The sequence below is a fragment of the Panicum virgatum genome, chromosome 1N (assembly GCF_016808335.1).
Source record: "Panicum virgatum strain AP13 chromosome 1N, P.virgatum_v5, whole genome shotgun sequence".
NCBI lineage: Eukaryota > Viridiplantae > Streptophyta > Magnoliopsida > Poales > Poaceae > Panicum > Panicum virgatum.
Genome location: NC_053145.1, coordinates 4480259 through 4550043, shown reverse-complemented (window position 1 = coordinate 4550043; position 69785 = coordinate 4480259). Strand labels below are relative to the sequence as shown.

At 50.0% G+C, this 69785-nt stretch overlaps 5 protein-coding genes and 1 long non-coding RNA gene across 10 annotated transcripts in view; 2 read left to right on the top strand and 4 right to left on the bottom strand.

Moving 5' to 3' along the window:
* Window positions 1–1671, bottom strand: part of LOC120654719 (formin-like protein 10) — a 5081-nt gene extending 3410 nt beyond the window's left edge. Inside the window, exons 1-4 of one of the 2 annotated variants that reach the window (XM_039932335.1) lie at window positions 1364–1671; window positions 1009–1094; window positions 598–786; window positions 1–256 (exon numbers count right to left, since the gene is read on the bottom strand). The exon at window positions 1–256 is cut by the window's left edge and continues 435 nt beyond it. In XM_039932335.1, the coding sequence (XP_039788269.1) occupies window positions 1–256; window positions 598–750 (409 nt within the window). In that variant the 5' untranslated portion in view covers window positions 751–786; window positions 1009–1094; window positions 1364–1671. The remainder of the gene's footprint in view (window positions 257–597; window positions 787–1008; window positions 1095–1363) is intronic. The other variant, XM_039932334.1, reaches the window with a different exon arrangement.
* A 31547-nt stretch (window positions 1672–33218) lies between these two features.
* LOC120654714 (CBL-interacting protein kinase 26-like) lies at window positions 33219–36306 on the top strand. The gene is made up of 2 exons (XM_039932328.1): window positions 33219–33446; window positions 34071–36306. The coding sequence occupies exon 2, from the start codon at window positions 34389–34391 to the stop codon at window positions 35772–35774; it is 1386 nt and encodes a 461-aa protein (XP_039788262.1). The 5' UTR covers window positions 33219–33446; window positions 34071–34388; the 3' UTR covers window positions 35775–36306.
* A 777-nt stretch (window positions 36307–37083) lies between these two features.
* On the top strand, window positions 37084–39894 carry LOC120654718. Its single transcript, XR_005667157.1, has 2 exons — window positions 37084–37242; window positions 38449–39894. It is a non-coding gene; the product is annotated as an uncharacterized LOC120654718 (long non-coding RNA).
* Window positions 37838–38865, bottom strand: LOC120654717. The gene has a single exon (XM_039932332.1). The coding sequence runs from the start codon at window positions 38403–38405 to the stop codon at window positions 38124–38126; it is 282 nt and encodes a 93-aa protein (XP_039788266.1). The 5' UTR covers window positions 38406–38865; the 3' UTR covers window positions 37838–38123.
* A 1782-nt stretch (window positions 39895–41676) lies between the features above and the next one.
* Window positions 41677–44763, bottom strand: LOC120654713 (sugar transport protein MST5-like). Of its 2 annotated transcripts, none has more exons than XM_039932327.1 (3): window positions 43583–43690; window positions 42538–43537; window positions 41677–42421 (listed from the first exon to the last, which is right to left on the bottom strand). In XM_039932327.1, exons 2-3 carry the CDS (start codon window positions 43432–43434, stop codon window positions 41948–41950), a joined length of 1371 nt encoding a protein of 456 aa, XP_039788261.1. In that variant the 5' UTR covers window positions 43435–43537; window positions 43583–43690; the 3' UTR covers window positions 41677–41947. The 2 variants fall into 2 exon arrangements, with proteins under 2 accessions (XP_039788261.1, XP_039788260.1); XM_039932326.1 differs by having other exon boundaries at window positions 41681–42421; window positions 42538–43493; window positions 43583–44763.
* Window positions 44764–44930: 167 nt separating this feature from the next.
* On the bottom strand, window positions 44931–69153 carry LOC120654712 (replication protein A 70 kDa DNA-binding subunit D-like). 3 transcript variants are annotated; one of them, XM_039932323.1, is made up of 13 exons: window positions 68516–69152; window positions 68129–68200; window positions 48376–48519; window positions 48008–48278; window positions 47823–47925; window positions 47530–47739; window positions 47265–47385; window positions 47031–47185; window positions 46464–46953; window positions 46273–46350; window positions 46016–46092; window positions 45831–45941; window positions 44931–45477 (listed from the first exon to the last, which is right to left on the bottom strand). In XM_039932323.1, the coding sequence occupies exons 3-13, from the start codon at window positions 48517–48519 to the stop codon at window positions 45456–45458; spliced, it is 1782 nt and encodes a 593-aa protein (XP_039788257.1). In that variant the 5' UTR covers window positions 68129–68200; window positions 68516–69152; the 3' UTR covers window positions 44931–45455. The 3 variants fall into 3 exon arrangements, with proteins under 3 accessions (XP_039788257.1, XP_039788258.1, XP_039788259.1); XM_039932324.1 differs by lacking the exon at window positions 45831–45941 and having other exon boundaries at window positions 68516–69153; XM_039932325.1 differs by lacking the exon at window positions 48376–48519 and having other exon boundaries at window positions 68516–68676.
* Between the last annotated feature and the right edge of the window lie 632 nt (window positions 69154–69785).

The window sequence follows — 69785 nt, the reverse complement described above, 5'->3', positions numbered from 1 at the left end:
TCTCAAGATAGGTGCCAAGTGCAACGCTGAATTCTTGTGGAATGCCCAAACCGAAGTAGTTTGCACGGATACAATCACATGTAGTGGATAATTTTTCATGGGAAAGAAGTGCTAGAAGCTCCAGAAACAACACAGTCTTCAAAACATTCTCTGATGAACGACTCAACAGTTCATCTGAAGCAAATGACAGTACATTGCCCAATATTTCCTCTGCACCAACCATGTCCCTTAAGCAAATTGACCATATTTTGTCAACCTGCATTCATCCATGAACCAGCCTACATAGTAAGTATACCTTTGCTCATGCCTCCATTTTTTGCGAAGAGCCAGGTGTAATAGCAAAAGCTAACCAAACAAAAGTTCACAGAATATATTCTCTGAAGCACTTAGTGAGCTCCTGGACCCCTATTTTTTTCTCTTTTCTTTTAAAGTAGCTGGCCAGCTACTTAAGTTAAAAGAAACGAATTTTTCAGAAGAACACAAAAGGAACTCATAGTGCAAATTTCATGCCAGGTCTTGAGTGCCAGGAAAGCATGCATGTCATGAACCGATCAATACTTTCTAATGCTGCGAAGAAAAAGTATCTGGATGGCTTACCAGATCCCCATTCAGAAGTGGCGATGGAAGAGAAGTATGCTGCCTCCACTGCAGCAAGAAGCGCTCCCAGTCCTCCTCCGTCCCTACTCCTCCTGACAGCTTGATCAATGCTGCAGCCGCCACGAATAGCAACACAAACCTTAAGCTCCTCATCACTTATTGCATCCTATGAGCTCATCCTTCCTCTTCCTTTCCTCCACCAAGAAAAGGAAAAAGATGAAGCCTTTTCTGGTCTGTGTGGAGTGTAACAGAAGAAGATTCTTCGGCTGCCAAACTATCTAGATTTGTTCTAAGAGAAGGCCTGGGGCCTGTGAGGTGTGCTAGTATGAACTGTCTAGAAGAGTCAAATCCTACTGCATTGTTTAGCAACAAAGAATAGTGAGCTGAAATCAAGGTCACGGATGCTTTTACTTGAGAATAGCTTGGCCGGATGGCACAAGGAGTCGCCCAGTGGTAGAAGGAAATGTGTTGACTTGGGCACGCGCACCTGCATCTGCCTGCACCAAAGAAAAACATTTTTTTATGCCGTGGTCAGCATCTTTACTATTGGACGGCACAGATTCAGATTCAAATGCATTCTGGCCGTAATGACTCTAGCTGTTGCTTTATTGCTTCGTTTCTTGATCTTGCCAAACACCGTAAAAAATTGTCTTGCTGGTGACAGATGAGGCTACTCCGGTTGAGCCAAGCCATGGCCACCCACACGGGTATACGTAGAAAACTGTAGCTTGCAAGTGGGAAAGCCAAGGAAAGGAGTGTTCCGTACCTGTCTCCCGCCAAGACGCGCGCAGGGAGGGAGAGCGTCGGAAGGCGAGTCGAGTGGCGTGGGCGGGCGGCCACTCACACGCCTCGCGCCTGACGTCTCCACACGGTCGGCGCCTCCGCAGGGCAAGGGCAACCTGCTACGGTGCTACCTGCCCCGCTCGGGGCTTCGGCTCGAGGCTTCGCGCCCCCATCCCGCGTGTGTGATGCTGATGCCTCCTGAACCTACCATCCTCGCCGCCAGCCATGGCCGCCCGCCGCCGACCTCACCGCGACGCATCGCTGCATCAGAACGCAGAAGAAGGGGGGAAAAAAAGAAGAGAAGAAAAATGCAAAGCACTGTGGGCCGTTGGCCCATTGAGCCTTCTAAACAATTTCCTCGTTGGGCCCGAAGCGTTGGGCCGTCTGTGGGGCCCGCTCGCTGAGCTGAGCTGAGTTGCCATCAGGCATCTGAGCATCTGGGCATCTATCGTGGCGTCTTTTTTATTTTTATATTTTTTAAAATAATTTTTTATAGAAATATATTTTCGATTTCATAATTTACAGTTTTGTACTCCTACCGCCTGGCTGCGGGGCGGCAGGGTATCTGCCGCCAACTGGCGGGGCGGTAGGGACCTGAATGTAAATAAAATTTATTTTTAATCGCATTTTAGCATCTGGGTGAGCCTGCCGCCCCCCTGCCGGGCGGCAGGGTACCTACCGCCAACTGGCGGGGCGGTAGGCCAGACAAAAAATTATTTTCTTTTTAGTTTCCAGAACAGTGAACTTCTAAATTCAATTAAAAATTATTAAAAAATCAAAAAAATGCAAACTAAATTTTGTTAGGTTTATTAAATCAATATCTACAGAGGAAAAAAATACTCATGCATGTGAAATGTCAATTTTGCCCCTCTAAAATTTTAGGTTGTGTTTAATCTAGTTTATTTTGTATCTGTTGTTCTGTTTGTCTAAAAATCTTGAAAATTTTGTGGTAGCCTAATTTTTGCATGTGTATTTCACTGGAAAATTTTCAGGTGCATAGCCTAGGTGCATGTTTGTGGATCTATTATTCTACTGCTAAATGATGGAAATCCAACAATAATAGATCCACAAATATGCACTTAGGCTATGCATCTGAAAATTTTCCAGTGGAATAGACATGAAAAGATTAGGCTATCACAAAATTTTCAGGATTTTTAGACAAACAGAACAACAGATACAAAATAAACTAGATTAAACACAACCTAAAATTTTAGCAGGGGCAAAATTGACATTTCACATGCATGAGTATTTTTTCTCAGTAGATCTTGATTTAATAAACCTAACAAAATTTAGTTTGTATTTTTTTTATTTTTCTATAATTTTTAATTGAATTTAGAAGTTCACTGTTCTGGAAACTAAAAAGAAAATAATTTTTTGCCTGGCCTACCGCCCCGCCAGTTGGCGGTAGGTACCCTGCCGCCCGGCAGGGGGGCGGCAGGCTCCCCCAGGGGCTAAAATGCGATTAAAAATAAATTTTATTTACATTCAGGTCCCTACCGCCCCGCCAGTTGGCGGCAGATACCCTGCCGCCCCGCAGCCGGGCGGTAGGGGTAAAAAACTGTAAATTATGAAACCGAAAATATATTTCTGTAAAAAATGATTTTAAAAAATATAAAAATAAAAAAGCCGCATCTATCGTGCGTGCTACCAGCGCTTGAGGACTAGCGTAGGACTTCTCGCCGCTAGGCGAGAGCTATGACCTAGGCGACTAGGGCTGGGCGACTTTGACGGTGATCATCTCCGTCGAAGGCTTTCCACCGACACCATGCCCTCCTCTTGATCTGATTGATCTCCCTCTGCTCGAGCTGACCAAGGGGTTGATTTTACTCAGCTTCCCGGCCTTGGCAAGTGAGAGATCTGATCTACAAGGGGTCGGCAGTGAGTGGATCATGGCAGCGGATTCATCGCAAGTGAGGGCTGGAAGGAGGGATGTTGAAGTGGAAGAACTGCTCCAGAAACTCGAGCTCAGCGAGTCGGAGCGAGAGGGCATGGTCCTGCAGAAGGAGGAGAGCGCTGGTTTGCCGGAGATCAAGTGGATGGCGGGCTCCGGTACAAGGCGCCGCCCAGAACAATGAGTTGCATAAGCTGGAACTGTCGTGGTCTGGGCAATGCTGCGACAGTCAAGGAACTTCGCGATCTCGCGAGGAAGTTTGCCCCGACGGTGTTTTGTGTTCTTGAAACCCAAATCCACAAAGCACGTGTCGAGTCGTTAAAAGGTACTCTAGGTTTTGATAATTCCTTTGCTGTCAGTAGTTCCGGCCGCAGTGGCGGGCTGGGGATTTTTTGGAATAATAAAACTAGAGTGGAGATTTTACCGTACTCACAGTACCATATCGATGCAATTGTTACTGAGTACGGGAAGGAACCATGGAGGTTGACATGTGTTTATGGGGAGGCTCAGACCACAGAGCGACATAAAACATGGGATATGTTGAAATTTATCAAGGCCTCATCGCATCTTCCTTGGGTATGTATTGGAGATTTCAATGAAGTTCTGCATAGGGACGAACATTGTGGCGTTCAAGAGCGCAGCCACGCGCAAATTGTAGGATTTCGTGAGATGGTGGATGTGTGTGGGCTGTATGACCTCGGATTTGAGGGGCGTAAGTGAACCTTTGAGAAGAAAGTTGCTGGGGGATCCTACTGCCGCGTTCGGCTGGACCGCGCATTGGCCACAGCTGATTGGTGTATTCGTTTTCCGCTGGTGCAGCTAACTCATCTTACTGCAGCAGCATCGGACCACGATCCAATACTGCTCTGTTGGGAGCAGGAACCAGAAAGAGGAAGGAGAAGACGAAGTAAGATTTTCAGGTATGAGGTAATGTGGGAGTCCCATGATGAGTTTGCTTCGATGCTGGTGAAAGGCCCTTGTTGGTTTTGGTAATTGAGTGACAACTTAGGTGGACTAATAAGTGTTTATGTCGAGATACACAGGAAATTAGTCCATACAAAGACAATAGTATGAGCAACATGTTCCATGGAGAAGAAATGGCTAAGGGTTGATGCTATGCTCATATTGTGTGATGAAGAAACTCATTGTATATGAGTCATGACATGGAGTCATGTGACTAAGGTGGTGAAGATCAAGACAAGGCTTGGCTTGATGGACCGGTTGCAATGGAGAAGGGCAAGTCAAGACTTTGAAGCGATGGACCGCGAGGCGGTGAAGCTTGGGCAAGACTTGGCGCCGATAAACCGAGGCAACGGTAAAGAGTGGGCAAGGTCAAGATCGATGAACCAAAGAGGTCATGTGATGATATGGAGTGGATCATATTATTCATGATTGTGTTTGTGCATTGTGTAGGATCAAGAACACCGACTAGAGGGGGGTGAATAGGCGGTTTAAAATCTAAAGCCAACAACACTAGAGAAATTTAATTAGTAACAAAGGATAGCCCTATGTCAAGCTATTACTATCTCTAGATGGGTTTGCAACCTAGGGTGACAAGAAGCAAAACAAGCTCTAGTAAAGTAAATCGCTGTAGCGCATCTAGGCCGATAGATGCTAATGGTGAGTTTCGGTGATTAATGACAACCGTATGCGACTAACATGTGTTTTAAAGGAAAGCTCAATAACTGGATTAGTCTCATATGAAATATGAAAGGAGACCCCTCAATTCGAAACAATCATGCGTACCAAGGACTCAATTTGAAAGATTAAGGACCTTTCTAGTCTCAAGTGTCACAAGGAGTTGAAGGACACTTGTTTTAGTTAGGTTTTATAGTTTCTAGTTCTTGATCGTACTATTAAGAGGGGTTCATGAGTTAGTAGCTTGATCAAACTTGAGTTTGCCTTAGAAATCTTGCACACTCACTCAAAAACAGCAAAAGATGGTCAATAGAAGTCAATACAACTCTTGGAATAAGAAACAATCAAAGTCACATTCGAATCCAAGTCAAAACAGCTGAATACAATGAAAAACAGCAGCACCGGTTGAACCGGTGACCTATCATCGGAGCATCCGATGCATGGCGGAAGGACCGATGCCCTGTCGGTCTATCTTCTCTGGATGAAGGCAGAAATCAAGTATGGCACCGGTTGAACCGATGGTCAAAAAATAAGCACCGGTGCAATGGAAGTTCTTTGTTCCAGAGAGCATGTTTTGGTGGAATTCAACCTCTCTTCAGCACCGGTTGAACCGACGCTTCAGAATCAAAGCACCGGTGCATTGGATGTACTTTGTTCCAGAACACTTGTTTGAGTTGATCAGTGAACCTCTTCAGCACCGGTTGATCCGATGCCCCTACGGAGCATGCACCGGTGTAATGACGCAAGCGTGGATACTGTGTCAGAACTCCAACGGCTACTTCTTTGACACAGAGAGACCGGTTGAACCGATGCCAATACTTTCTATACCATCGGTTCTTCCGGTGGTCACGGTTTTTCTGCAGAAAACTTCCAACGGCTATGTGACCTCCTCCACTCTATATAAGGGTACCCCCTGGCTCATTTCAGTTGCCTTTGACACCTTGAAAACCTGAGGCCACCCTTGAGAAGAAGAGAAAGAGCTTTGAGCAAAAGAGAGAAGATCTAGTGCTTTGTTTGTGCTTCAAACTTGTAGATTTCATCCTTTGCAAGTGTAGCAAGTGTGCTTGAGCTAGGGCCAACTGAGTGTAGGTCAAGTGAAAACTTAGGAGCTTGTTACTCTTGGTGTTTGGCAGCACCTAGACGATCTTGGTGATCGAAGTGTTTCTCGCGGAGCTTGCCAAGGATTGTGGGAGCCCGGAGAAGAAGATTGTACGTGGCTTGAGCTCCACCACGCCGGGATGGTGAACGGAGACTCTTAGTGAGCGCCCAAGTCTCGGTGACATGGGAGGTGACAAGACTCTTAGTGAGTGTCACAACGTGGATTAGGGGTGTGTGCCAACACATCGACACCACGGGAAAAAATCCGGTTGTCTCTTGCACTCTCTTTCATTTCAAGCACTTACTTTCATGCATTCTTTCATGTGCTTGACCTCAGAGATCATAGCTTAGCTCTATCTTGCTTAGTTTCATATCTTTGTTAGCTTGTGTAGTTTGCTTTGTTTAGCTGGTTGGTGAATTGAGCCTTACTAGCATTGCATAGGTTAAGGTTGTTTTATCTATCTTAGAAATTTGAAAAAGGCCCAATTCACCCCCCTCTTGGTCCATCGATCCTTACAATTGCTCAAAGTAAAAACAAGAATTAAAGTGAGCAAGAGAAGTAACCAAGCTTGACACAAGAATTTATCCAGTGGTGTCGATGACTTGCCGGTCACCCCTAATCCACGTTGAGGTGGATTCCAAGAATCAACCGCTTCTCTATCAAGAACCTCTTGATCTTGAGCCGGCTTGAATCAAAGAACCGCTCCACACCTCGATTCCACTAGAGTTGCTCTTCACCACTCCGGTGAAGTGAGCACAAGACCTCTCACAACCGAAATCGGGGATCCTCAACAATCTCCTTGGAGGAGCTCCACGAAATCCTCTTCTCCAAGCCATCTAGGGAGCGGCAACTCCCAAGAGTAACAAGTCGATGACGCTTGGTTGAAGTTTCCCTAGTGCCACAAAGCTCAACCTCTTGATGCAATGCACTAGGAAGCCCTCACACCCTCAAGAATGCAATCTCTAAGTAAGTGTGTGTGAGAGAGGGATGCCTTAGCTCTATGATGTCAAGTATGCAGTCCAAATGGCCAAGAGAGACACCCAAAGGCCGGGCAATGGGTATATATAGACATCCCTCCAAAAACTAGCCGTTACACTCTTTTCTGCGAAATCACGGACCATCCGCATTTCAAAAACTGGACTGTCCACCGTTAAAAACCAGTGAGTCAGAGTGCATTTAATGCGTGTCAGAAGTAGCCGTTAAGCCCTGGCGGACCGTCCGCGACCCAGGTGCGGACCGTCCGCGACCCAGGTGCGGACCGTCCGCAGTGAGTGTTCCACACCACCAGAGACGAAACATCGTCTCTGGTACAACTTTGAAATTAGCCTGCGGACCGTCCGCGCCTCAGGAGCGGACCGTCCGCAGTTCAACCTTGAAAACCCACCAGAGACAACAATGTCTCTGGTACAAATTGTCAAATAGCCGGCGGACGGTCCGCCGCACAGATCAAAAGCCCAACCAGAGAAAACACCCTCTCTGGTACAATTTGAGTTAGAGCTGCGGACCGTCTGCCCACCTGGGCCGGACTGTCCGCCAGACACCTCTAAAAACCACCAGAGCCAAACATGCTCTCTGGAACGATTGCGGACCGTCCGCTCCCCAGGGGGCGGACTGTCCGCGCTTGTGCAGTCAGCTCTCAAACTTGTTCTTTTTCAAATCTTTTCAAAATGTCGTTATCCCTCATGCATGCAACTAGATATTTTGAGCAAAATGGCACTAAAGACCCGTCAAGCATGAGTACACAACCCCTCTTGATAGTACGGCTATCTATCCAACAAATCCAGTCACTTTTCATCCACTAAACGCCTTGTGACCGGTAAAATACAAAAGCCCTATTTTATACCTTTGCCTTGAGCCCGAGCTTTGCTCATCATCTCCAAAACTTCATACGTTCACAACCAAATCTCTTTCATCCGTGGATCAACCTATACTCATTATCTCAAACGAAATCGTTAATCCACAAACCGTTGTCATTAATTACCAAAACTCGAATTAGGGGCCTAGATGCTTTCAATCTCCCCCTTTTTAGTAATTGATGACAACACTAAATTTTGGAGTGATAAAAGTGTTCAAGTCAACTTTATACACTAGGCATAAGGTGGACTTGGAATTGAACTTTGGAAGAACTTACTCATTTTCTTGAAAATTTCAGAATATCGTATGAATAAATTTACCAAGTTCGATGAATAGAGAGAACTCCCCCTTGATATGTGCATATAAATTTGCATGAATACCAAGTACACATATATATATATATTTGAAACTTTTGACGGAGTTTTCCCTACAAGTGGAAATCGAGGCATACAAGATACAAGATATATATGATATGAATTTTAGCTAGGTTAGCACAACCTCACAGCCACAAGATGAACATAAATAGATAAGAGTAACACAAACCAACATAATTCATCACACATTACAAACCAAATGTTCAAATCCAAACACAAGTCTCAAATCGAGTTCATGCAAGACACAAATCATGAACAAGTAATGCAATAGTTCAATACAGATAAGCACGAGTAGCAAGCGGAAGCCGAAAGCGAATGGTCTCCATAAGAAGTCCATGAGCTCCCCCTAGATCCAAGCACTCCAAAGCTCCTTCTCCCCCTTTGGCATCAATTTGCCAAGAAAGTCAATCCATCGGCGGTGGAGGAGGTGGTGGTGGGTAGAACGGCTGGTGCGGGTAGAACTCTGGAGGCGGCACTGGAGCCGGAAATATTGAGTCGAAGTGGTCAGAAAACCCGGTGAAAGTTGTGCTGAACATATCAAAGCGCTGCTCTAGCTGCTCCTGCCTCTGCTCAAGCTGCTCAAACTGCTCAGAAGAGGGCAAATCCTCAAAGCGTGAGTCAAGAGCCGCTATGTCTGAGTGTAAGCTCTCCTGAACCCCCTGCATCCGAACCATCATGGGCTGGAACATCTGCTGCTGCATGTTCTGGAAGTTGAGGTTCATCTGATTTTGCATCTGACTAGCCAACCCCACAATCTGAGAGGACATGCTCTCCTGCATGGATGCAAAATAAGGGTCAAAGTAGCCAGCTGGAGGAGCCCACTGCTGCTGAGCTGGAGGATGCGGTGGTGGCATGGCATGCTGAGCTGCAGCTGCTCCCATGTGAGCATCATCATCACTATCATCAGCACCATCTTGCCCCTGTGCTTCAGCATCCATATCATCTCCAGGGAAAGGAGTCAGAGGCCTCAAAAGAAAAGCATTGTCATTCTTGAATGGCCTGAAAGGTGTGTGCTTGCATTCACATAACCCTCTGAAGCTAGACTTAACCTTGATGATGGAAATAATGTATGGAGCAAAATATAAGTTCATCTCCATGTTAAGCCTCAAATCTGCAAACTGGTCCATGATAAGAGCAATGACATTTATTCTATTTCCGTTCATGACATTAGATATCACATTCCAATAGTGCCCTCTAATCTTGTCCTTGTTGCCACTCTTAGGCATGAATGTGACTCTAGCAATCTTATTGATCACTGCAGGACGGATGGAGATGTGTTGGGTCTCTGGTGGGTTTTAAGAGTGAAGGGCGAACGGTCCGCCCCTGACCTGTGGACGGTCCTCTGGTCAGTTGAGAAAATGTCCAAAGACGATTTCGCTTTTGGTGGGTTGCACGAAGTGAAGGGCGGACGGTCCGCCAAAGGGGAGCGGACTGTCTGCCCATCATCTTTTAGTTTGCCCAGAGACGCTGTCTCTCTGAGTGTTCGGAGTATCTGAACTGCGGACGGTCCGCCCCTAGGTCGCAGACAGTCTGCGAAGGGCTCTAACGGTCGACTCTGACACGTAATCATTGCGTTTCTAGCCGTTGGTTTTGAATGGCGGATGGTCCGGTCTCTATGAGGCGGACAGTCCGCGAGTGCTCTGTTTCGACGGGGATTTGAGGTAACGGCTAGTTTGGGGGCTCCCTCTATAAATAGAAGGTGTGGCCGGCCATTTGAGCTGACTGAGCACCTTGGGGACTTGGTGTCCATGTGTGAGAGTGCTTGAGAGCCCTCCAACTCACTTGTGGTTAGTGCTAATCATATTCGCTAAGTGAGAGAGCGATTCTAGTGTGTTGCATTGAGAGATTGCAAGAGTGTGGCACTAGGTGATCGTGTTGCAAGCCGGTGTGCTTGTTACTCTTGGAGGTTGCCACCTCCTAGACGGCTTGGTGGCAAGAGGCTCCGTTGAAGCCCGCAAGAAGATTGTGCGGTGCTCCGGAGAAGAGATTGTGAGGGGTATTGTGCTCACCCCGCGGGAGCCGCGAAGAGCAACTCTAGTTGAGCGAGTGAAGAGAAACAAGTGGTCCAGCCGGATTATGTGCTAGAGCTCGGTGTGAGCACTCCACGTGGGAGAGTGTGACTTGAGAGTCACCACTAGCAAGAGGATCGCGCGGCAACCTTAGAGCTTGTCTCAACGGGGATTAGCTTGGTGGCAACCAAGTGAACCTCGGGATAAAAATCACCGTGTCAACGTGTTCATCTCTTTTCGGTGGTTTGCATTCTCCAAATCATAAGTGATTAGTTAGCTTGTGTAGCTTGCTAATCATCTTCTTGCTTGTGTAGCTAGAAGTAGAGATCCTAGTGTAACTAGTTAGCTTGTGTAGCTTAATTAGTTGCTCTTGCTTAGATTGAGTAGCTAAGCAAGTTAAGCTCTTGGATTTGGATTGTGTATCCTTGTCCTTGAGCATCTAGTGAGCTTAGGTTTGGCTTTGTGCTTTTGCTCATTAGAATTATGTAGAAGCTCCCCCGATTTGTGAAGTACTAGTGCTTAGACTTGTGTGACTTGGCATTAGAATTGTTAGGAGAACTCTTGCTAGCTTGGCACTCCATTTGCTTTGTGTAGGATCTTTTTGGAAGTGCTTTAGAGTCATAGTTAGAGGGGTGAAGTCTTGGCTAAGCAAATAGTTTCAATTCCGCATAAGTTTTGGTTAGCCGGCGCAATTAGTTTTAGAAAGGACTATTCACCCCCCCTAGTCCGCCATCTCAACCCTACAGCTGGCTCAAACCTGGCAGGGCGCAAGGATGGCACACACACTGCAGGAGCTGCATGACAAACTGGTGTCGGTGGCTGGCGGTCTTAGTGCGTGGGACAATAGCATCTTTGGCCATGTCTGACGGGAGCTGAGATCGTTGAACGCCGAACTTGGACGGCTGAGATCAGACCCCACGCGTACTGGTGGCCCATCACAAGCTGAGCTCAAAGTGGTGGAAAGAATTATGGAGCTGAACCATCCGGAAGAGATCATGTGGAAGCAACGCTCCAGGATCATGTGGCTGGTAGCCGACGATAAGAACACAAAGTTTTTCCATCTTAGGGCGAGCCAGGGGAGGAAGAAGAACCGTATCTCCAAGTTGAAGAGGCCGGATGGCCAGGTCACTGAAAATGCGGAAGAAATGGGTGATATGGTGTCAGATTTCTATAAGACGCTATACCGATCAGAAGGAGTTACATATATTGAGAGGGTCCTTGACACGGTCCCGACAAAGGTTACAGCAGCAATGAATGAGGGCCTGATGGCACCTTTTGATCAGGAGGAGGTAAAGACAACTTTCTTCCAAATATTCCCGACAAAGGCCCTAGGCCCAGATGGAATGCCAACACATTTTTTTCAGCGGCATTGGGAGTTATGTGGTGAGGAGGTAACCACAGTTGTTTTGCGTGTTTTAAGAGGTGAAGATGATCCGTCAATCATTAACAAGACTAATTCCAAAAGTGGAGAATCCGGAGGAGTTGGGCCAGTTCAGACCTATAAGCCTGTGCAATGTCATTTATAAAATTGCTTCCAAGGTGATGGCGAATAGATTAAAGATTGTTCTTCCCGAAATCATTTCGGAAGAATAATCAGCCTTTGTTCCAGGCCATCTAATCACAGATAATATCATTACAGATTATGAATGCGTGCATTTTATGAAGAAGAAGAGAGCGCGTGGCAACAGATTTTGTGCTCTTAAGCTGGATATGAGGAAAGCTTACGACCGAGTCGAATGGGAGTATTTAAAGGCTATCATGATCCGACTTGGGTTTCATCGGCTATGGGTTGACATGATTATGAGATGGGTAACTACAGTGTCATTCTCAGTTTTATTTAATGGGGATCGACTCGAAAATTTTGTCCCATCAAGGGGGATCCGTCAGGGCGATCCAATCTTACCCTACTTGTTCTTGTTAGCAGCGAAGGGCTTTTCGTGCCTCCTTAATTCAAGAGTTCAGTCATCGAACCTCAGTGGAATTATAGTGGCAACATCGGCTCCGATGGTCAGTCACTTATTGTTCGCAGATGACAGCCTGCTGTTTTTCAAGGCAAACAGGGAGAGTGCGGATGAAGTGAAGGATGTGTTACACATCTACTGCCGAGCTTCTGGGCAGCGAATAAACATGGATAAGTCGTCTATACACTTTGCCAAGGGTGTAAGTGGAAGCACGCGAGACGAGATCATGAACACTCTTGAGGTGCATAACGAGGCTCTAAGTGAGAAATATTTGGGCATGCCTATGGATGTTGGTACCGCAACCAATGGAGCGTTCAAATATCTGAAAGATTGGGTGTGGAAGAGAGTTCAAGGATGGATGGAACAGACTTTATCGGCAGGTGGCAAAGAAGTACTAATCAAGGCGGTGGCGCAAGCTGTGCCGATGTACTCGATGTCTTGCTTCAGGCTACCGCGGGGCTTATGCCAACATTTAGACAGCCTACTCTGTAGTTTTTGGTGGGGCAGTAAGGAGGGGAAAAGGAGAACATGCTGGGTAGCATGGGAGGAGATGACAAAACCAAAATTTTTGGGAGGCTTGGGCTTTAGAGATTTCGAGCTCTTCAATCTTGCGCTTCTCGCCCGGCAGGCGTGGCGCATTTTATAGGATCCTTCCTCCCTTAGTGCAAGAATCCTCAAGGCTGTTTACTTTCCTGATGCAGATTTCTTGGGTGTAGCTTTAGGCCCATCACCGTCCAGGGTCTGGCGAGCAATCGTTGATGGCAAGGAGGTGCTTGAGCAGGGGCTGATCCGCAGGATAGGAACAGGGGAGGACACCGATGTGTGGCACATGAATTGGCTACCTAGAGATGGACTGATGCGGCCTGTGGGTTAGTGAGCTGATTGACCCATTGTCCATTGTGTGGGATATACAGGCGCTGAAAATGCACTTCATACCTATGGATTGGGAACTGATACTAAATATTCCCCTAACCACGCGAAGGCAGCCAGATTTTTGGGCATGGCACTATGGAAAAACAGGGGTGTTTTCGGTCAGATCAGCGTACCGGATGCTGGTTAGTAACCGGGAAAAAAGGACGGATTGGATCGAGCACAATGCGGGCATGTCCGATGTAAGAGCAGATCAGAAAGATTGGACATACCTGTGGGGAGTAAAAGTTCCGTCGAAGGTCCAGGTGTTCCTATGGAGACTTGCTGTGACACCCTAGGTGTCTGCACATTAGTGTTGCATACTTTTTATACATCATGTGCTTGTTTTGCTTGAAAAAGGATATTTTTGTAATTATAAAAGGTTATATGTGTAATATTGATTTTATGCAAGGGTCTTTCTTTAGTTTAAATTGAATTGAATGTGTATTTATAGCTTTTGTGGAGGGTGTTTTTGCAAAATTCAGTGCATTTATTGCATAGCAGCAAATTTTGCTTTTAAGTCTAAGTTTAAAGTGAAATTCCATTGAAAAAGACAAAATTCCTGGGATTCAAAATCATTTCCATGTTTTCAAAATTAGCTCTTGAATCTTTGATCAAATAAATTTTTGCACAACATAAAAGTTGTAGATCTTGAAAAATTGAACAACTTTCATGTTGGGTACTTTTTCATTTGAGCCCTATTTTAAAAGTTATTGCTTGTTTACATTCAGGTCCCTGAAATTTTGGAAATTGCATTTAGGTACCTGTCTTCTTCCCCAGCTTCCCTCTCTGCTCTCTCTCACCGCCGGCGTGTCGCCGCGCCGCCCACCGCTCTGGGCCGCCTCCCCGCGCCACCTCTTGCTCGCGCTGGCTTCCACGCGTCGTGCCGAAGCTCCCCACCGCTCTACCCCTCGCGCCGTGCCCTCTCCTCGCCTTGCCACGCGCTCAATGGACTGCCGCCGGCCGCCACCGCGACGCCACCGTGGCTGGCCCACTGTAGCACCCCAGAGCCCTATCCCACGTGTGCATGAGCACTACAAACACCCCAGAAAGCTTTTCCTCTCATCCTTTCGCTCGTTCCCTCTCCCCAGACCTCAGAGCGCCGCCGCCATTCACTTGAACGCCGGCAAGCTTGACGCCGCCGCGGAGCCGCCACTGCAGCTCTCCTCCGCCCGCACTAACCACACCAGCAGCTGTGCCTCGACCCCGCGCAGCTCACCGACCCATCCCCCTCGCCCAATTTTCACTGGAACACCCCGCCGCCGTCGCCCTGCTCACCGTGGAGCCGCTTCCCCTTCCTTCCTCTGCCCAAATCAAGCACCCCACTAGCTCTCTCATGTCGAGTTGAATCTCCCCGGCCACTCCACGCCACTCCTACCCCACCGGAGCGCCGCCTCCGCCATCTCCGACCACCACCGGCCACCGGAGGCCGCGGACCCGCCGCCATAGGCCATCCCGAGCCGTCCCGAAGCCACCTAGAGGTGCGTCTGGTTCCCCTCTTGTTTTCCCACCCCGATCCCCTCGCCGCCGGCGACCTGCGCCGCCGGTAATGACCGGCGCCCTTTGCTCTGTTCTTCCCCATCGGCCAAGGACCCCGTGTTAGAAGGAACAAAAGTTCCAGGGGGTTGTTTGAATAGACCGTGACACATATGAATAGTGCTCTAATGACTTCTTTGTAATTTCTAGCAGTGAACTTTGAAATTCAGTAGAAATTCATAGGAAATTCAGAAAAATGCAAATCTTGATGTTTTGGAATCCTTGTGCAAAGCTCTATCCAGTAGAATCAAAATATGATAGATGTTTGTGGAAAGTTTTTGCTGGAAAATTAGATTTGTGTCACTCTGTAAATAAATACTAGTTGTATTATCTTTTTCTTAACTATTGCTTGAAGCCATGTCTTTCAGTGAAATTTTTAATGGTGATTTACTCATGTGACACTAGTATTTCTATAAAAATTTCATGATCAGTTCTCATGTGTAGCTATTTATTTGATTTAATCCTTTTTTAGTAGACTTTAATTATGATAAATAGTTTATGCTAATGATAAATCATGAAAATTTTTCTGAGTGACCTTTTTTGATAGTTTAGCTTGTACATGAAGTTTGAACCCCAGTTCATGACTAGAACAGGAGTTAAAAATGAATCTTGCTAATCTGATGTCTGTTTTGTTTATTTTCTCAGAATTAATTCTCTGTAGATAAAATCATGAAAAATTCACAGTATCTTATTCATCCCTGTGTAGGCCTGCTATTAAATTTTGAGCTTCTTATTTGCTCTAGTTTGACCTGTATAATTCAAGCTTGTTCTAGGTGTTGTCTGAATGAATGGTTTGTTGTGAATAAATGGCTATGTTTTTTGGCATGATTTTTACAGGGTAGCTTAATTTGTTCATGTTCTGTTTAGGGTAATTTTTGCTAAATTTATTACTGTTTGTGCTCTGAGTTGTTAATTTATTAGCAAACCTTGATTTAATTGCTATAGGAATCAACCACCACTCACTTTATGAAGTTAGTTTAACCTTCTTGTGCTGTTGATCTTGGTGCCTTGTGTAGTTAAATTTGTTGAGTTACTACTCTATAAACGATTGCCCATGTGTGTTTATGATACTGTTCTTGCATTACATATAGATACGACTGCCTTATCGGACGAGACGTACGAGCTGATCCCGGATTCCGAAGGAGGTGATCTCGAAGCTCAAGTGAACACTGCCGTACTAACTGAAGCCCCGGACCAAAGTTCGGAAGAGCCCAGGGCTGAAATAGTTAGTGACTACCAAGAAGGCAAGCCCCGGACATAACCTATATTTCAAATCAATATCATTTACTGTTATTACTTACTTGTGCATTTACAGTTCTTAGGATTTGAATGGAAACCCTAGATGCATGATCCTAGGAACCTTTGTACTGAACACTAGACCTGAGTTCGACTACTTGCTAAGCTTATAGGACCGGTAAAAGTCGAGTGATTGCCTGTCACTCGCGAGCCTTATAGGAATTGCTTGTTTACTTTCTGTTATCAATATCTTGACCTTTGGTGAGACCCCGTCTGTGTTGATGAACTTGTTAAGGTCGCGGTGTGTGGTAGTGCTGGTTAAGTTTTTGAACATACTAGCCACATGCCGTAAATATGGTACGCGGTAAGCCTAGTAACCAATTGGACCGGGGAGTGGATATACTGACACTCTCTCTTAGAAATAGGTTTTTAATTATGTTTATGTTGATCAACACCACGGGTGCAGGGAGGAAGTTGGTGCCCTGTAGTCGGGGAGAGTGTTCCTATCCACAAGCCGGAAAGAAAGGCTAACGGTTGTTTGGAAACGACCCGACGGTGTTCCAAACGTGTGTGTTAGGTCTGCCTGGCCAGGTTAACAAATTCGATTCGAATCGTCTGCTTCTCACAGTTTGGGACTGCTTGATCTCTTTGCCACATAGAGTAACAAGAGCAACATTATTATGATTAATCTTGATGTTTGCTTAATGTTCTACCATGGTTGATTAGTAGTTGCTTACATAGAATGGTTAATCAACTAGAATATGGAAAGCTAAAATGTGAAATAAGGACATACTCTTTATTGCTTTTCAGCAAAGGAAACCAGAGCCTCACAAACCCTGCATAGTCTAGCTAAAGTGAGTTAAGTATACCCGTTGACGGTTAAGTCTTGCTGAGTATTAGAATACTCAGCCTTGCTGTTGAAACCCTTTTTCAGGTATGAGTATTGAGGACCAGGTTGCTAGTTTATCTTGGCCCTGCTCCTTGCCTCCTGGCTGGTCCATAGAGTGGGATAAGTCTTCGGCCGGCAATGACTTTGATGAGTGATACCATGCTTGGGCTAGCTTGGTACCATTTTTGCGACGTGTTGTAGCCGTCGTGTTTTATCTTCCGCTGTTAAACTCTGAAGTTTTACACTTATGACTTGTATAACTGCTTTACTAAATTTGGTTTTGTAATAATTGCTTTAAACTGGTTTGTAATCTCTACTTTGCCTGTGTTGTAAAATTGTGGTTGTAATATCTCTGGACTCGCCTTCGTGCGGGGTATGCTTGTTCGATCCGAGAACCAGTGGTTGTATCGGGACGTTACCCGACAGACCAAGAATTGTTCCGTTTGAAGTGCGTTTGAGCCGGTGTTGCCTTTATGGTGATGGCTTGCGCACTTGAGCCGGGATAATTCAGGTGGTTCTGCCACACTTGCCAAGTAGTCTATCCCAACTGGTGATGTAAGACACCATAGGAACATGGCACCAAACAACAGCTGCTCGATTTGTGGCTGCCAGGATTCCTGGAGACATGCGTTGTTGGAGTGCAACATGGCCAAGTGTGTCTGGGCACTGCAATGAGAGGAAATTCTGGAGGTTATAAGCCAAGCCCAACATGATGATTGTTGACGCTCCTTAGCGCCCCGATTTGTATACCGCAAGCGCACGGTTTCGCGTAGCTTTTCCCTCAGAGTATTCCCCCAAGGTTTATCAATCCGTGGATCGACAAAGAACTACCTAAGATTTTCCATCTAATCTAATGGATCTATCCTAACATGAAGCATTGATTGCATATAAAGGGTAAACCTTTAATAGATATGAGTGATATGTAAAGGTTGATCTCATCCATGAACATAGGCTTAATCATAGCAAAACCAAAGATATGACTAGGCCTATCGTCATCTAGTTGTAGTTCAAGCTAACAAGCGGATAAATCATGCATCTCAATCAAAAGCATCTTTAAACTCAAAATCTCCAATCCGATCCCTCGATACCCAACCTACTAAGTGGCAACGGCCTGTCACGACGCCACCCCTTTCAACGGGATACCCTGAAGCAAGTCAAACCCCCTTTGGTAGTTCCGCCATGAACCTCTAGCCACCATGACTACAAGATCATGCTAAGCGATCTATCTCGATAATAGATCTAAGATGAAGCAAACCCAAAGAGAAGAATGAAATCGAAAGAGGAGAACATGATCGCTAATAGATTCGGAAGACATGATTATCATTACTCACATAATAGATTCGTTTGGATCATCACCGCCATGTGCACACCATCGATGAATCCAACTAGCTCTTGAACTCCGCCATGGCACAACCATGCAGGGAGGCCACAGCGGCTAGGGTCGGCCTAAGCCATCTCCTAGACAACTTCGAAGACTTGCGGCGGCCGTCGTCTCCCTTTGGTCTTGACCCTAGGTTTTCGTCGAGTTCTGGGTGGATGGATGCCTCGAGTTGAATAAGGTGCGAGCTATTTATAAGCCGAGGAAGCCGCCGGTCGAAGGGGAGGTCGAACCGCCTTAGAAAAGGGCTGGGCCGGCCGGCCTGGCTCATTCCTTCGCCGTCTCGTGTCCTCCTTTCGCGTGCAGACTCCTCGCATCTTCTAGAGTTTATGTCCTTCATGATTGCACCCCTTTTGACGTCGTTATCTTGGAGATATCTTCGAGGAAAGGATAGGATAGGGAATCCTTCCTTAAATCTTCATTTGCTTTGCTTAATCCCGAAGTATCTTGATCTCATCTTCGTGGGCTTGGTCCTTTGGGCTCTCTTGGAGGATGGATGTGCATGAATGTGCTTCGAATCAACATGGGCTTTGGTCCTTCCTTTGGGCTTTGGCCTTCGTCTTTCTCCGTGTTAGCGCTCGATCACGGGCCTCGTCATTTCATGCTCCAAAATAGGCCAAAAACCTGCAAAAACGAAGTTCCTCCAAAATATATGTGCAAGTGTGAAAATGACCAATAATTAGGCCGGGGTTAGGTCGGTTAGTGATTTTGATATTAAATTCATGCCATTATCAAGGATAAACAAGGGATAAAAGGGGGTACTTAAGGAGCGCCAACAATGATGCACGTGGGTGGCTTCATGAAGCAATACCAGTTCTTTCTCAAGAGGACCTTGTGCGACTGGTAGTGACGATGTGGTCCATATGGCATGCAAGACGGAAAGTAATTCATGAAGACATTTTCCAGAGTCCACTGTCGACTCACAGCTTCATAGAGCGGTTCATTGCGGACTTGGAGCTAGCTACACCGCAGGTGGAATAGAAGGGACAGGCACAAACTCAGGGAAGCGCGGCGCCGGCTCCACGCTGGATTCCGCCCCACAAGGAACCATGAAGGTAAACATAGATGCTGCGCTATCGAAGAACTCAAGTACTATGACAATGGCTGCAGTCGCGAGGGATGAAGCTGGACGTTTTCAGGGAGCGTCGGTGGTTGTGATGCAGGGGATCTCTGACCCAGAAACTGCAGAAGTGATGGAATGCAGAGAAGGGCTCGCTCTTGCATCTGACCTCATGCTGAGGAAAGTTAGAATTGCAACTGACTATGAGAATGCAGTGAGGAACATGCGAGGACTTGGGATGGGCTGTCACGGCCATATCATCAGGGAACTCAAGGAGGGAATGGCAAGCTTCGAGAAGGCAAAGATCGTCCATGAAAGTAGGGCTTAAAATTTTGATGCCCACAGACTGGCCAAAAGCTTGATGTATGTCGGGTACCATGATTAGGGGCATCCTAATCAGGGGACTAAAATCGCCCTAAAAACAAACGCATGCTGGGCATCCGGGCCCACGAAGGCCTGCAGCCCCCTTCTAATCTAGAATAAAGGAAAGGACTCAAAGAAGCCCAGCACGCGGCCCACGTACGCAGTACGGCCTGTCCGCACCCCCTCGGACCCGCGGGGTGATCTCCGCCTCGCTCGAGGGCTCCCCGCCGAAGCCCTCGACCGCGCCCCGTGCCTCCACCTCCCTCGAGGGTAGCGAGCCTGCCCTCGAGAAAGCGGACCCGTTTACGCCCTAAGGAGCTGAGCAGCCGGACCCCTAGGGTCCGACTCCATCTCACCGGACCAACGGTCCCGGACCCGCTTCCCGCTTGGGGACGGGTCTGGTGTCGCCACGTGTCCCAGAGATGGAAATGCTCAGCACTTGTGGCTGAGGACCCGGACCCTCGCAGATGGGTCCGGGACCTCCACGTACCTATCTGGACCCCCGTGAGCTCTCAGCTCAGCTAGCTGCTCGGGAGGGGTCCGGAGCCGCCACGTGTCACGCGGACGCGGGCGCGGGCACAAGCCTTCCGCTGGAAGTTCCCTCACCTACCCGTATTAAGTGCGAGTGGTTGAGGCGTGCTCTTCTGCTGCTGGGCAATGCCACCCCTCGGCAGAAAGGACAAACGGCTCTTCCGCTCACCCGACCGCCGTACGAAGGCATTAAATGCCAACCACTCCTCCACAGCGCTCGGGTCAGACGACGTCAGGCCGCCACTCCCCATAGCGGTAGTGACTGGAGTCCCGTCCGCCAACTCCGGTCACTGCTCCCCGGCGCTGTGGCGGCACTGTGGGAACATGCAACACAGTGCAAGACGTGCTCGGCACTGCTCCAGCTATTATGCTGCCAACTCCTCGTACCTCCTTTGTACTTTCCCTTCCGCGGAACCTCCGAACGGCATGGGCGCGACTCTCGGCCTTGACCAGGGCATGACCCTATCCTGTAGGACCTTCGGAACGCCGCCACGCCGCCCGCTGGAGCCGCTAGGACGCCGGCGTGATCTCCGCAAGACCAAGAACGATGCCCAGGATGACAGCCACGCCCGGCGCCATACCCCATAGTGTACTTCCCACAGTGCTCGACCACTGCACCCCCATGATTCGGGAAAAAGGCGACGACTTTCATGACCCCCTATGCATGTACACCGTCCCTCCTTGTGTTTATAAAAGGATGAGGCGGTCGTTCCCTTAGGGGGGTCGGCCCATTCGGTAGGACACAACGCTTCGCACTACCATCAGAGCACACACGCTCCACTGAACCCCGATATTGGTACTCGCCTCAATCAACTCCTCATCTAGCAGAGACTTGGGAGCTTCCCTCCCTCTCTTGCCTCGCATGTACCCCCTACTACAGGCACCCCGGTGCAAAATAGTACAGTGTTGCCCCTCAATGTCCTCTCTGCACTTAGTCATACATAACAAGACATATTGCTCTCTCAAGTATTTAGCATTTAAGTTCATGTTGTGACCGGCTACTTTTTCATTATGGAAGATAGACTAGCAATTAAAGAACAAGCCACAATAATAAATAAATGCAATGCTCTCAAACTTAAGCGAACTTCAAACATTTACCTTGTTTCATCGTGAAGAGTTTTCAAAAGAATGCATATCGAACATAAGTGAGGTTCTCTTGCAAAAGATCATGGAAATACTCATCTCATCAAGTCGCTCAAGCCTACGTTAGATTGTCTTCAACCTATTCTACTCATATATAAAAGTGGAAGGCTTATGTGGAGCTTGGTAGGTAAAAACAATCCTAGCAAAACATTATATCTGAAATATTGTCAAACTAAGAGATAGATCTATTGGATTTACTCAGTCTAGTCAAAAAGGCCATTGGAAAATAATGTTGGAGAGGGGGAAAGATGAAACACACACATTTAGATAGGTGGACATGTGCAAGTGGCAAATGGATGATCCCGAGACACAAATGAAGTTCTCGTTATCGGATTGCACATGGTTGGAAGATTTGAGTATGGAATAGTTCTTCAAAGTAACGTGGAAAATTAATGAAGCCAAAAAGAGCTAAGGAGCATTTTATTCTTCTTTTTTTTTCTTTTTCTATCATTTTTCTATTTTCATCTTTCTTTCTCTTTTTTTCTTTCTTTTTGCTCCTTAGAACTTTTGATAACATAGAATACTTACCCAGCCATCCCCCCATGCTTGAACGAATGCTCGTCCTCGAGTATGAATAGTGGGAGAACCAACTAGCTAGGGTAAGTATCTCAAATTCACCTTCTTCTTCGTAGAACCACTTGAATCTCGGGGAGCCTTGTCTCCCAAAACTTTTCTTTATATGATGCCCTTGATTCTTTTGATTCCATCGAAATGATAATCCATACTCAAATTGGGTTGTGGTCAAGGAGGTAATCACAAAAAGATATTTTTGGTTTAGGGTGGATATCCAGCGAGGTTTGTAAAATTCCCGAAGTAGAAACTGACAATGCATGGATAAATAGGCTAAAAAAAGAAGGTTACACAAAAAAAAACGGAATGACCAGCTTCTTAGTCTCGTACCAAAGAAATCAATCTTAATCCAACTCATCAAAATATATGTTTGCAATCTAAAGGTTTCATCATGAAAGAATATGTGTGTCTAGGCTTTGGTAGGTAGAACTTTGCAAGAGATTCATAAATGTAGATAGCATAGGAATTAAGTTTTCAAATTAAGCAATCACAAGGTGTAAGGTCATCAGTAGACTTAAATCAAAGAGCAACATAAAATATGTGGGTTTAGAATTTAGTCATTTAACCTCCACAAATAAAAGAGCCGGTATTTAATCATTTTAATTCCATTTAATTGAGAGCAAATGGTCAAGTCATATACAACATAGCGTAGGTAAAACAAAGCAGCAATTTTCATCATTTTTCCATAAGCATAAGGCATTGCCAAAATGTATCAATGTGGTGAGCTCAAAGTGATGGTGATCCTACACTTATTGAAAACAAAAACAAAACTAGGTTGTACTCCTAGTAGCCATGTTATTATTGGGAGAGATATACAAAGGTTGCATCTTTGGTTGAAGGCATATATGTACAAGCATTTAGAAAAAGAGAGAGTTGAGGAAGAATTACCATCCTTCTTGATGCTCGTAATGAAGTGTAGTACGGCCTCCCCCATACTTAAGCATTGTGCTAATCATGGAAGAAGAATCATGAGCATCTTGTGGCAACCGTGATTATCTTACCCCATGAGGTCTTTCTTCCTTGTCCACGAAATCCTCCCCCATGCTTAGCATGATGCTAGGCGTGGAAGGAGAAGATGGACCATCTTGAAATTCTTGAAGTCCTTCCCTCATGTGTATGAATATTATCTTCAATGCGTCTTCACCTTTGTTGCCTCAATTTCTTTCAACTTCTTCTTGTACTAAGTCATGGTCCCAATCCTTGCTTCTCATCGTCGTCGCCTCCTTCAATTCCTCGTTGTCTCATTGCTGCCTCATCTTCATGAATTTTTTTCTTTCAATTTCCAGAACAGAATATATACTGAAACATTGCTCCATTGCGAAGTACACAAATTTTTCTTTCCAACAAGTCCTTATTCGCCCAAAATTGATTCCGAACAAGAGAGTTATGTCCATTTTATCCCAGTGCTGTAATCTGTCTTGACGAATTTCAGAACACGCAACGTTCAATTTTCTTGCCATATCTCCTTGTACGGGTCTTCAAATTCGTTGATCTTGGATGTGTTGGAACAGGAATTTCATGGAGCTTCTGAATATCAACTTTTTCTTCCTTGTACGTCTCTGTCCATGTGCAAAATTTGATGAAAACAGCGGGGCTTGCTCTCGAACTTTGGAGATGCTGACGAATTTGATTTCTTCTTTGATCACGAATTCATGGGAACATTTTGTCATGCCTGCAAAACAATTCAAGTGCACAATCTACCCCCAAGGTGACAGTCGGGAGTAGAGACAATTGCCAACAAACTTACCATTCCTAAGATCTCAATTTGTGGCATAGCTAGCTTAGCGAAAAAAATAAAAACCTAGTGAGTGTACGTGTGTGCTAGTGTAAATGCAAATGAGAGGAAGGTATATAAACAAAGACAATGTTTACACCTAGTTCTTAAACACCATGTTTACAACTAGATTGCCGAACTTCTCCATAGCCACAAAGACTTATTTAACCAAGGTCAAAACACCATGTATATCCCAAGATCAATAGGCCTTCATAGCACAAGAAAAAATAAATAAAGCGTATTGCAAAGCTTATAAACCAACCAAATGCTACCTCATAGGTTGGTAACTAAATGATGATGGTCTTCAATCATATCTAAACACCATGTTTACACAAGATTGCAAAAAGAAAAATGCTCACGTGAAGCATTATCATGGATATGAAAGCTTTCATCAATAAAGTTGAGACCAAGCTAGCAAAATGAGTGCATGAACAATGTAATGGATGCAAAGTACAAATGCAAAGTTAGCAAAAACAAATGTTATCACAGTTGAAAGGACCTTTTGATGTTGTTCCGCAACTAGTTTATTCAAAAACAATTGCTAAGAGTGACAAAAAGCCTTCGCGACACTTCATAAGAAGTGAGGCTTTTGTCAATGAAAAGGTTATTTATCGATAAAGGATCAAGCAACCGGGTTAACAAGGTTTTAGAAGTAGGTTTATGGGTTTCCTATATTTTTGGCTTAAAACAAAAATTTTGAAGGGAGAGAATGTTGGGTATAGAAATTCTATCTAAGGTGGTTTCAAAAAAACTAGAGAGAAGCAAAAGTTAGATTTTTTTTGAATGAAAAACATACCCTATGGTTTTGGGATTGCTCTATGAGTGGTTTTCCTAAGAGTTTTAGGATCTCAAAAGCGAGGCTAGTCAATGTTTTTAGAAAAGATTTTTTTTCTTAAATGCAACATGCAATGCAATGTAAAGGTGAGATGAACAACATGGTATGCAATGCAACACGGGGTGGGTGAACAAAATGATATGACATGATGAGGTGGTCTAAAACAAAACCAAAAAGTTAGCCTAAGTTAACTAGCCACAAGTTTAGAATCAAAGGGTGGTACAATGCTTCATAAATCTCTCTAAAAGGGACACAAAAAAAAGACTCTAAACACTAATAGGCACACAAAAAGGTCTACAAGTTTCCCAAGATCAAATAACAAAGTGCTCCCTCAATAACATTTAGAATGAACAACATGAAGTTGTGATTTTTGTTAGAGCAATGGTACAATGTTACTTGATATTCCGATTAGAGAGTGCAATGTAGACGGTCATATTAATATATATAAAATAAAAGATCGGGTTGCCTCCCGCAAAGCGCTTCATTTAAAGTCATAGAGCTCGACTTTCTTACATACCTTCTCATTGATGCGAAGCCATGGTCCTTCATGCAAGAGGTGAAGGTGTTCCATTCAGCTCTTATTCCACTTCCTATGTTGGACATGATCAATCACGCTTAATGGAAATCTTGCCCAATCGCCTCTCACATCATGGTCACCTCCTTCTTTGTTGTCCTTCGTTGCTACCTTTCTTTTCACGGATTTTCCTCTCTGTCCAGATTGGGAATTGCGCCAAACAATTGATCCAATGAAAGGTGCACGAAATCTTCTTTCCAACAAGTCTTCATTTGCCCAAAACGCATTCCAATTGAGAGAGTTATGCCCCTTTTTCCCGTCACTGCAATCTGCCCCGTGCTGATTTCAGCACGTGCATCTCCGATGTTTGAGACATAGCTCCTCTAGTGGGTCTTCAATTGTATCGATCATGGATGCGTTGAACCGAGGACTTGATGGAGATCTTGAATATTCAACTTTCTTGCATTGTAAATCTCTGGACTTGCGCACAAAATTGATGAGGCTTAGCGACGTCCGTTCTTGAAACTTGAAGATGTTGATGATGGTGTTCAAAATTTTGGGCACAGTTTCCCTCCTCATCATTTGAGTTTCATGTCCTGCATGGTTAGTGAAATTCGGGGCTTCTCCCGACATGTGCTCTTTTAGGGTCATGAGCTTGACCAAGCGCAAAGCAAGATCGAGATTTGCAATTATTTGTAAACATATGCAACATAATCACATCCTCAATTAAATTTCATCAACAAGGCATGGTGTAATTAAATGCAGCATGTGTTTCTTGCATAGCGCGGAGCTCATTATTAGGCATAGGTTCTTTAAGCATGAAATCAACCTTCTCAAGAAACTCTAGCCTATCATCATGAAAAGAACAAGGCATAGAATTTAAACTTTCATTCCGACTATTGGTTCGAGCATGAGATTTTTAACGATTATCAACAAAACCAATAGAAGCTTGAGAATTCACTGTATACCTTAGCCTCGGAGCTTTTTCATACTCATTGGAGTCGTGGTGCTTTGTGCGAGATGTCATCTTGATGCACTCCTCGTGGTCCGTCGTGATTTGTTTCTCACGTCTCCATGTGTTGAATGTTGCGCTCTTGTAATCCGTCGTGGTTTGTTTGCAACATCCTCGTTTGTCGAAGGTCGACCGCTTGTGCCTTCATTTGCCAATGTCATTGGGGTTCTTCCTCTGCTCCAAGATTCTGAATTTTATCATGTACGCTTAATGAAAACATCGCCCAAACTCGCCTTCATTGTTATCATCGTCATCTTCTCTATCTTATTCTCATCACGTTGCTCCTGCCTCTTATTCATGGAATCTCTCCTGCATACTCAACAGAACATATACCAAAATATAGATCTATTGAAATGTTTATGAAATTACCTTTCCAACGAGGAGTCATTCGCTTTAAACGGAGTCCAAACGAGGGAGTTATGCCCGTTTTACTTTTGGCGCTGCGTGCTGTCTAGAAATTTCCAGAGTGCACAACCTTCAATGTTTTGGCCATACCCGCTTGTAGGAATCTCCGATTGACTTGGTTCTTGATTCGTTGGGACGGGAACTTCGTGGAGCTTTTGAATATCCAAAAATATGCTGCTAATTGCTTCTGAGGTTGAGCAGAATATTGATGATAACAATGACTTCTTACAAATCGATCCGAAGATGTCGATGATCTTGATCTTGTGGTCTTCGGAGCGTCTTGTTGTGCATCCTTGGCTTCAAGGTCATCACCATTGATTCACCAGCGAGTAGCATGGCTCCAATGGTCTATCTCCATGGTTCTTGCTTTGCCTAAGGTGTCGGGATCGAAGGAGGCTCCCGTGCTTTGTGTCGATGATCAGAGCGGTTCTCTTTCTTTGATTGAACTCGACTAGAAGCTTCTTGAGCATCCCATGGAGAAGATGGGTGGCATCATGGTTCCTCTAATCTTGTTGTCTCTAGCGTTGGTCAACTTCAAATCATCAACTTTTGTGCACAAGGTTCTCCAAATATCTTGCGACATCGTCATCACTTTCTCCATTGTTTGTTGCTGCCTCTTCTTCGTTGAATCCTTTGATCATTCTGCACAAAATATGTACCAAAATTCTACTCCATGGAAAGCCTTATGAAATTACCTTTTCAATGAATGGTCATTGATCCCAAACGGACTCCGGATGAAGAAGTTATGGTCGTTTTACTCCGGCACTACGCTCTATCCCGAGACATTTCAGAACGCGCAGCGTTGATAGAATTTACCATAACTCTTCACACCGATCTCCAAAATTCATGATTCTTGATGCGTTGGAAAGTAGACTTGATGGAGCTTAAAAATAATATATTATTTGCTCATGGTACTTCTCTGATCTTGGATGAAAAAATCATTACAACAGTAACACTTTGGAGATGATGATGATCCGATCACACGATTTTCTTCGCGGGCATGCTTCATACCTATTGCTTGAACAAACAATTTTTTTTTCCAAAAACATTAGTCTTTAAAATCAATTGACACGGCGGCGTACCTTATTTATCATCTTCTGCTTTGGAGAGTGGGGACTCGATAGCGGATGCTGGGCCACTAACAAAAGTTAGCACCTACCACTAAAGAGCGGGTCTTCACGTAGCCATCAACTTGCTTGAGTGAGATTGGACTTGTCAAAGTACAGACGTTGAGAACTTCTCAATCACTTTGTGTCTAGGAACATGGCACACTTGCCAAGCAGTCTATCCCAACTGGTGATGTAAGACATCATAGGAACATGGCACCAAACAACAGCTGCTCGATTTGTGGCTGCCAGGATTCCTGGAGACATGCGTTGTTGGAGTGCAACATGGCCAAGTGTGTCTGGGCACTGCAATGAGAGGAAATTCTGGAGGTTATAAGCCGAGCCCAACATGATGATTGTTGACGCTCCTTAGCGCCCCGATTTGTATACCGCAAGCGCACGGTTTCGCGTAACTTTTCCCTCAGAGTATTCCCCCAAGGTTTATCAATCCGTGGATCGACAAAGAACTACCTAAGATTTTCCATCTAATCTAATGGATCTATCCTAATATGAAGCATTGATTGCATATAAAGGGTAAACCTTTAATAGATATGAGTGATATGTAAAGGTTGATCTCATCCATGAACATAGGCTTAATCATAGCAAAACCAAAGATATGACTAGGCCTATCGTCATCTAGTTGTAGTTCAAGCTAACGAGCGGATAAATCATGCATCTCAATCAAAAGCATCTTTAAACTCAAAATCTCCAATCCGATCCCTCGATACCCAACCTACTAAGTGGCAACGGCCTGTCACGACGCCACCCCTTTCAACGGGATACCCTGAAGCAAGTCGAACCCCCTTTGGTAGTTCCGCCATGAACCTCTAGCCACCATGACTACAAGATCATGCTAAGCGATCTATCTCGATAATAGATCTAAGATGAAGCAAATCCAAAGAGAAGAATGAAATCGAAAGAGGAGAACATGATCGCTAATAGATTCGGAAGACATGATTATCATTACTCACATAATAGATTCGTTTGGATCATCACCGCCATGTGCACACCATCGATGAATCCAACTAGCTCTTGAACTCCGCCATGGCACAACCATGCAGGGAGGCCACAGCGGCTAGGGTCGGCCTAAGCCATCTCCTAGACAACTTCGAAGACTTGCGGCGGCCGTCGTCTCCCTTTGGTCTTGACCCTAGGTTTTCGTCGAGTTCTGGGTGGATGGATGCCTCGAGTTGAATAAGGTGCGAGCTATTTATAAGCCGAGGAAGCCGCCGGTCGAAGGGGAGGTCGAACCGCCTTAGAAAAGGGCTGGGCCGGCCGGCCTGGCTCATTCCTTCGCCGTCTCGTGTCCTCCTTTCGCGTGCAGACTCCTCGCATCTTCTAGAGTTTATGTCCTTCATGATTGCACCCCTTTTGACGTCGTTATCTTGGAGATATCTTCGAGGAAAGGATAGGATAGGGAATCCTTCCTTAAATCTTCATTTGCATTGCTTAATCCCGAAGTATCTTGATCTCATCTTCGTGGGCTTGGTCCTTTGGGCTCTCTTGGAGGATGGATGTGCATGAATGTGCTTCGAATCAACATGGGCTTTGGTCCTTCCTTTGGGCTTTGGCCTTCGTCTTTCTCCGTGTTAGCTCTCGATCACGGGCCTCGTCATTTCATGCTCCAAAATAGGCCAAAAACCTGCAAAAACAAAGTTCCTCCAAAATATATGTGCAAGTGTGAAAATGACCAATAATTAGGCCGGGGTTAGGTCGGTTAGTGATTTTGATATTAAATTCATGCCATTATCAAGGATAAACAAGGGATAAAAGGGGTACTTAAGGAGCGCCAACAATGATGCACGTGGGTGGCTTCATGAAGCAATACCAGTTCTTTCTCAAGAGGACCTTGTGCGACTGGTAGTGACGATGTGGTCCATATGGCATGCAAGACGGAAAGTAATTCATGAAGACATTTTCCAGAGTCCACTGTCGACTCACAGCTTCATAGAGCGGTTCATTGCGGACTTGGAGCTAGCTACACCGCAGGTGGAATAGAAGGGACAGGCACAAACTCAGGGAAGCGCGGCGCCGGCTCCACGCTGGATTCCGCCCCACAAGGAACCATGAAGGTAAACATAGATGCTGCGCTATCGAAGAACTCAAGTACTATGACAATGGCTGCAGTCGCGAGGGATGAAGCTGGACGTTTTCAGGGAGCGTCGGTGGTTGTGATGCAGGGGATCTCTAACCCAGAAACTGCATAAGTGATGGAATGCAGAGAAGGGCTCGCTCTTGCATCTGACCTCATGCTGAGGAAAGTTAGAATTGCAACTGACTGTGAGAATGCAGTGAGGAACATGCGAGGACTTGGGATGGGCTGTCACGGCCATATCATCAGGGAACTCTGTAAGGATCACCGGGGTGTCCGACCCTAGAGGGGGAGGGGGTGAATAGGGTCGCTAATCGCTTTTTAACCTAGGGCTCAAACTACTTGCATAAGATAAACCTAACACGTCCTATACATGCTAGTTATGACTAAGGTTTATCTATGCTACTCTCTACTTACTCTTAAAAGACTTGCAACCTAGCCAATCCTAATCATACTAACTAGGAAAGTAAAGGTACGCAAGATAGAGTAAATGCGGAAACGTAATGCGGTAAGTAAAGAGGTAAGTGCAAGAGGGATGCAAACTCCCGAGTAGACACGGTCATGTAACGTGGTTCGGCACAAACGCCTACGTCCACGGGACACTGAGGCTCTTCCGATCACCGTCTTGCACTACGCCACCAATGGCGATGCCGGCAAGCAAAGGCAAGTGCCCACAAGACACCGAGTCTCGTGCACCGCCACCGTCTCTCTCGGTCACCCGGCCGAAATCCACTACGGAGCTTCTCCACCAAGGAAGGGGCCTCCTCTTCCCCTGCACAAAGTGTCGTTGCCACTCCACACCAAGACGGAGGGTCACACGACGGATCACAAGTTGCTTGCCGCAGCAAGGCTTCTCTTAAGGGAGCTCTCGCAAGAACTAATCCCTATTACAAGCACTAAGCACACTCACAAGTGTGCTTAAGCCTATATGATGTACAATGAAGCTCTATGGTGGTTGGAGATGTTCTTGGGTGTGTGTGGGATGTCCAGCAACTCCAGCACTCTTCAAATGGCCGGGGTGAGGCGTATATATAGGCCACCAAGCCTTGTAGCCGTTGCTCCAACGGTCAGCTGAAAATCTGCGTATCACCGGAAGAACCGATGCCTCTTAGCGGGGTAGCGTCGGTTCATCCGGTCACTCATAACCCGAAGTAGCCGTTGGACTCCTGACGGCTGACGCAGTGACCACCGGTTGAACCGATGCTTTGCACCGATGCTTCACCGGTTGAACCGGTGCTGAAGGAATCTTCTCCTGGACGCTGACGTCATTACACCGGTGGTAGGCACCGATGCACCGTCGGTTGAACCGGTGCTGAAGAAACTTCTTCTGGGCACTTGACATCGTCTCTGGTACAAAGGACTGGCAATGCACCGATGCCCTTTCTTGGACCGTCGGTTCAACCGATGCCTAAAGGCTGACTTGGCTTCGATTCCATCCTGCACCAAACATCATGGCATCGGTTCTTCCGAATACCACCGGATGCTCCGATGCCCATGGCGTCGGATCTTCCGGTGCTCCTGATCCGAAGAGCTTTCAGGGCGCTGCCCGGAGACCCGCGAGGGGCGGCCCTTCGGGTCTTGCTACGCCTATCTTCTCTCTCTTTGTCATCACTTGAACCTAAAAGCCTGAGAATGATAATCTTAACAATCATATTAGTCCAAGTGTTGTGTTGTCATTCGATCACCAAAATCACTCGAAATGGCATAAATGGTGCCATGTTCGTTACAAACTCAAGGAGGGAATGGCAAGCTTCGAGAAGGCAAAGATCGTCCATGAAAGTAGGGCTTCAAATTTTGATGCCCACAGACTGGCCAAAAGCTCGATGTATGTCGGGTACCATGATTAGGGGCATCCTAATCAGGGGACTAAAATCGCCCTAAAAACAAACGCATGCTGGGCATCCGGGCCCACGAAGGCCTGCAGCCCCCTTCTAATCTAGAATAAAGGAAAGGACTCAAAGAAGCCCAGCACACGGCCCACGTACGCAGTACGGCCCGTCCGCACCCCCCTCGGACCCGCGGGGTGATCTCCGCCTCGCTCGAGGGCTCCCCGCCGAAGCCCTCGACCGCACCCCGCGCCTCCACCTCCCTCGAGGGTAGCGAGCCTGCCCTCGAGAAAGCGGACCGTTTACGCCCTAAGGAGCTGAGCAGCCGGACCCCTGGGGTCCGACTCCATCTCACCGGACCAACGGTCCCGGACCCGCTTCCCGCTTGGGGACGGGTCTGGTGTCGCCATGTGTCCCAGAGATGGAAATGCTCAGCACTTGTGGCTGAGGATCCGGACCCTCGCAGATGGGTCCGGGACCTCCACGTACCTATCTGGACCCCCGTAAGCTCTCAGCTCAGCTAGCTGCTCAGGAGGGGTCCGGAGCCGCCACGTGTCACGCGGGCGCGGGCGCGGGCACAAGCCTTCCGCTGGAAGTTCCCTCACCTACCCGTATTAAGTGCGAGTGGTTGAGGCGTGCTCTTCTGCTGCTGGGCAATGCCACCCCTCGGCAGAAAGGACAAACGGCTCTTCCGCTCACCCGACCGCCGTACGAAGGCATTAAATGCCAACCACTCCTCCACAGCGCCCGGGTCAGACGACGTCAGGCCGCCACTCCCCACAGTGGTAGTGACCGGAGTCCCGTCCGCCAACTCCGGTCACTGCTCCCCGGCGCTATGGCGGCACTGTGGGAACATGCGATGCAGTGCAAGACGTGCTCGGCACTGCTCCAGCTATTATGCTGCCAACTCCTCGTACCTCCTTTGTACTTTCCCTTCCGCGGAACCTCCGAACGGCATGGGAGCGACTCTCGACCTTGACCAGGGCATGACCCTGTCCTGTAGGACCTTCGGAACGCCGCCACGCCGCCCGCTGGAGCCGCTAGGACGCCGGCGTGATCTTCGCAAGACCAAGAACGATGCCCAGGATGACAGCCACGCCCGGCGCCATACCCCATAGTGTACTTCCCACAGTGCTCGACCACTGCACCCCCGTGATTCGGGAAAAAGGCGACGACTTTCATGACCCCCTATGCATGTACACCGTCCCTCCTTGTGTTTATAAAAGGATGAGGCGGTCGTTCCCTTAGGGGGGTCGGCCCATTCGGTAGGACACAACGCTTCGCACTACCATCAGAGCACACACGCTCCACTGAACCCCGATATTGGTACTCGCCTCAATCAACTCCTCATCTAACAGAGACTTGGGAGCTTCCCTCCCTCTCTTGCCTCGCATGTACCCCCTACTACAGGCACCCCGGTGTAAGATAGTACAGTGTCCTCGCACACCCCTTTGCTGGACGTACGCCCCCACGGCCGGAACCAGGATAAACCTGTGTGTTACTGTATTGCCTCTTGCATCAACATCTGGGACGAGGAACACGCGACATCATCACTGGTTGGGTTCGGACCGCCGGGTCAGGGCACCGACAATTACTCTGTTCGCTGTTTGGTTTCTCCAGCCAGCCAACAGTATTTTCCTCTCACACAGCTCCAGCACCAGCCTTCAGCCACCAGCCAGCCAACAATATTTTTCTCTCACACCACTCCAGCACCAGTCACCAGCACCAGCACAGCGAACAGAGTGAATATATAAGCCATTAGGAAGATATGTGTGGTTGTTATCTCCCCGAGATGGAGTTTGTACCAACTACATTAATATATGAATAAAGCTGGTACCCTAAAAAAAAATCTGAGCATCTGGGCATGTGAGCAGTGCCAGGTGGTGAAGACGAGGGAGAAGAGAAGCCGAACAAAAAGAAAAGACGGCTCTTTCCAAGGGTCAAACGCCGAGGCGGGGTGAGTTGCTGGGGCGATTCGACCCGCGCGCAAGATCGAGCGTCCTGGGCTGGTGCTTGCAGTACCCGGGATCCGTCGCTTCGCGTCCATCGGGTCTCGAGCAGGTGACGACTGCCTTGCTGCTTGTTGCTCTTGGTTGCGTACATGAGGAGATCTGCTTCTTGGAGTGTTGCTGGTTGTTTAAGGGCGTGATTGTACTGTTTGGTGGTTAGTTTAGGACCTCCAGGGTTGCTGCTTGGTGTTGCGGTGAAATTTCAGCCGTCCAGGGGGTAGAAGAAGAGTTTTGTGTCGGCTCTGCTCGATGATTCTTGCTAATGTGATTGTGCTCGGATTTGGGATTTTGATGACTTAATTCTGGTAGATTGTGCTAAAATCTTTGTTGGAGACTTGGAGCAACCTGAAACCTTAGAATTGCTGCGAGGTACTAGTACGCCTCATTTTAGACTATGCATGCTATGCTTTAGCTATTATAGGGTAAGGAGTATGTCTTCTACTCTCCCCAATTATGCTTGGATCTATTCGAGAAAAAAAATTATGCTTGGGTGGACATACAAAATCACAATGGAGCAGAGAAATCATTTATTGGAGAACTAATGTAGTATACTCTTTTAGAGTTCTGAGTCCACCTTCACATTTATAGTAACTGATGATCCCCATTTGAATCACTAGTTGTTGGTTCCATTTGTATCACATGTTTGCCCTAATTAGAATTTTTTTCCTACATGCAGTTTTCAGCTGATCACAGCAGGAAGCATTTGACTTGGAAGAGCACCGTTGTGTAACTGAGCACCACAAAGTATTGCCGGTCTGTTTTGAGTTATCCTATTAAGTTCCTGTTAGAGTACTGGCTGGTACAATATTTTCCCCTATGTTTTGGGCCACGGAAGGTTAAGATCTTCTATCTTGTAATAAGGCAGTAAGACACAACCTTCTTGGTCATAGTCTATGCCCATTTACCATTACCTATAAATAGGGCGTTCTAAAAGCAGGACAGCGGGCTTTGTACCCTCTGGTTGTTTCTCTCTCACTATATATAGACTGATATAATGGACGAGAGGAGGAATATTTTGATGGGCCGTTATGAAATTGGGAGGCAGTTAGGACAAGGGAACTTTGCTAAGGTATATTATGCTCGAAATCTAACTAGCGGGCAGGTTGTTGCAATAAAGATAATTGATAAGGACAAGATCACGAGGGTTGGTTTAATAGTGCAGATAAAGAGGGAGATTTCAATAATGAGATTGGTAAGGCATCCAAGTGTTCTGCAACTTTTTGAGGTAATGGCTAGCAAGAGCAAGATATACTTTGTTTTGGAGTATGCTAAAGGTGGCGAGCTGTTTAACAAAATATCCAAGGGAAAGTTTAGTGAGGATGTTGCAAGGAGGTATTTCCACCAATTGATCAGTGCAGTGGAATATTGCCACAGTCAAGGTGTTTACCATCGTGATCTGAAGCCAGAAAACCTACTCCTAGATGATAATGAGAACCTGAAAGTCTCGGATTTTGGCCTAAGTGCTCTAGCTGAATCCAAGAGACATGATGGCCTCCTCCATACCACTTGTGGAACTCCAGCTTATGTTGCTCCTGAAGTGCTTAGCAGGAGAGGCTATGATGGCTCCAAGGCTGACATATGGTCTTGTGGAGTAATTCTTTTTGTGCTTGTGGCTGGTTACCTTCCGTTCCATGACCCAAATCTTATAGAGATGTATAGGAAGATTTCCAAAGCAGAGTACAGATGCCCTCGTCCCTTCTCTACTGAACTGAAGGGCCTGGTTTTTAGAATGCTTGAACCAGATCCAAGTACTAGAATTTCTATTTCAAGGATAAAGAGAAGCACTTGGTACAGGAAACCCTTTGAGTTAAATGCTACAAAGATGAAGCCCGAATCAGCAAGGGACAAGGTGTGTAATGGTGAAGCCACAACCTCTAACTCAATAGAATGCAGTAATTCGGAGGAAAATCAAGGGCCATCAAGCCTCCCTAACCTGAATGCATTTGACATCATTTCCCTTTCAACTGGATTTGACCTGTCCAATTTATTTGATGAAAGATATGGCCGGAGGGAAGAGAGATTCACCACAAGGCAGCCAGCAGGGACGGTTTTTGGTAAGCTAAAGGAACTGGCTGAGAGGTTAAAGCTCAAAATTAAGAAGAATGAAAATGGAGTTTTGAAACTGGCAGCACCAAAGGAAGGAATAAAGGGACATCTTGAGCTCGATGCAGAGATTTATGAGCTTGCTCCTTCTTTCCTTTTGGTTGAATTGAAGAAGACCAATGGGGACACCATAGAGTATCAAAAGCTCGTGAAAGATGAAATAAGGCCTGCACTCAAGGATATGGTCTGGGCATGGCAAAGCGATCGGCACAGGCAGCATGAGCAAATTACGCAAGAAGAGCAGCAGCAGCAGGCACCTTTACCACCACAGCGGTAGCCACCTTTGCCATCGCAGTAGCCACACCCACATGACTGATTGTAGAGCTCCTTGATAGCACAAAATCCAGAGAACAAGCTGCAACGACCGTTGCACAGTCACAAGGTGAAATGTGCTCTCGGACCATTGTTGCTACCACATGAACCGAGAACTAGTTGAAACTAAGCATCATCAGGTTACCGCCACATCAGCTGCAGGACTACCTCCAACAGCCAGAATCACGATTCATAGACATACATGTGATTGGATGTCCAGGTTAACCTGTTCTAGGATCTACTACGTTGCCAACCATTTGGCATTTTTCCCTTTTATATAGCTCCCTTTGAATCTCTGTATTTCTTGTAAATCGGTATATGCCATTTTTCATTACAAATGTAGGATCACTATACTTGGCTTCAATTTGGAAAATTTGTTTATTCTACAAAATTTTGTACTCAGTGTAAGTATAAAAGTTGATTAATCACAAAGAGATCATGGCATGTAACACTGTCACATTTACCATAAGAAATTGCATGTTGGACTGTGGAAATAATGGTTTTGGGTCATCGTTTGGCTATTTGGTCGATGGTTGCTTATTTTGGATGTCAATCATAATCATATAGTGTATAATATAGACTCTGGATTTTCTTGTGCCATTCCTATATCTCATTTGGGGCGGAAAACGAATCGACATCCCCATTGAGACGCCGGGATAGTATATGTATAACCACCCAGCTATCACTGAATGATGCTTTTCGCGTTGTTGCTTTCACTGGTGGCATTGTCAAATGAGAGACAAAACACAAAACCATGAACATAGAGACTCTGAATATTCCTGCCTTCATTTGGGCATGCACCCCGTATAGCGATTTTCCATTCTGCTGTCTGAGCTCTTGTGCTCTTTGGTTCAAGCGTTTCCGGTGCTGCCGTGCTGCAATCTGACGATGGTTCCCTGTCTCCCATTCCTCTGACGGACGCCAAAGCGAGGTTCCCATGGGGCAGTTCATCAGGACACGTTTGACAAAAGGCCAGCGTGCGATGGTGGTGTGCAGTGCAGCAGCAGGTGCTGACTTCCCCTGACGCTGTGAGACGAAGACGAGGCGTCGTGCAGGTGCAGTACAGTTTGAAGCAGTACACCACCTGCCTGGCTAGCCACGGACCACGGTAGCAGCAGCAGCAGTACAAGGTTGGTAGCAGTACAGATTAGGGACGAACACTCTGCTGAGCTCGGCCAAAGCCTGGAGCGTGCAGTACACGTCGGTGCAGATCGATGCAGCTCCCAGCACGCGTTATATTTGCCTCGCCACACGCGTGACCTGTGCCCAGAAAAGAGAAGGGGCGCGAAGGTATCATTGAGTGCAGCGTTGATGAGCCGCCGCCAGCCCTTCCCCGGCCGCGGCTCACCGGCGCTGCACTCAATTACGCCTTTGCTCTCTGGCCGGCGACGGCGAGTCCCCTCGTAGCCGTGTAGACATCCCTCAATCATCAGGTACTCTGATCGCTGAGGTTGTGAGCAGGCTTACCAATCGGAGCCATGTCGTTGTCCCGCACTCATCCGGATCTGCCTTCCTTGCAAGCAACTTTTTTTTTTGAATTAGTAGCACACTGTAGGAGTATTTGCCTGTTGCAGATTGCAACGGTGATTGCGGATACCGGCACATTTGCAATTAGTTTAGCCACACTCTTGGTCTTGTTTGGCGTTCTTCAAAACTAGCGCACACGTTTTTCAAAAAAAAAAATCTCGCATGTATGAAGTACTAAATAAAGTCTATTTGTAAAATTTTTTTAGGAATGGGTGTAATTTTTCGCGACGAATCTAATGACAGTAATTAATCGATGATTGCCTACAATGATGCTACACTAACCATCCTCTAATCGCGCGATCGAAGGCCTTATTAGATTCTTCAAAGTCACTAGCACGGGGGTTCTAGAGTTGGTTTTATAAATTGACTTTGTTTGACACTATAATTACCGGTCAAAATATCACTATTTATTAGCACTATAAATCCTAGCGCGAACGCCCTTGTCTGCAGATTCTTCGCAAATGTTAGACTGTGCCGTACAATTGAACCAGCAAGATCTGGTTGGTTGTTGCCTTCTGAATTGGCACTATGTTCGGTTCAGAATTCGCAAGAACGATGCAAGTCAAAGTCCCAAGTACAAGTAATTTTTTTTTTGAATCAATCCTAAATCTTCTGAACCCAAACGACGAGCATCCAATTGATCACATCGCCCTCTCATCTGCCAATGCACACGGATGGATAGATCGATGATGGGTGCCGGAGCAACACACGGGAGGAGGACACCGCTAGAGAAACAAGCCAGAGAAGCTACAGGGGAACAAGAAGCGCCGGCCGGCGTCGACGCCGGTCAGTTGGGCCCCCAGCACACGAGGTGGTAGGCCTTGCGCATCCTGCAGGCGTCCGCCGCCGATGGCCGGCCCGCGCCCGCGGCCGGCCGGGGCAGATCGGCCGCCGCGGAATCCGAGAGCGCGGCGGACAGGGCGTGGATCCGGGGCGCGGCGGCGCGGCGGTAGAGCGAGCGCAGCGCGTAGTCCCAGCGGCACAGGCCCGCCTGGTCCTTGAGCGCCTCCACCGCGCCCATGCTCGCCGCCACCACCAGCGACGGCGCCTTCCCGCCCGCCGCCGCCATCTCTACTACAGAGCACTGACCTCGGGATGTCCGCTGGTGACAGGCGGGTTGGCGTGCGGGGAGGGCGTTTTATACTACGCGGCCCGGCGGCAATCCGGCGGAGAAACGGAGGTGGGTGGAGGCGAAAACAGGGAGCGCGTCGCCGGTTTTGGACTCCGACGGGAGGCGCTCACCGCTCGCCCCGTTTCCAAGGAAGCAGGGCGGTGGCATGGTGCATGCATGTTGCCAAACTGCCAAAGCGTCGCGGCACGGGCCATGGCCCATGGGGAAGGGGAGCTTAAAAACTGTACACTCCTTAGTTTTTCTTTTTCTTTTGAATGGCACATTCGCGCTCCTTAGTGTTTTTTTTTTCGAGGCACTCCATAGTTTTTCTTACTGCACGCTATTAGTTTTTCGTTTGCCTTTCAAAAAAGAGTTTTTTCTTTTTGCCACAATTCTGTATTTGCCGTTATATATATGTCCCATTACCATGTGAGGACGAGGAACATCCGTTACTGACAACAGTAAATAATAGACTGTGCAGAAGTGCTACGGCAGTAAAGAAATTTTCCGCTTCCTCTTCTCCCTTTATTTGTAGTGGCGACTGGTGAAGCCGTGATCCTGTTTGGTTTCCTCTTCTAGGAATTTTTAGATTTTTTTTTTACATATATGGAGTACTAAATGAAATTTATTTGAAAAACATCTTCACGGATGAGTGTAATTTCTCACGACGAAATTTAATGATGGCAATTGATCGATGATTGGCTGCAGTGATGCTACAGTAACTATCTTCTAATCATGCGATCAAAGGTCTCATTAAATTCATCAGGGTTCTTAACACAGGGGTTCTGAAGTTGGTTTTATAAACGAACTTTATTTAATACCCCTAATTAGCGGTCAAAGTGCCTTCTAGGCATTCTAGGAAGAAACCAAATAGAACCCGTGTTGTGCGAGAGATCCATGAGGGTTGAGCGCAGTGTACTCTCTAAGAAGGAAACTCTGAATTCCCTGTTAATTAATTGGACAAAGTCCAAGAATTGTAAGGCTGATTTACCTTTACGTATTTCGTTCTTCATATATATATTTTCCCCATCCGCAAGTATATTTTTACATTTTAGGGGCATAGAGCGAGACTTTGTAGTATTGATTATCTTGCCTTGCATTAGACGCCTAAAGTGTTTGTAATTGTGAGAGTTGAACTTTGTATGCTTGTATCTGACCTGTCTCTATACCTTAAGTTTTATGGGTCCCATCAGCCGAACTTAGGCTCATTATAGTGACACATCAGCATTTATGATGATATGTCAAGGTAATTACAAAGAAAGAGAGGGAAAAAGACTCATCCGATGAAACTGTGTATACAGTGTTTCCAATACTATGAAAATTATTGAAACCTGCATTGAGGATTATAGAGTTTCATTTCATACGATTGTGTCCAATCATATATGTACCTCACAATTAATTGTTATGGCTAATACATGAAATCGTGAAATAAAACTTTGCATTGAAAGATATTGTTTCATTGGCGAACTCAAATGAAGAGGCACAAGTAAAGTTTGAAGCAGAGTGTTGTGGCTTCCGGGCGCCCGGATGTTCCACGGTTCTACCCAATACCCAGCGTCAAGCACACACGCCACATCTTGGCGCGCACGCACCACTCGTCAGTCGTCCAGACTGCCAGACACCACCTCCACTTCCGGAGCCGTCTGGATCCCTCCTCGTCACCCCTAGCCCCACGCCCATGAATGGCCGTCCCGGTCCCGGCCCCGGCCCCGGACCGCGACCACCCGGCGGCGACCCGCGCCCCACCGGAGCACCCCCACCACCGGATCCTCCGACCGCCGGGCCCGCCGCTCGTGGAAAAACCCGCCGCCGAGATCGCCGTCAACCCACGCGGTCGCCTACCGATCACTCGCTGATCACTGATTATTTGGGGGTAATTCCTTGATCCCGACGGCCTCACCTCCCGAGTCCCGAGCAAGCGGAGGGAGCTTTCCAGACTTCGTCCGCGCCCTGAAGCCGAGGACGTTACGGCCACGGCAGTGAGAAAAAAAAAAGATCTGGCGCCGCGTCAGCCAGATATTTCCGGCGTCCGGCCGCCCGATCGGCGGCCTCGCGTCGATCACACGACGCAATATTTGCTGCTGCCGCTAGCCGCCAGCGCCTGGCCGCTCTATAAAACGGCGTGGCTTGTTTGTAGCAGGACTCAGGAGCTAGAGAGCCGAGAGGTGCTTGCTAGCTACTACGGTGGCGCAGCAGCGGCGGCGGCAGGAGCCATGAGCGGCGGCGGCGGCGACCGGGAGAGCAGGTGGCCGGAGCTCGCGGCGCTCCGGCGCGCGCTGATGGCGCGCGACGCCGGGATGGCGGCGGGGAGGGAGCTGCGGCAGCAGCAGCAGCAGCAGCAGCCGGGGCGGCGCGCAGGGCGCGAGGACAACGGCAAGACGGCCAAGGTGATGCACCTGCTGCTCTGGGGACCCAAGTGATGCTATGCTCCCTCTCTGCTCGGCCCGCCCGGCGAGCTCTCGCGGCGCTCCGCCGTGCTCCAGGCGGCTCGATCGGCTCCGGCCGGCCGGGCTGCCGGATTTGTACTGTATCATAGTACTGCTACCACTAGTTGTTTGCTTGGGTGTGAACTGCTGGAAGCCATAGCTAAGAGCTTTCTGTAAATAGCAAGTTCCAGAGTGGTGCTTGGAGCAGCAGAGTATCCCTGTACTTGTGCGCGCGCTCGTGTGTGTGAAATTTAAGTTACCCTTGGGGTTTCGTTTGCGAATTGCTAGTTGAAAGTCAGGATCGGCAGACGGCAAGGTTACCAAAATTTGCTGAAACCTGATGCTACTAAACCTCATTTTAACTCATTTTCCCTTTGTAAGTTTTGCATGCGAATTGATGGTTCAAAGTGAGGATCTTGAAACTGGCAGAGAGCTTTGGTGCTTTGCTTCTTCGTAGCATGGATCTTGGATCCACCTAATTCCTTGTAGGTTGGCTTAGCTAGTTTTGCGTAAAAGAATCTTGAAAAGGTAAAGTGGACAGAAAAAAAGGGAATTTAATACTTAGAAAAAGTAGAAAAAAGGGAAAGTGAATGACTTGAAAAAGGACTTCAATTATTAGTTTATATCTGTGGCTCGGGCCTTGGCGCCTTGCTGTCCACAAATGAGCGAATGGCTAGGCTAGATCAGCAGTCCGGACCCATCCGTATGTTTACAGGTGCAGGTGAATCTAAAACGGAAAAGCTAGTGGTGAGAAAACTAGCGATCACAGATTCACAGCAGCACAGTCCACCACTTGAGATTACTGGATGATAAATCGTACTGTATTCTTCTTCATCAATTAAAAAAGGAAAAAAAATGCTGCTGACAACTCGGCATGAAACCGAAGAGAGAGAAAAAACAGAGAGGAGGTAAAACAAACAGTTAATTAGTACAAGAGAGTATGCTAGGAGTATGTATGATCAAATCTACAACAACATTCATATCATATGTGTTCTGCAGTCTATCTATTGATCCATGAAATAAATGTACTTGGCTGATGATGATGGCGGCCTGCAGGCCTCACCATCAGGTGAGCTAGCTCATCTCTAGCGCTATCCTCTTCCTCATCTCGGCGCTGCGCGCGTCGGAGGAGGTGTCGACGACGAACTTCCTCCAGAACCAGTGCTTCTTCCAGACGTGCGCCATCTCCTCGACGGGCACGTTCTTGGTCTCCGGCAGCAGCATGGCGATGAAGAGCGTCATGAGCAGCACCCAGCCGCCGAAGAAGTAGAAGAGGCCGAAGCGCAGGTGGCAGAGCAGCGTGAGGAAGATCTGGCCGATGAAGGCCGTGAAGAACATGTTGACGGCCACCGTGACGCTCATCGCCGCCGACCGCACCGCCAGCGGGTAGATCTCGCTGGGGATCAGCCACCCCATGGGCCCCCACGACCACGCGAACCCGGCCACGTACACGCACACGAACAGCACGATGCACATGGCGTACTGCTCCGAGATGGCGCCCGTCCCGCTCATGCCGAACTGCAGCCCGATGAAGGTGCCCACCAGGATCTGCGTGCAAGAATTTGGAATTTTGGATCATGGCGACGGCATCAGACACATTCATGGGCAAGCTCGGGAGGGAAGAAGAAGATGATGATGATGATGATGAGCGGCGGCCGGCCGACCTGGGAGATGATCATCTGCGTGCCACCCTGGAGGAAGAGGGCGCGGCGGCCGACCTTGTCGGCGGTCAGGACGGCGACGAAGGTGGAGAAGACGTTGACGAGGCCGGTGATGACGGAGGACACGAGGGAGGCGTTCTGCTTGAACCCGACGGTCTTGAACAGCACCGGCGCGTAGAACATGATGACGTTGATGCCGGTGAGCTGCTGGAAGAAGGGGATGAGCAGCGAGAAGGTCAGCTGGGGCTTGTACTTGCCGCCGAAGAAGAGCTCCCGCCACGGGTTCTCCACGGCCTTGGCGTCCTCGCTCGCCGCCGACAGGTCGTCCATCTCCTCGCGGACGTCGCCCATGCCGCGGATCTGGGCCAGCGTCTTGCGCGCCGTCGCCGTGTCGCCGCGCTGGATCAGCGACGTCGGGGTGTCCGGGATGGCCAGCGAGCCCAGCGCGATGACGCCGGCGGGGACGGCGCCGAACGCCACGGCGATGCGCCACCCCCACCCGCCGGGGATCTTGGACGCCAGGTAGTTGGTCATGTTCGCCGTCAGGATCCCTACCGTGATCATCAGCTGGAACATGATGTTGAGCATCCCGCGCTGCTGCGCCGGCGCCATCTCCGAGATGTAGAGCGGCGACGCCTGGATGGAGAGCCCGACGCCGGCGCCGACGAGCATCCGCCCGGTGAGCAGCATCGGGAAGTTGAAGGACACGCCGCCGAGGCACGCGCCGCACACGTACGCAGACGCGGCGGTGAACAGGGTCCACTTGCGGCCGAAGGCCCGGGTCAGGGGCCCGGCGAGGAAGGCGGCGATCATCGCGGCGAGGAAGAGGGAGGAGCTGAAGAGCGTCAGGAGCTGGCTGTCGAACTTGCAGTACTGGTTCACCACCACCTGCTTCTTCATCTCCTCGTAGATGGACGGGAAGAACTTGACCAGGAACGGCTCCGTCGACGTCAACCCGGCTGCACGATCACCAACAAGACCCCTCGTCGTCAGAGCACTAGAGCTGCAGAGCAATCCCCTGATTTGGCATTCCGGCTACAATGCTCACAGGTGAGGCCGATGTCGTAGCCGAAGATGCAGCCGGCGACGGAGGCGATGAGGCAGGCGAAGACGACGATGCCGGTGATCTCGCCGGGGTACGTCTTGTACCTCGTGGTGTGGTGCACGATCACGGCTCCCGCCATTGTGCCCGGCGGCGGCGCGGCGGCGGAACCAAACCGGTGGAGGGCCCCTCCTGTTGGTCCTTGCGCGGCGAGGGGGAGAGAAGAATGCGTCAGGGCGGGAGCGGCGAGCACTTAAACCGGTGAAGGGCCGGGCCGACGAGTGGTGCGGCGGTCCCGTCCTAAATCGTAGGACGCGTGCCGGTCGTCGTGTCCTCTCCCCCAGGGGTGCCCGTCTCCATGGTTTCAAGATCAACCACGGCTTTCAAGCTTCTAATCTTGGACACTGCGGTTTCCAATTTTAGCATGCCGCGCCATGCACCCAGGAACTGATGCAGGATGAGCGCCATCGTGTGCACATTGTGAGCTACCCAGGGAGGGACTGGCGGCAACTGCAAACTTCAATTTCCAAGTCTTGGCTGCGTCTGACACATGTAGCGCAGCGTGGAACGAGCAGCTGCGGCCGCCATGGCGCGCGGCACTGACCGGCCGGATGGATGGAGCTGGCCGGCGGTGAGACAGGTCCATGCACGGCGGCCTGCAGGCACCAGCCGGCCTCCGTCTCTCTCGCGGTCTCGTCTCATTGCCTCTCCTCATCCGAGTGCGGGCGGGGAACCTGGGGACGGGGACGATGCTCCTGCCGGCGGGGAGAGAAGCAGAGGGCAGACCGGCAGAGGCGGCCCGAGCACGGGCGGAGGGTTCGGGGAGCTCGTAGCCGGCCATGTCGATAGGGACGGCGATGTGAGGTTGTGAGCAGCCTCACCAATCGGAGCCATGTCTCTGTCCCGCCCTCATCCCGATCTACCTTCCATGGTAGTTGTCGAAGTCGGTGCAGGTGGCCGGCCGGAGCTGCGGCGAGCATTTCTCGTTGGTCCTTGCTGCACACCATCTGTTGCAGATAGTGAGCTTTAAACGGGGATTTTTAGATATCAAGTGATTGATGATGGAAAAGAATAATTGTGGCCTAAGGTTGCTAGCCCAAGCGGCGACAGCAGCTGGTTGACACCCCGCGGACAAGCTCACAGCCAAAACCTCTTCCATTTATAACATGTATTATTGGTTGCCTTGGTGTGTATGTTTTTCGTTTGGTGGGGGACAGCCAAAACCTCTTCCATTTATAACATGTACTAGAACATTCGGCGCGCGATGTGCGCCCTATCATTTTAACTATCAAACATAAGTAAGCATAAGACAATAAAAAATAACAATTAAACCATATGCATAGTATAGCATGGATTCAATACGAAGCCAACACATTCGATAGCAAGCAGATCATGAACATATTAACATAGGTGTTTATCCGGCATTTGAACCATAAATATTACAGCACATCCGAGCACCAAATTATGCTAGCCATCACATCACATGACATCACATCCGAGCACCAGGCTATCCTATCCATCAGGTGTCTGTCCGGCAACATTTCAATCATCATTACAGTACATCCGATCACCATGGTTACATCCGAGCATGAAACTAACCTATCATCAGGTGTCTGTTCGGCATTTGGAGCATCAATATTACAACACATCCGAGCACCTTAAATCTACATGTAACAGCAAGTATGCATAACTACCAAACAACCTAGCTGGTAGTTTTGAATACTATCTGAAACCAAAAGCTAATCACCATGCTACACGGTTTGCAGATTGAGGTCAATGCAGACTCTAGGTCCCATGCATTGGACTCTTCTTGATGGAGGAAGGGCACACAAAAGCCAGCTGCAACCGGTAGAGACAAAAGCAACATGAGCTTCACTGCTCATGCATCATCCTTGCTTGGACTACAAAAGAATAATACTTTAATGTTTAGCATGTGTCGCATGTGTCGCATGTGTCATGTCCATATAACAACTTCCAAATGATCAGGACGGTAGGTTGCTAATTACAAAAGATCAACAAACCAAGAAGTGATATTCACATAATAAGCAAACAGATGTGGATTCCAATAAGGCATTGACTATAAATCGTTATTCCTCAAAGATCAATCATCTGCATCCTAAGTAAAGAAGTACACCTTACAGTACAAGTTTCCCAGTAGTCATGTAGAGCATGACAATTGGAGCATTATGGGAATTCCTTAATCCTTTAGCCATTTTAATAACAGTAACACAGGCAAGTAAAAGGGCCAAATTACTTGGTCTGATCAGGAGCATCTGCAGCATCGTTACCGCTGCCACTGTCATCTCCAGCTTGCCCAGGAATGAAAAGTTTTTTAGCAATATTTTTGTTAGGAGATGGGCGAGACCTATAAGTATAGATATAAGTTTCGTGCTTATTAACAAAGTGACAACCAAAAAAATTTATGGTGATAGGGATAACCTCTTCTTTGTAGTGCTTTTCTGTGTCTTTGTAGAAGACCCACCAGCGGCATGTGCAATGGAAGCCAAAGTCTTGTCCTGTTACAAGAAATGCTAAAAATGAGCAACTAAGTCTACTGATCATAAGTCTTTATCCGATAAGAAGAAATTCTAGAGCTATAGTCTATTAGTGTGGATAAAAATACAAAGAAACCATTGCCTGTGTATTTCAGATGGAGTGTCTACATATAACTGGAAGGACAGCAAGGAAAAATCTACCTCATCACGAGCACTTCCCCCCTGTGTTTGTGTAGGAGAATCACCAGGGGCATCTGCAGTGCAAGCCAAAGCCTTGTCCTGTGGCAAGAAATGTAAAAAAGACAATCAAGGAGAAGCACCATTCACATGTATGAATTAATATACTGAAATCTCAGTTAAGGCAGCATGTACAATAACAAGGAGTAATTTATCTTATCATGAGCATTGCTCCTTACACTCTGAGGAGTCTCGGGTGGCTCAGAAGCAGGAAATGTTTGTTTGGCTGGTGTGGCGCTTGAGGCAAGGCTAGGTTCAGAAGTAGCAGGCAGCGAGGATAAAGTCAAGGCATGACTTTTTTGAGTATTCTGTATGCTTGTGCCTACACCTCCTGAGAGCATGAGAGAGGATGCTTGGGATCCGTCTGGTGTTGCTGGAATGGTAGCACTTCCATCATTTATTTCTCCTACCACTGCATTAACTTGAAAGGTAACATTTCCTGAGTCTATTGTGCTCTCTGTAAAACTGACACTCCATATGAAAGTCTTCTCAAGAAGCCTTGTAATTTCATCTGGGATAAAGCCACTTGGGTTATCAGCAATGAGGGTATCCGCTGTCTTTTTTGTGAGCCGCTGTGCTTGGCGTCCAAAGATAATGAAATCAGTATCACCTGTCTCATCTCCAGCAAGAACTGATAACTTGAACCTATACATATAGATGGATTAGAAAACTTAACAGGAAAAAAAAGATAAAGTAGTCAACAGTACTAGCCAGCAACTGACCTTTGAGTGGGCATTCCAATGTAACCACATTTAGGATTAGTGCACCTGTATGAATCACCATGACGCTTAGTTGTTTGCATACATTTCTTGCAGGCATTGTACCACCATGAACCATCAATCTTCCTTACTGTCACTGTAACCAAGAACTCATTTTTCTGACAAGAGGAAACACAAGTAAGCATCAATTGATTAGAGGTACATCACATTTATGAAATGCTGCAATAACAATAGTACCTTGCATTCGAAAGGATTCATGTTAATGATATCCGAGACTTTCTTCTCTTTAGCAGCATCCTTTGATCTAGAACAGCCCACATTCTCAGCCCAAGTAATTGGCTTATGCATAGTCTTTGCACTGTCCAGGAAAGGGAAAAACTATTCTCTTAAAAACTATAAACATAAAAAGGTACAACATATACATGCAGCGAGTTTTAAAAATGTTGGAAACTGATCTAGATAAATGTATATAGAGAATGCTGTAACATATGTTTGCAAGTACCTAGCCATAAGCCTTTTCACCTCGGGGACCTCAGGATTTATGTACCACTTGCACGATGAACCACCAGACAGCGATTTACCTCCAAAGCTTCTGACCAGAGTACCAACAAAGATTACTATCTGTGGAGAAGCCTGTCCATTGCCATGTATCTCCTCAGCCAGGAATGAAGTGGCCCGCTCCGACCAAAGCACAACATCTAACAGATCACCGCTATAACACAGGTGAAAGGAAATGTTAGTGTGCAGTATAACATATAGTGATAGGTTTAAAGCATAATTCATTTTATGGCCTACCTTGGGAGACGTATAGTGATGGCCCTCCTCAAGCTTTGACCCTGCCTCATTTTTGTTTGTATTGCCCCAACATTTGAAATAGCAGTGATCACTCCAATAACATCTATTTTAAGAAATAACAGTGCATTAGCTATTGCTATGAACAGGCTGAAACACACTCATAAAACAGTTCAGATGTTATTTACCAGTGAAGAGTGCTCTACTGTCCACACGTTCCTGTAGCTGTTCCATGGAAGCAATGGAGTAGGCATACATGGGGAAAGCAGGAGGAATATCAACCACCTCCTCAATCTTGGTCCATTTTGAAAAGTAAAGCATGTGATCATTTGCAACTGGTTTATAGTTCTCGCTGTTCTTGACTCGAAAATAGTAGAAGTTATAGACATTTCCCTCCTTTACGGACTGCTTGAACAGTTGGCTAGCAGCAGGGTAGATCTGGGCATGGATGGTGTTGCCCTATCCAAAAGAATGGGGCCATAGCTAATAAGGTATACTGCAAAGGCATGCTAGTGATGCTAACTGAGCAAGGCAATACATAAATGAACCTCCATACCTCCTCATCAATTAGAACCATATCACTATGCAGCAACTTTTTCTCGTCATTAGGATCACAGAAATTCCAAAACCTAGAGACACGCACGCAAATACGATCATTGCAGTTTCCAGGCATAAGGTGGGGAAGCAGTAGATCTGCCATCTGCATATAAAGGAGATTTGTTCAAGCCGTGAGAATACAAATCAATGACATTAGCAGATTAGTTCCAATTGGTGTAAAAGGAATCAACAAAGAAGTGGGCAACACCTTAGCCAAAAGCACACATATCACACCAGAACAGCCAATCAACAATCAGAAGGCAACAAAAGTTTCGACAAGCAGCCATCTTTGAAACATATAACAAACACAAAAATATGTACAACGCAAAATCATGGTATGGTAGGAGTACTAAGCCGATGCCGCATCAGCGGCATCAAGAACCTCATGGTACACTACGTTTCGAGTTTGTGATCCACATGAACCATCATCATTTTCAATCAAAATATTAAGCCCACATCTAGATGTAGCTCTTGAAATCGCAACATAAAGTTGCCCATGTGTAAAAACAGGTTTCTTCAGGTAAATGCCTACTCTTGATAGGGTCTGACCCTGGCTTTTATTTATTGTCATTGCATAGCACACTAGCACAGGAAATTGTCTTCTCTGCAATGTGAAGGGCCATTTTACATCTGTCGTGTGTAGGGCGGTTCTAGGTATAAAGACACTTTCGCCAACATTAGATCCCGTTAGCACCACACATTGCAGCAAGCTGTCCAAGATCAGTAATAAGTAGCCTAGTTCCATTACACAGGCCCATATTCTGGTTTAGGTTTCGCAAAAGCATTACTACAACGCCCTTCTTAAGCACAAGCCTATGAGAAGGAAAATTATTTGCTTCAATTGAGTTGAGGAACTCAGTAGGGTAGAGCATGTCAAAATCTGGGATGCATTCAGATGTTTTCGATATAGTGTCACAACTTATATACTGCACACTATCACCAGGGAGCATTGACACAATGTATTCATTTATTTCGTCAACCGTAAGATTATTTGGACAGACAATGGCTCGTGAGGCTAAATACGTAGGATCCTGATAGTTTGACAACAAATCGGGGTACACCTCAGACACCAGGGCAGCAACCCTATCACCATCAGTACGAATCAATAGATCATCCGGAATGGTAACCCATGAGGCTTTACGTTCTTCCCCCCTTTTCTCAGCGGGGGCAGTACCATCACCGATAGCTAAGACCCACTTGCTAAATTGTTCAAGTTCATCTCGCTGGTTTCCTTCTAATGTGGGGTTCAGAAGTCGCATATTTGTATGCAATTTTAAAAGCACTACATGTTGCCATAACTTAGAATTTGTGATAGATGCAGCAACGATAGTGGATCGCGATCCTTTGCGAACTACTGGTAGGATCTGCCTGAAGTCACCGCCAAGGACAACGGGCTTGCCTCCAAAAGGAAGCAATGCATTGGCTGGGTTATGCTCAGAAAGGATATCTCTCATAGTTCTGTCTAATGCCTCAAAACAACGGCGGTGAGTCATTGGAGCTTCATCCCATATAATGAGGGCAGCCACTTGTATAAGTTCAGCAAGCATTGTACCTCTTTTCACACTACACGTGGCAGCCTCGGTTATGTCGAAAGGTATTTTAAAACTAGAGTGTGCAGTTCGTCCTCTAGGCAGTAGCAAAGATGCTACACCAGAAGATGCAACAGCAAGCACTATTTTCTTTTCAGATCGTAATCTCGCGATTATAGCATTCCATAAGAAAGTTTTGCCAGTGCCACCATGGCCACACACAAAGAAAAAACCAGCAGATCCACTTAGAACACGTTCAGTGATTACATCGAACACATTTTTTTGGTCAGCGTTTAATTGTGACACCAAAGATGAAGCATGCATGGATAGCATCAAGGGTTCAGAATCAAGCTCGTCATTAATTAACCTATTATCATTCACACCATAACCCTGCGTTGTTAGCTTTGGTAAGTTGTAGTTATTTATGTTGCCACCACTATTAGCAAAAAGGTCTGTTAATTTTTGTATAAGTAGGTTCATTAGTTGCTCGTGCGGGACAATATAGTTGGGGTTCCCAAGCGCATTCCTTAGTCCTCTATGTATGTCATCCGTAAAGTAAAGCCAGTACTTATCAAACAAAGCACGGACATCACTGACAGAACAGAAAAGCACCATAGTGACAAATAAATGCCTAAGCTGATACGCTGATGCAGACACTATGGCCTCATCAAATAGAAGGCTCCATTCATTATCGCTCTCAAGCAGACCTCTTGCCTCACATGCTTCTCGAAATGTACTGTACACTCTATTGTTAAAGGTTCTCACATCAGGATAGTTCGTTGCGCCTTTAACTATCATCAACAGCATGCGCAGGTAATAAAGTTCACCAGCAGCTGGATGTACGTAGTACATACGTCCAATCTTAGCACAAGGTACTCTTTTTCGCCAGCATCGGTTGGAAGCATCCCAAGTCCATTTTTTTTGGAAAATCGCAGTATGTCAAGTGTCTAGCGTCCTCATGTTTTGCATTCGCATCGGACCACGCGATCAACATCGTGCTTTTTGCTGCTGGGCTAGCAAGTAGTGCCCGTAGGTCAGCTCCTGGCTCGTACCGCACATGATTCATTCCCGGAAGGTGAACACATAATCGCTCTACCGGAGGCATTCTAAAGTGAATATCATATTCAAAAGCACGCCATAGAGCTTCACAAGAGGATAGAAACCTAGCATCAATGTATTCTTGGATTTCATTCCGTGGAGCCAATTGAGGTCCAGGAGATGCATTAGGTGTCTTTGCAGTAACCTCAAAGTAAATCTTCGCCCTATCGCTTCCCTTTGTAACACACTTAAACAAGTATTTGATCATGTTAGATTTGTTACACCATTCCACATTGATGTGTGCATTGTACTTTTTAAGGAGGTTCATGTTATATGGAACAACATTCCTGTTATCTAGCCTGACGCCATTCTTCACAACATGTCTGCCATCGTTTCTACGCTTGTAGATAGTAAAACCAAAGTCATCTACAATTGTCTCATCCTGAAATGATTTAGGAAAATTCTTTGAACATTTGTTGTCTTTCATGCATGGACATTTTTTTGTTGTTATCGCCACATGGACCATGTATCATAAATTCATCGACTAATGCATAACCAAGTGGGTCAATGTTTATGTCTGGGATTTCTGCGCAGATAAAACCATCAATGATGGAAGCACTAAACTCTGAATTTGGCTCAGCCAACCACACAAGGCAATGTATATGAGACAGGCCACGCTTTTGGATCTCAACAGTGTACAAAACTGCATAAGCAATGGCACATATAAGACATACTAACAATAAAAACAGAAGAGCAGTATGCACGGCTACTCTAAATTATGTCTCACATGCACGCACTGCACCAAATGTCCGACCCTCCCTAATATCATCTATGAATTCGTCAACTTTCATATGGAAAACCCGTACAATTAAATCTGACCGATCACAAGGCAGCTGGCCAGGCTCATATCGCAAAGCACCTGCTATCTCTCTCCACTTTGTGTTGCATGTAAAGGTCACAAAAAGATCAGGAGGGCCATAGACCCTGCATATGGCCATCGCATCTTGGTAGTTCATCACATAATACCTCCTCCCACCAGTAAAACTTGCAGGCACAACAAATCTACCACCAACAGAATCCGCATTAGTAAAACCCTTATCAATCGCATCGGCTATTCCCTGAACAGATTCATATCTCAGCTCTTTTTGGTGGTCAGCTATAAACTTTAGCCTAGACCCCTCAACTGTGGAGAAGAAATCAACAGCTATTTGGTCACTCAACCTACCATAGCAAGTGAAAGGATTCGCTTCATTTAGCCTGTAGTGCATATGGAATCTACCGAACTCAAGCATCGTGACATATTTACGAAGAGTACCCTCTTCCTCTGCGTTTGTATACCTAATGCCAAGATGGTAGCCGTGCTCACCATAAGGAAACAACAATGGATACTGCAGAGCCATGTAACATGGGTGCAAACATGAAACACGCTTTAACCCACGATTCCTATCATGCACAAGGACATCATAAGTGTACTCATCAGCTGAATAGTCACCCACTATTATCGCTGCAATTTCACCACTCACTGGAAGGTTGTACTGAACATCCTGCCTTGAGTTACAGCCCAATAGCCTCAATGTCACTTTTTGGTCTCCCTCCTGTTCTAACCATTCTCTAGCGTATCGGAATGCTTTGACAAGGTTGTTGTGCTCATCTAACATCTCTAATAGGGACAACACTACCATTGGGTCTGGCTGGTTAGCAGCATTACCATCAGCCTCAAACAAGCCTAAACGGTTCTGCGCCTCGTGTTCAGTATTGTATATATAAAGTTGTGCAAATTTTGGTTGTGAGCCGTTGTGCGGCATTAGGGAACCAATACGATGGTGAACAACTCCATTTATTTTGAATACATAAGGAGCAGTGCCATTATTTATCGTTTTATCCACAGCTGCACCCAAAGAGGTGAATGCAAACAAAGAATTATATGATCGAATCTGCCTAAGGAATCGCTTTGAACGTGCATCGCCATCGAATCTCAGCAAGTCAGCCAGGGGAGCTGGTGGCTTCTTAAAAGGTTTTAGATTAATTTTGCCTCCCCTACAGCAAAGGTTATACACAAACTTTCTTTTGGATACAATGGAAGCGGTCTTCACTCGCTCCTGGAACCAAAAGGCAGCACCACAGTATGGGCACTCATGCGTTGGGCCACCATAGTAGGACCGTTCTGGGAAGGTTTCTACAGGCGCACAATGAAAAGTCAGGGCTATAGGCATAACACCAATAAAATCATTCTCCAAGCAAGTTCAAAATAAAATACCTACAAACCTTTCAACTCTTCTATGCGGCCTCTATCAAGAGGGACCATCACAGGCACAGAAACATCACAATCAGAGGACCTCTTACTTCGCATCCTGCTGATACGAAGGCGCCGGTTTAAAGTGGCAATTTCTGCAGGGAAGTCCATCAAGGACTTTCCTCCTGTTTAGTTCAGGTGGTGAAAAAGTCAGCATCTTTTAACCCCCCCCCCAATCGAGTGTATATGCCTAAAATTCACTCACTCGTCCTCTTTCGAGAAACCGGCAAAAGATCACATGGGTCTGCTGGCTGAAATGTGCATGGCTGGTTGGATGGCCCTGGAACTGGAAGATCACCAAGGCAAGAAGGATCACTGCTAGTGGCAGGAACAATCTGCGGAAAAGAACCTACGAAAGAACGACGAAATCCAAACAACACCACCAGTGAACAAAAGGACACGACATCTGTTCTATGACACAACAATATATAACGATCCTACTGACCTTGTGTAACAACAAACTTCCTCCTTTGAACCTTCTCACGACATCGTGCGACTCTCTCACACGGAGACCCAGTCATCACTAAACAGCAAGCACGGCACAAAGAAATCACAATCAACAACAATACTGCAGCAAGCATAGTGCACCACGAGAGCCCTATTGTCGTGGTGCTGCAAACCACGGCCGGGTGGCGGAAGGCACCCGCCCTAGCCCAGAGGGTGTGTACTCAGGGGGTAGCTAGTCTTAGATCGATCTCACTCAAGAACACGAGGAACACAGCAGGATTTAGAGTGGTTCGGGCCGCCGGAGCGTAATACCCTACGTCCACTGTGTGTTGTATTGCCTTCCCACGAGAGTGAGAAGGTGCGAGAGCTTGAGTCTGTCCGGATCTGTCTGACGAGCGCCTCCCTTTTATATCTCAAGGGGGCGCGTACACAGCCATTGGATCCCCGACAGGTGGGTCCAACGATGTAGTATAAACTAACGTACTGTTCATACATTATGGCGTCGCAGGCAAAGGAGATCTCTCTCTTGGATTCCCTTGCCTGCTCCCGGAGCCCTTCGTCCATCATGTCCTAGCGTCGTCTTGTCAGGTCGGGCCTGTCGTAGCTAGTGGCACCGCCCGTCACATTGCTTAAGCGGGTGGTGTAGCTTGCGGCGTAGGCGGCATGATGGAAAAGTGCCGTGCTGTCGTATCCATTTAATGCTGCAGGCAGGCTCTGCGCGGATGCGGCACAGGCGGCTGCACTGTGCTTCTTGGTAATACGCGGTGCTCAGCGAGGCCTGACAAAGGCTGTCTCACGTACCGCGGCGACAGAGCACGCCTTGTCCACCACATTAAATGCGGTGGGTGGGCGAGTCCCCCTGCGGAAGACTCGCGCACGATCCCGCGTCCTCGGGACACGTGGCGGTTCCGGACCCCTACATGGTGAGGGTAGTCCGGACGGGCGCAGGAGGTCCCGGACCCCTATGGGGGTCCGGGCCTCGGTGGTCAGCACGGAGCTTCCCTTCTTTAGGGATACGTGGCGTCTTCGGACCCTTCCCCAGGCGGGGAGCGGGTCCGGGGCCGTTGGCCTAGTGAGGGAAGAGCCTGACCTGTGGGGCCTGGCTACTCCGCCTTTCCCGCGCAGCTATGGACAACTACGCGGGTCCTGCCTTGCTGCAGTAAGAGTGGGTATCCCTGCTACAGGGTATCGACAGTGGCCCCCGGGCCCACCTTGGGGAAGGTACGAACCCACAGGTGGGGCCACTTCTGCGATTTGGCTCTGTATGGCTTGAAGTTCCTTTCTGCAGGGGTCTCGACCGGCTTTGACCACCCGTCGGGTTGGTTGCTGCCTCATCACGTCGCAACGGATTACTGACTATGGGCTCCATGATCAGTGGTTCACCTAGTCACACGCGCGACGTTCGGCATTGTTGCGGCCGGAGTAAACGGATCATTTACCACCGGCGCAGCTCCCGAAAAGCTCGGCCACGCCTGCGATTAATGCGCGCACGTCAGCTCAGCTTCCGCCTTGCTTCACGCGTGCGGGCGACGGTTCGGATCCTGCCTTTTCGCACCCTCGTTGATCACCCACCCTCCCTGACAGGTGGGCCTGGGCCCCCACGTCATGGACTGGGCGGCTAACTCCTGGTGCGGGCGTCGCTTGAGTTCCGGCGACGGTTCCGGGGCGCACCGGTTGAGTCAGGCTTTATAACGGGGCATACCGCATTCCACGGTTGCTTTCCCGTATTCGTCTTCTTCCTCCAGCCTTTGCACCCCTTTGCCTCCGAGCTTCCCTCGCCCTTCTCTCCCCCCTACACAGGCTCCTTCCTCACCCACCAAGAGATGGCATCCCTTGTTCATCCCCGTCGCTTCCAGACCGAGGGAGAGCTGAACACAGTGCGCCGCCTGCTTGGGTGGAGCGCTCAGGAGACCGGCTGGGGGGTGCGAGCAGGCTCGGTTCCCCTTGGCAACCTCCGCACCGGGGAGTTCGTGCTATTCACCTCGCACGTCTCCGCCGGTGTGGGACTGCTGATTTCTTCATTCTTGCTGCTGCTGCTGGAAGACTTCGGCCTCCAGCTTCAGCATCTGACGCCCCACTCCCTCCTCCTGGCGTCCATCTTTGTGCATCTATGCGAGATGTTCGTGGGAGTGCGTCCCTGCGTCATCCTCTTCCGCTACTTCTTCATCCTGGTGAGGTCCGGAAGGAGCAGGGACGAAGTGGGAGGGTACTACTTCCAGATAAGGAGTGACCTGCCGACTCCTTACATTCCGGGCCTTGCTGGCGGAAGGTGGGAGGAGTGGCGCAGGGATTGGGTGATCGCCACCACCGAAGCCAACGAGCGCCTTGTCCTGCCGACCGCGGGGCCCGCCTCCGATAAAGCATCCTGGAGGGCCAAGCCATCGCTGCAGCCGGAGTTCGACTCCGTGCTGGATAAGATCAGGTCGCTGGCAGGGAGCGGCCTCACCTCATGGCACGTGCTCGGCGACTTCGTGAAGCGCCGGATCGCCCCCCTAAAGCAGCGGCCGCGACCGGCGTGGAGCTTCACCGGCCTCAACGATTGCAACAGGACCCACCGCGGGGAGGGAAGCGATCTGACCCAGGAGGCCTTGGAGGTCCTGGTGCGGAACGTGACGGGAGACACCTTCATCCCAGAGAACCTGATCCTCCCGCAGAGCATAGTCCCCCTCTGCGAGGACCCGGCGAGGTTGGCGGTGCTGGCCACCCTGACAACCCTGGACGACGGGGGACTGGCCCCACGGCAGACCGGGGGTGACCCGAACCGTGGGCTCCGGATCCCTGGCACGTCCGGGGATCAGGCTACGCTGAGCGCTGCGGGGTCCGGCGCCACTACGAAGGGGAAACAGGCCGCGGCTAGCAGCGCGGCCGCGGCCGGCTCCAGCCGGGCTCAGAGCAGCTCCGGTGCGTCGTCGGGGGACGTAGGCCGGCGGAGGCTACTCCGGGGCGACGGGACCCTGGTCTCGGAGCCCGCCGCGAAGCGCCAGAGGTCTTCTGAGGGCGCAGGCCAGGGTAGCTCCCGGGTTGCCGACCCCCACGGGTCCTCTGGCGCAACTGGACCACCACCATCGCCGCCGAGGAATTCATCCCGCCGGCAGCAGGAGCAGCCGCAAGAGCAGCGGCAGGAGGCACGCGGACGGCAGCAGCAGCAACAGGAGCGACCCCGGGTTGCGCCCATGCCGTAGCCGCAGGAACAGCAGCAACGGGTGCAGGCCCGGGTTGCGTCTGCATCGCAGCTGCAGGGGCAACAACAGCAACAGCAACAGCAACAGCCGCAAGAGAAGAGGCCCGGGCTCCGGGGACGCTGGGTACCCGGTACTGCTGGGTTAGTGTCATCCTGCTCTCCTCCCTTGCGCCGGTGTTCTGTTTGTTCGTTTTTTTTGTTGTTGATGGCTTTTCTGCTTTGCTACCAGGGCTTCCCGCCCCAGCGGTTCTTCTACCACCGTTGGCACATCAGCAGGTGCCCGGGCGGCGGCGACCTCGGCATCGACAGCGACGGTGGCAGCAGGTGCGGGACCCTCAGGTACGACGTCCTGCTGCTTACTCCGTGGCACATGACGCGATGCTGACTGTCATGCCATTTCCAGACTCCGCAGTGCTCAGTGCAGTAGCGGCGGCGGCGGTGGCGCCGGTGCTGGGTGCAGCCGCACCCACACGGTGGTGGAGGTGCCAGTGGCAGGGCCGCAGCCGCTCCTGACGTATCGGTGGCGGGGGCAGCCCTATGCGGCCGCGTCCGCCACGGCGGCAGCGGGAGCGCCGGAGTTAGGCTCCGCCGCGCCCGACTCGGCGGCATCGGGGGCGCCGGAGCTGGGCCCAGCCGCGGCCCGACTCGGCGGCAGCGGGGGCGCCGGAGCTGGGCCCGGCCGCTCCCGACTCGGCGGCAGCGGGGGCGCCGGAGCTGAGCCCGGCCGCGCCCGACTCGGCAGCAGCGGGGGCGCCGGAGCTGAGCCCGGCCGCCGATCCCGACTCGGCGGCAGCGGGGGCGCCGGAGCTGGGCCCGGCCGCTCCCGACTCGGCGGCAGCGGGGGCGCCGGAGCTGAGCCCGGCCGCGCCCAGACTCGGCAGCAGCGGGGGCGCCGGAGCTGGGCCCGGCCGCGCCCGACTCGGCAGCAGCGGAGGCGCCGGGGACAAGTGCTGCAGCGGAAGCCCCTACCTCCAGCTCCGGTCCTGTTGCGGAGGAAGAGTTGGAGGTGGTCTTTGGCAGGCGGCTCCTGCAGCTCCAATCCCCGGAGGAGGATGCGACTCCGCTTCCTCAAGTGCTGTTGCGAGTTCGGCGTTCGATCGAGGAGGCAACCTCCTCCACCGAGGTGGCCTTTCGGCGGGAGTGGTCTGCGCTGGAGAGCGAGCGTCAGCGCCTCTTCGACTGGCACACCCGCCTGGAGGCGCACACGAAGGCTGAAGCCTCCCACGCCGCGGAAACTCGGTCAAAGCTCAAGGCGGACCAAGAGGCCTACCGAGTCAACCTTAAGAAGGTGTTTGACCGAGAGCTCGCAGTGTCAAACCGAGAGAAATCCTTGGCGCAGCGGGAGCAGGACTTCACCCTGGAGGTTGTTGGCTTCGCTGCTCAACGATCCGACCTCGAGGCCCACCTCGCAGCCCAGCAGTCAGAGCTGGAGACTCGCAGCGAGGACCTCGAGGTCCGGAGGCAGGAGCTCGACGTCTTCTCTACGACTCTGCAGGGATGGCGTGAACAACTGCAGGAAAGAGCCTGCCAGCTGACTGCCGACGAGGCGGATTTGGAGGAGGACCGGAAATCTCTCGCCAAGCGGGAGGCTCACGCCACCGGCATAGAGAAAGAGCTTGGGCGCCAGCGAGAGTCGCTCAAGAAACGGAAGGTATATGCGGAGCAGAAGGAGGCCAAGCTGGAGGAGCGGTCCCGCGAACTCGAGGAGAGATCCCGCGAGGTCGAGGAGAGGTCCCGCGAGGTGGAGGTGGCCAAGGCGGCCTTGGACACCCGGGTGCAGGAGGCTGTCCGGGAGGCGGTCCGGAAGCATCAGGAAGACTAGCGCGTCGAGGCCCAGCGGATCACTGACTGGGCAAGCGAAGCAAGCCTGGCGCTGGTGCCACTTGGTCTGAGCCCGATCCAGGTGGCGGTGCCGCCAGCTTCGGTAGCTGACGCCCTCCCGGTGCTGAGTTCTGCTTCGGATAGGCTCCAGCGCCTGGGGCCAGTCCTTGCTGGACAGCTTGAGTCCGAGGGCCGCGAGCTAATCCGGCTGGTGGCGGAGCACATCCTGACCTGCCTCCGGAGCCACGTCCCGACCATCTCGCTGGCGCCCGTGATCGATGGCCCTGTAGCGGAGACGGAGGCCGCCGCTCGGGACAGCGTGCAGGAGGTCGTTGACTTCGTCGCCGCCTACTTCAAGCGAGAACCTGCAGACTCTTGAGCTGGGCATCGTATCTTTTTCCTTTTGCATTATGTAACAAACTTGTACTAGCTGAAATTTTTGAAGCAGAAAAAACTTCAACTTAGCTATTTGTCAGTTGTTGATTTACAATATGCAGCACCCCGGCGCCCTGGCCCTCTAGCAGACAGGTTCAGTTGCTTGGACCTGTCTGCCGTCTGAGCCGTAGAAGATACTGCGGACCTCCTTGGCATAGGGCTGCATAGCATCTTAGCTATTTGACGCATGCAGAATTCATCCATGATGTCTGGGACAAGGCGGATGCCCCGGGCCCCCTGGGAGAGAGACTCAGTTGCTATGAGTCTGTCTACCATCGAGATTGGCTCTTATCCTGCATGAAAGCTTTGAAGCAGATACTCGGACCCCCTGGTAGGTAGGCTCAATGGTTTGAGACTGTCTACCACTGGCCAGGTTTTAACCTGTGTACCACTTCAAAGTTATAGCTTAGTAGCAGACCCGCGGGGCTCATTCCTGACCAATCCCAGGCTGGTACCAGGTCCAGGACTCTAGATGCGCAGGCCCAGGTAGCTCTGTGCTTGTTACAGAGTGGGGGAGTGCGTAGGCTTAGGGTCGGAACCAGGCTAAGGCGCTACGCAGGGCTCCGGACCACTCCAGGAAACAGCACGATCTTTTCGGACCTGGCTTCATCGTCCCAGACCCTTCGCAGCAGTGGGTGAGGTCACTTTGCTGTGCTCGATCCTTTGAGATATAGTGCTGGACACGCCATGTTGGACTTAGGAAGCCAGCTCTTGAGCTGGGACGACGTCCGGGCCCCCAATTACCCGGCTCTAGGTACTAGAGCACTCGTTACAGGGTGGTGGAGAGTGCAGGCTTTTGGGTACGGAACCAGCTAAGCGGCTACACTGGGCTTCGAACCACCCCAGGAAACAAGTACCCGCTCCCCAGAGTAGGTTCCTAGGGGTCGGACCCCTCTCCAGCAGCAAGAGGGTCCGGACCTGTACGGTAGTCCAGCAGCTCAATGCAGATCTTAATTGCAGCAACAAGGGCAGAGGTCCCGCGGGGGTTAGAAAAAAGCGAAAATTCCGAGAATCGAAATGCGTAATTTAACTTTGACACAAAGACAGAACTAGGAGAAAATCTTTCCTTTGCAATCTCGATGTACATGGCTTGCGCGATGGATGCCAGAGGCCGGGTTTATGAGGTCGGACCTCTACCGCTCTGAGCCGCGCGTTAGCCGCTAGTGCGATGGATGCCAGAGGTCGGGTTTACGAGGGTGGCCCTCAACCGCTCCGGCCGCACGCTAACTCTATCTTATTACAAAGGAAAAGTTATTTCCCTGCTCTGCCTAGGTGTAAAACTTACGCAGATGCTCTATGTTCCACGGGTTGGGCAGCGGCACTCCGTCTTCTGTGGCGAGGCGAACGCATCCGGGCCGGCATACCTCTGTAACCTTGAAAGGCCCCTCCCAGCTGGGGGAGAGTTTGTGGAGCCCCGCTCGGTTCAGGATCCGTCTGAGGACGAGGTCGCCAGCCCGGAGCTCCCTACTGTGCACGAACCGTTGATGATAGCGCCGGAGCGCCTGGTTGTAGCGTGCATTTCGGATTGCTGCTCGCCACCTTCGCTCGTCAACGAAGTCCACGTCGTCGCACCGCAGCTGCTCCTGCATGGATTCGTCAAAGGCCTGGACCCGTGGTGAGCCTAGGTGAATTTCTGGGGGAAGGCATGCTTCAGCTCCGTAGACCAGGAAGAACGGAGTCTCCCCGGTAGCTCGGCTGGGTGTGGTCCGGTTGCCCCATAGTACACACGGAAGCTCGTCAACCCATTTGGCACCATGCTTTTTCAAGCAGTTGTAGGTGCGGGTCTTGAGTCCCCTGAGGATCTCTGCATTCGCTCTCTCAACCTGTCCATTGCTGCGGGGATGTGCCACGGACGCAAAGCATAGCTGGATGCCGATGTCCTCACAGTACTCTTGGAAGAGTCTGCTTTTGAATTGGGTCCCGTTGTCCGCGATGATGCGGTTTGGGACGCCAAATCTGCACACAATGGACCTGAGGAATGCGACTGCTGATTTCTTAGTAATATTCACCACAGGAGTAACTTCCGGCCACTTGGTGAACTTGTTGATGGCGACATAGAGGAACCGGTATCCGCCGATAGCCCGGGGGAAAGGCCCCAGGATATCCACACCCCACATAGCGAATGGCCATGAGGGTGGAATCATCTGCAGAGCTTGAGCTGGGGTGTGTATTTGTTTTGCATGGAACTGGCATGCTTTGCAGGACCTTACCAGCTCAGCCGCATCCTGGAGTGCTGTTGGCCAGTAGAAGCCATGCCGAAAGGCCTTGCCAACAAGCGTGCGAGAGGAGGAATGACTTCCGCACTCGCCTCCATGGATCTCCGCGAGCAGTTCACGGCCCTCTCCCTGGGAAATGCATCGCATGAGGATTCCGTTGGCGCCACGGCGGTAGAGATCCCCTTCTACCACCGCGTAGCGTTTAGCCAATTGGACTATGCGCTCAGCGGACACATCGTCATCAGGGAGGATGTTATCCTTCAGGTAGTCCCGGATCTCGGAGATCCATGCATCGGGAGCTCCCAAAGCAGGTGGGGGTGGCTCTGTGAGGACACCAGGTTCCTCAACAGAACACACAGCCCCGGTTAGGCACCATAGGTGGAATGCTGCCGGGACCGCTAGCTTCGAGGTGCCAGCTTGATCCCCCTCACCCGGCTTGGCAGGCTGGGCGGTAGGTTTCAGCAGCCGTCTTTCAAAGACACCCTCAGGCACAGATGCCCAGGTAGATGCTCTCGCAGAGAGATCATCTGCTGCTGAGTTGTGCTCGCGGGGAACGTGTTGCAGTTCCAAGGCGTCGAAGTCCTTCTCGAGCTTCCTCACGTGAATGAGGTATGCCGCGAGCTGGGGATTGTTGCAGTTGCAATCCCCTCGGACCTGCTTGATGATTAGCTGGGAGTCCCCCTTCACCAGAAGCTGCCGGACCCCCAATGAGAGGGCTTGCGTCAGGCCGAAGATCAGAGCCTCGTATTCCGCCATGTTGTTGGTGGCCTTGAACTCAAGGTGCACCATGTACTTCAGCTGATCTCCGTTTGGGTCGATGAGGACCACACCAGCCCCGGCCCACTTCTCGCGGGCGTACCCATCAAAGAAGAGTGTCCAGTGAGGCTCGGTGAAGACTGGTGTCCTGATTTCCGGCTCCGGGGGTCCAACATTTATGACCGGACCCCAGGGTTGCTTGGGGAAGGAGTCCACTCCGCTATGAAATCAGCCAGGATCTGGCTCTTGACCGCATGGCGTGGCTGGAAATCCAGTTGGAACTCTGCCAGCTCTGCTGCCCACTTGGCGATATTGCCTGTGGCGTTGGAGTTGTGTAGGATCGCTCTTAATGGGTAAGAGGTCACTACAACAACTCGGTGTGCTTGAAAGTAGTGGTGCAGTTTCCTGGACGCAATAAGTATTGCATAGATAAGCTTATGCGTCTCAAGATACCTGGCCTTTGCCTCGTGGAGGACTTCACTGACGTAGTAGACTGGCTTTTGGACGGTCCGGACCCTAGTTCCTGGGTCCGGCTCGCCCTTGTCCACCACATCTGTCCCTGGGGCCCCCAGTGGTTCTGGGTTCCCACTGGGATGAGGCTCCTCCGGACCTGCCTGTGCAGGATCCAGACCTTCAAGCTGGGGTGAGGCTGACGGGCCCCCGTGTCCGGGGTCCGGCTCACCATCCTTGGCCAAGAGGACCTTGGTGCTCCCCTGGCAAGTTTGCTCCATCCTTTCGGCGACCAGCACCATGCTGACCGCCTCCGCAGATGCAGCAAGATACAGAAACAACGGCTCACCGGGTTCTGGAGCCACCAACACTGGCAGCGAGGTGAGGTGCTGCTTCAGCTCCTGGAAGGCCTGTTCAGCCTCTTCGGTCCATGAAAATGGACCGGACCTCCTCAACAGCTTGAAGAAGGGAAGGGCCCTCTCAGCCAGCCTCGATATGAAGCGGCTAAGAGCAGCGAGAGATCCAGTAAGCTTCTGGACGTCCTTGATGCGGCCAGGAGGCCTCATTGCTTCGATCGCCTTGATCTTGGCTGGGTTTGCCTCGATGCCTCGATGCGAGACCAGGAAACCCAGCAGCTTCCCTGCTGAGACGCCGAAGATGCACTTCTCTGGGTTCAGCTTCGTGCGCGTGGCGCGAAGACGGTCGAAGACGAGGGACAGGTCCTCCACTAGTGTTGACCCTACCTTAGTCTTGACCACAATGTCGTCGACATAAACCTCAACAATATCTCTAATTAGATTACAGAAGGTTTTGTTCATAGCTCGTACAAACGTGGGTAAGGCATTCCTTAGACCATACGGCATGACAATGTAGCAATAAAGCCCATCTACTGTTACAAAGGCAGTATGCTTCCTATCCTCTCTAGACATCTGAATCTGGTGGAAACCAGAGTATGCATCTAGGAAAGACAAAAGATCACACCCGGAGGTGGAGTCCACGATCTGATCGATACGCGGAAGAGGATAGGGGTCTCTTGGACATGCCTTGTTGAGGCTGGTGTAGTCGATGCACATCCGGAGCTTCCCGTTGGCCTTTGGGACGACGACCGGATTGGCCAACCACTCGGGATGGTGGACCTCCTCGATGAAGCCGGCATGTAGGAGCTTGTGGACTTCCTCGCGGATGAAGTTCTGCCGCTCCACGGACTGCTTCCGAGGCTTCTGGCGCACCGGCGTGGCGTCGGGGTAGATCCTCAGATTGTGCTCGATCACTTCCCTGGGGATCCCGGGCATCTGTGACGGTTCCCAGGCGAACACGTCGACATTTGCCCGGAGGAAAGCGATGAGCGCGTCTTCCTATTTCTCCTCCAGGTTCCCCGCAATGCGGGTGGTCCTGGTGGAGTCTGCTCCAATCTGTACCGACTTCACGGGAACTTGGTCCGGATCAGATGGTTGGACCTTGGGAGCCTTTGCAGGCGCCCTGGGTTGCGAGGTGGACGGAACCTCCTCGGAGCGTGCAGCCTCTGCCGCCAGGGTATGCAGTCTCTCAACTGCAGCGACGGTAGCGGTGCGGTCGCCATGCACGGTGAGGACTCCGGCAGGGGAAGGCATCTTCAAGACCAAATACCCATAGTGGGCAATGGCCATGAAGCGGTAGAGTGCCGGTCGGCCAATGATGGCGTTGAACGGGAGGTTCACCTCCGCAACATCGAACATGACGCTTTCTGTGCGGAAGTTCTCCTCGGTCCCGAACGTGACCGGCAATGTGATGCTCCCCAGGGGGAACACCGGGTGTGGGCCCACTCCGGAGAATGGGCGAGAGGGAGTCAGCTTGGACTCTGGGATCTGCAGCTGCTTAAATGCTGCATAACTGATGACGTTGAGGCCAGCCCCACCGTCAATCAGCACGTGGTAGAGCCTCACGTTGGATATGACAGGAGTGGTGACTAAAGGTAGCACACCAGCTCCGGCCATATTCTCCGGGCAGTCGGATGGCCCGAAAGAGATGGTGGTGTTCATCCACCTCTGGTGCGGCGCCGCCCTCGGGACCCCCGGCTTCACCGAAAGGACCTCCCGGCGAAGGGTCTTCACGTCCCGCCGGGAGACAAGCTCCCAGCTCCCGCCATACATTACGTACAGCTTCTTGCGGCGGTCGCCATTGTCGGAATCGGAGTCGTCGTCGTGATAGACGCCCTTCAGCTCTCGAGCGGGGGATTGGTACCCCAGCTCCTTCTCCCCGGCCGCAGCCCCACTGTCAGAGGCCTTCTCCTTGCTGGCCCGCTGGCGAGGAGGGGGTGAGCCATCCTTAGAGGACTGCTCACGCCGCCCACTGACCCGTTTCGCGAGCTTTTGGATCTCGCGGCAGTCGGCGGCGCTGTGGCGAGCGGTGGGATGCACTGGGCATGAACCTCCGTTTCCACCTTGCGGGCGAGGGCGTTTGCCGTGTGTATTCTGGCCCCCAGCCGCTGCAGCCGCAGCCGGCGCCGCTGCTGGCGCTGCTGCTGCAACGACTGGTCCGCCAGAATGCGGCTCCCCGCGACCCCGGTTCTTCTTCTTCTTCTTGCCACCGCCCTGAGCGGTAGCACTGGAGCCACCAGCCTTGGTGTCTCTGTCTTGCAGGGCTGAGTGCCATGCACGGCCCTCAGCGGCCCTGGCACACTTGTCTGCCAGGGAGAAAAGCGTAGTGACGCTTTCCACCTCGTGCGTCGCCAGCTTCTCGAGCATCTTCTCATCACGCACCCCCTGGCGGAAAGCAGTAATAATAGATGCATCTGAGATACGAGGAATGGTACCCCGTACCTTGGTGAAGCGCGAGATGAAGGCCCGAAGCGTTTCCCCGGGTTTTTGCCTCACGGCGTGAAGGTGTGCCTCCACACCATGCTGCTGGTAGGCGCTGGCGAAGTTCGCTGTGAACCTCGCACAGAGCTCTTCCCAGGACTGGATTGTCCCAGGTGTAAGGTTCATGAGCCAGGTCCGGGCTGGCCCAGACAAGGCTACATGAAAGTAGCTTGCCATGACGGTGCCGTTGCCACCAGCCGCTGTGATGGCGGTAACGTACACCTACAGGAATTCCGACGGGTTAGTAGTACCGTCGTACTTTTCCGGCAGGTGGGGCGGAACTTGGGTGGCCACGCCACGGCGCGGAGGTGCTCCGCAAGCGCAGCACAGCCCACCCCGGCCACCGGTGCACCTGACTGAATCCGGGCGTTCACCGGAGGCCTGGGTGCCGCCGCGTCCAGATCGACATTGAGGTTGCGTCCCTCAATGTTGAGACAGCGCTCCCGCGCCCTCTCGACAGCGATGCGGGCATCCTCCCCCGCGCGCCGGCGGTTGAGCTCCGCCCGCAAGTCTTCTGTTCGTGCACCCCTCACGGTAGGGGAGCGCACAGATGCCGACGCACCGCCCTGACGCTGGTGGTAAGGTACCACCGCGTTGCCAGGCGGAGGTCGTTGCCCAGTCTTTGCAGAACTGGGGGAGGCCTGAGCCAGATGGAGGAGATGATCGACGTCGTCCCGCCACTGCCTCAGGGCGTCTGGCGAGGCTGCCTCAGCCGGGGGGTTGCGAAGCAACTCCCTAGCCGCTGCCAGCGCTCCGCCGCTCGCAGCCTGTGAGGGGGCCCTTGATGGGCGCCCTGACTCTTGCCGGCGGGCGGCGCGCGCCGCCGCCAACGGTGGCTGCTCCACAGGCACAGTTGCCCCTGGAGCAGGAACGCGAGAGGCATGTGGCGTGGAGGACGCCACCCCCTCCGTCATCTCCACGTCGTCCACGCGAACCATGGGGACGAAGAAGATGATGAAATGCGACCAGCTAGCGCCCCTACCTGGCGCGCCAAATGTCGTGGTGCTGCAAACCATGGCCGGGTGGCGGAAGGCACCCGCCCTAGCCCAGAGGGTGTGTACTCAGGGGGTAGCTAGTCTTAGATCGATCTCACTCAAGAACATGAGGAACACAGCAGGATTTAGAGTGGTTCGGGCCGCCGGAGCGTAATACCCTACGTCCACTGTGTGTTGTATTGCCTTCCCACGAGAGTGAGAAGGTGCGAGAGCTTGAGTCTGTCCGGATCTGTCTGACGAGCGCCTCCCTTTTATATCTCAAGGGGGCACGTACACAGCCGTTGGATCCCCGACAGGTGGGTCCAACGATGCAGCATAAACTAACGTACTGTTCATACATTATGGCGTCGCAGGCAAAGGAGATCTCTCTCTTGGATTCCCTTGCCTGCTCCCGGAGCCCATCGTCCATCATGTCCTAGCGTCGTCTTGTCAGGTCGGGCCTGTCGTAGCTAGTGGCACCGCCCGTCACATTGCTTAAGCGGGTGGTGTAGCTTGCGGCGTAGGCGGCATGATGGAAAAGTGTCGTGCTGTCGTATCCATTTAATGCTGCAGGCGGGCTCTGCGCGGGTGCGGCACAGGCGGCTGCACTGTGCTTCTTGGTAATACGCGGTGCTCAGCGAGGCCTGACAAAGGCTGTCTCACGTACCGCGGCGACAGAGCACGCCTTGTCCACCACATTAAATGCGGTGGGTGGGCGAGTCCCCCTGCGGAAGACTCGCGCACGATCCCGCGTCCTCGGGACACGTGGCGGTTCCGGACCCCTACATGGTGAGGGTAGTCCGGACGGGCGCAGGAGGTCCCGGACCCCTATGGGGGTCCGGGCCTCGGTGGTCAGCACGGAGCTTCCCTTCTTTAGGGATACGTGGCGTCTTCGGACCCTTCCCCAGGCGGGGAGCGGGTCCGGGGCCGTTGGCCTAGTGAGGGAAGAGCCTGACCTGTGGGGCCTGGCTACTCCGCCTTTCCCGCGCAGCTATGGACAACTACGCGGGTCCTGCCTTGCTGCAGTAAGAGTGGGTATCCCTGCTACAGGGTTTCGACACCTATAGACAACATGGGCAAATAAAATCAAAGCGCATTGAACATTATAACTATGTAATCACGCACCAAAAAAGGCCTTAATGCAGACGAAAGGAAGGAATAGACATTAAGCCCACTTATAGAGAATTGCAAGAGAACCCTGACCTATCTAGCAGAGGCGAAATGTAAAGGCCCAAAGAAGGAAGGAAGTTAAGCAAAGCACGATAAGCATGAAAGAGGAGCAGCAGAACACCTATGGATCCAATGGATCAAGAAAGGCTTATTAGAAGAGGAGTAATCCTACAACAGGAAAGAAAGATCAGAGCAGAGGAAGAGGAGCAACACTACAGATAGGAAAGAGATCAGAGTAGAGGAAGAGTAGCAATACTATAGATAGGAAAGAAATGTTGGAAGACCGAGAGGAGAGCCTATAACAAAAGCTAGAGAAATAGAAAGGCTTAGAGGATATGCAAGGCCTTTTCTTTACAGTGTACAAACAGTAAACACAATACATGAAAGGAAAATAATTAAAACCGAGAACCACCCAACACAGAAGGTAGAAAAAAATCCTTATCATGCTGCTCTAAATCCAAGATCCATCTATGCAAGGTTTTCCTTTTGAGGTGTACAAAAAGGAATCACAACACATGGAAGGAAAACAAAAAAATTGTAACAAAGCAGGAAGGGACAAGCCGACCTTCGCGGGTCCCCACAGCAAAAAGCAGCAACTTGACAGCAACACACGGTTCTTTCTTCAGCAATGGATGACCTAGCAGCAAACAAAAATCCGATAAGCACATGTAAAGTAAAAGGAGGAAAAAATGCATCAAGCAAGCACCACACTCAAAGAAAAAGGAATCACTACAGAACTATCAATTCAGAAAAGGAGGACAAACACTCCAGACAAGGTAAAGAAGCATCATTAGCAAAAAAAAAAGGCAGACTAAAGCAATCCTAATCGTATTGCTCTAAATCCAAGAGCCTAGCTGGCGGCACAAGAAAGAGTAAAAGCTGCAGTCAATCAATATCCACTGCACAAGATGGACCTTAAGAGGCCGATCCCAACCAAAATCAGGCAACTCACCTTCCTGTACTAATGGCTGCTCCTACGGCTAGGTGACGAACGCCATGGCCAGCTATGCACCTGCATAAGAACACCAGAGAACCGCAGATTAGATCAAGCCACTTCAAATTCGAAGCAGCAAGAATGGGCAAAGATGTAGGGAACGAACGAATCTCGCAGATCTGTATGATGCGGTCTAGATAGGGAAAATAAGCCGAGGATGGGAGCGGGGAACCAAAAGCTAGGGTTTGGAACCGGAGCGAGGGAGAAGAAAGTGGAGGAGGAGATAAGGAATGGGGAGGGGGATCTTATCTCGACGACGGCCGGGGTGCAAATCGAGGCACGGGTGCCCGCGCCCTCCCGCCCTCCCAACCCTGCTGGGACGCGCGGCCTCGCCTAGTAACTCCGATGGGACAGCCTCGACATCGGTGAGAAGAGGAGGGAGGGCACGCGCGTACGGCCGCTGCGCGGCGCTGGTTGCGACTGTTCCGACGGGACACGGTGATGGACGGAGCGAATCTTCAGAGAGCGAATCGTTTTCCCCTGCTCCTCTATTGGTCTTCACGTCTGTGTGCTCCTCTGCGTGCCAGACGGACGGGAGCCGCAGGCCAAGGCGCCGCGCCATGGCCCCTGCGTCCCTCCGCGGGAGCCAGGAGGAGGCCGCGCCGCTGTGCACGCGGAGGCACCGCCCACGCCCGGGGAGCCGCAGCCCAAGGCGCTGCGCCGTGGGCCCCTTGCGCGGGAGCCGGGAGGAGGCCGTGCCCCTTCGGGGGAGGAGGCCGCGAGCCCCGGGGAGCCGCAGCCCAAGGCGCTGCGCCGTGGGCCCCTTGCGCGGGAGCCGGGAGGAGGCCTCGCCCCTGCGGCGGCGGAGGCCGCGAGCCGTGGGGCCCCTGCGCCCTTGCGCGGGAGGAGGGAGGAGGCCGCATCGCTTTGAGGGAGGAGGGCGCGCGGAGAAGGTCGTGGCGCGATGGCAAAAGTGGAGTCGCGGTCTACGTGCTCCATGGCGCTGGTGGAAGCAGGCACCGGGCGGACGGGCCGGGGCGCAAACCGCGCCGCGCTGTGGGCCCCTGCGGGGGAGAGGAGGCCTGCGCGGAGAGAAAAGCAGGTGCGCGCCAGGCGAACGGGCGGGGGGGGGGGGGAGACTGCGCCGCATGTCGTGGGCCCCGGCAGCTCTGTGCGGGAGAGGAGGCCTGCGTGGAGAGGAGGCCGCACCCCTGCGCACGGAGAAGGTCGCGGTGAACGGCTGATCGACACGCGTCCATCTTTTTGCGTGAACAGCGGAGGGAGAAGC

Coding starts and splice junctions, on each gene's coding strand:
- LOC120654714 (XM_039932328.1), top strand. CDS start 34,389: ATGGACGAGAGGAGGAATATTTTGATGGGCCGTTATGAAATTGGGAGG.
- LOC120654717 (XM_039932332.1), bottom strand. CDS start 38,405: ATGGCGGCGGCGGGCGGGAAGGCGCCGTCGCTGGTGGTGGCGGCGAGC.
- LOC120654713 (XM_039932326.1), bottom strand. CDS start 43,718: ATGGCGGGAGCCGTGATCGTGCACCACACCACGAGGTACAAGACGTAC. Junction 43,494..43,582: donor CTACGACATCGGCCTCACCT/GTGAGCATTGTA, acceptor GTGATCGTGCAG/CCGGGTTGACGTCGACGGAG. Junction 42,422..42,537: donor CGCAGATGATCATCTCCCAG/GTCGGCCGGCCG, acceptor TCTTGCACGCAG/ATCCTGGTGGGCACCTTCAT.
- LOC120654712 (XM_039932323.1), bottom strand. CDS start 48,519: ATGGCAGATCTACTGCTTCCCCACCTTATGCCTGGAAACTGCAATGAT. Junction 47,740..47,822: donor ATCACTATACGTCTCCCAAG/GTAGGCCATAAA, acceptor CCTGTGTTATAG/CGGTGATCTGTTAGATGTTG. Junction 46,093..46,272: donor GGGGAAGTGCTCGTGATGAG/GTAGATTTTTCC, acceptor TTCTTGTAACAG/GACAAGACTTTGGCTTCCAT.